The sequence below is a fragment of the Zingiber officinale genome, chromosome 5A, assembly GCF_018446385.1.
Source record: "Zingiber officinale cultivar Zhangliang chromosome 5A, Zo_v1.1, whole genome shotgun sequence".
Taxonomy (NCBI): domain Eukaryota; kingdom Viridiplantae; phylum Streptophyta; class Magnoliopsida; order Zingiberales; family Zingiberaceae; genus Zingiber; species Zingiber officinale.
Window position 1 is genome coordinate 10,585,056 of NC_055994.1, and position 71,310 is coordinate 10,656,365.

Here is a 71,310-nt window from a genome sequence, read left to right on the forward strand (position 1 = left end):
ATTTAGCTAAATAATATATATATATATATACTTTAATGCAGGACTCTGATTCAACCCGACCGTCTTGATGTAGGATTTCTGGATACGATCTTCTTTTTGAGACAGGTATCTCTTGTCTTATCTTTTATGATATTGTCACTTTGATATGCATAGTAATTTATAGCTAGTAGCAATGATCATGTTTAGATTTGCCCTTGGTATGTCACTATTTGATACCTATAGTATGTTCTGTTTGTTGCCTGTTATGTATCCATGTTTATATCTCTTGATTATTGCCATGTGTACCTTAGTTCCTAGAGGAAGTAACATACTAGGCTTCACTGAGTATAGGACTAATTTTCTGGATTTTATTATCTGACATGTGTACTTAGATCTGTAATACCTAGGTCATGATATGATTTATTTTCCTGTTTGGTACATATTATGTGGAGGTGATTATGGTTAAGATTTACATGCTTAGTGTCATGCACCATCTTGCATGATTACATGCTGTGCGATTGTCGACTTTAATATTGTTGAGCACATCGCCAGTTACATGATCTGCACACAGAACCACTCATGGGTTAGTGGTATATCAGGCAGGGTGTGTGACAGTTTGCTCTGTCAGTGCTCCGCTGGTCCACTCATGGGTAGGGTGACGTAACGTGGTAGCACGACAGAGATCCCTCCTATGGATTGTCTCAGGGAGATGAGAGCATTGAGCTCCCTCACTTATGATTTGGGGTAGGAGGATAGATGTACTCCGACAACATCCTGTCCACTCGGTCACTCATGAGCAGTGATGGCAGAATGCATAGTTATCATAGTCTACCCATTTGGTCTCACCATCACGTGTGAGATGGCTGACTGGCGTCAGGGGTGACACATGTCATTTTGCATCATTTTACATGATTACATTTATTGCTTGTGATTACTGCATATTGGTTGCTGCATTTTGGTGGTTGCATATGATTGATATGCATACAGGAGACATGAGGTATTTGGTCTGACGATCGTATGTTTCGGATAGGAGGTCCTGGTGAGTACGGTTCTTCTTCTGTTGTCTTTCAGTTTGCATTTCCTATCATTGATCAAAAGACTGTATTCCATGATTATTACTGTTAGTTATATTCTTATTATGCATGTTCTTTGATATTCGTTGAGTTGTTGAACTCACACCATTGATATATTTTTATTTCAGATATCAAGTAGAGATATGTGGAGTCGCTTGGAGTATTTTGTCTGTCGGTTCCCACGTCACATTAGAAGACTATTATCGTTTTCATTTGTATTTTATTAAGTGTACTTAGCATTGTATATTCCGGTTTTGTTTCTAGAGTGATGTTATGTGGTATTTTGTATTGTTTGTTGTGTTGTGTAAGCCTAGCCAGCTAGCAGTCTTGTTTTTGGTTTGTAATGATTTTCTATCATTTTTTGCTGTGTGTTTGATTTTAATATAGCCAAGAGGGCTATTATATATATATATATATATATATATATATATATATATATAACTACGTGGTTGTGATATTTTGATCCAGCCGAGTGGGATGAGTATATAACTACATGGTTGTCTATATTTTCCAGTCGTGTGTGACTGATGTATACTTGTGGTTGGACGTGACATAAGGTATTTCTATACCTATATCACTAGCTCTTCTTGATTCATTTGATTGAATCTTCGGTGATTGAAGTGGATTAATTTCATGAGATGGGGCTTGCATGAAATATTGACTACTCTCCTAATATTCTGGAAGATATAAATAAAACTGAGTTGGAGGGTCCCCACTCAAAAAATTTGGATAACTTTAGAAATTATGGTAATATGGTGGTGGGTATGGAAAAGGTTGGAAATTTGATAGGTGTTGAGTTGGAAATGGAAATTGAGGATTGAGGAAATTATGACGAACTCGAGAACTTTTTTCACTAGAATATTCGTCGATATTTGGAGAGTTGAATAAATTTCTAAAATAATGATCGAAATTTTTATCCATTTCTCTCTAAATTTTTGATATGCAATGAGTATTGAATTGATGAAAATAAATGAAAGGAACTACGGATATAAACGAGCCGAACTAAGTCGAACAGTATTAAGCTTGAGCTCTAATCGAACTTTTATGACAAGGCTCGAGCTCGGCTTATTTTGGAATTACTAAGCTTGCGAACAGTTCGAGCTCGGCTCGTTATTAGACATGTTAATAGTTTTTTTACTTGTTTATTTTTATTTCTACACGTTCCTTTCTTGCAATTTAAATTTTATATTTAGTTTTTGTTATTAGTTTAAAGTTAATTTTTTTTCCTTTTCTTAATTTTTGTATTTTCTTTCTTGCTCTTAATTTTGTATTTTTTATTTTTCTCATATTTTTTTTAGATATGCATGAGTACTAACATGTCAAGCAGATCTTTGAGAGAATTTTCTATACCAATTTTTGTAAGATTTATGCCTCCTATTATCCAAGCATTTAAAAAATCATTGATAAATAACATACAAACAATGGTTGTCAAGCATTCAAAAAACCCATAGATGACAATTCTTAATTCAAGGCAAGCAATAACATACAAGATTTAAATAATAACACACAATTGAATTTTATTAAGTATCAACCGACGACTGAAAATTAAGAATATACAAGCAATGATTATCATTTATCAAACATACAAATTTTAATTTTGCTAACTTGGTAGAAAAAAACATTGTCTACGGCTGGAAATGAAGGAACAAAAGCTGCTTTCCTTTCGTTATTGGCACTTGTCAACCTCGGCGACAACAAGCTCCTTGATGAAGACTAAAGGAGGAAGAAGCTAGGGCAGCAAGATCCTTGCTGTTCGTTGATTTTTCAGAAGAAGGGAGGGAGAAGAGGCAACAACTAGAGTAGGTTGGAGAAGCAAATGGGATGAAGAAGAAGGGGAGGGAGAAGACGATGAGGTTTAGAGTTTAGGGCGGCTGAAAATCCCAATTAAAAATTTAAAACATAACCCTATAATTTATAAATCCACGTTTTCTGCTTTTTTTTAATTTTGTCTTCCCTTTGAATCAATCAAATGATTGATTGGTAGTATTGAATTGATTAGTTGATTGATTCAAGGGGAAGAAGTTTGTTGCGAAAAATTGGCCGAATCGGTCCGATAGGATTTTTACGACAAACATAATCGTGTTGAATCAATTTGTTGATCGATTCAATATCTTAAATCAATCAGCTGATCAATCCGGCAAGGTTTTCGTGACAAAAGAAATCGGGCGTCGCCGAGGAGGCAACCGCCTACCATCACCGCCTTGACAATAGGTGGGCGGTGGGCTACCGTCGACCACCCAGACAACCTTAAGCGGGGATTTTTTGAACACTGTTGTATAAATATATGAATCCTTTTGGTCCTAATATGTACAAATTTGTCTTGGTTTCTTTTTTATGAGTTTGAATTTAGTTCGAGCTTGGTTTAAACTTGACTTGAGTTTAGTTCATTTAGATGCTATCAAGTTCTCAAAGCTTTCCTTGAAAAGATGTATCAGTAAAGTGCCCCTGACACAATATCTTAATGAGCCGAGCATATCTCTGAAGTGAGAGTGGAAGCTTCTGCCATACGATCTTCTGTTTGACCCTGCCGCCTGTCAGTGGCGCATGCTCCCAAAAAGATAATGCCCAGCTAGTGGTGTCTTTTACTGGGCCGAGCGGGATAGCTGCTTGAACGATAAACGCTCGGCACGAGTTCTTATTTTCTGCTCAGATGAGTGTATTATCTGGCCGAGCGGGAAAGCCGCTCGACCACCCTTCTGTTTTGTGTGACTTGGTCGTAAATCCGCTCTGTTCTTATAGCTTTATATAAGGTCGAGTGGGGAGGCCGCTCAGCGTGCCCTTGCAGATACCTAACAGTCTTTCTGAGCGTCGAAAGCTCGGAACCCCGCCGAGCTGTTATGATGTCGGATCGGGTATTCATTATCCCAATCGGGCGAGCGTGTTACCCGATCGATTAGTGGTATAGGGGCGTTTGACTACCTTAACTCTGACGATATCTTTAAACTCACCATGACAGGATGGACCCATTCTTATCACCGCATCATATATATATATATATATATATATATATATATATATATATATATATATATATATATATATATATATATATATATATATATATATATATATATATATATATATATAATAATAATAATAATAATAATAATAATAATAATAATAATAATAATAATAATAATAATAAATAGATAATTAATCAAAAAATATATAATATATTGATATGAATTTATAGAATCTTCTATTTTTTTTAGATTTTAAATGAGTTATTTTAAATTTTTTAAAATAAATTAGATACAAGAAAAGATGGTTTAAATTTAACTGTGTAAACGTGCACATGTTTAATTTTCTAAAATCATTTAATTATTATAAAAGCCTAAGTTTCGTTTGATCAAACACAAAATTTTAATATGCCCCAACTGTTGTATAAATATATGAATTTTTGGTCCTAATATGTATAAATTTGTGTTGGTTTCGTTTTTATGAGTTTGAATTTAGTTCGAGTTTGGTTTAAGCTTAACTTGAGTTTAGTTTATTTAGACATCCAACAACATCTTAGGTGACGCCTAACCACATAAGTGGCCGATTAATGCCTCACCGCCTATCGTCACCACCTTGGCAATAGGTGGGCGGTGGACTACCATCGACCACCCAGGCATCCATAAGTGGGGATTTTTTGAATACTGCTATGGAGATATATAAATTCTTTTGGTCTTAAAATGTACAAATTTATCTTGATTTCTTTTTTATGAGCTTGAGTTTGATTCGAATTTGGTTTAAGTTTGACTTGAGTTTAGTTCATTTAAATGCTATCGAGTTCTCAATTTAAACTTGTTTGATTATGTGAAATTTTTACATTTAAAATTTGTTTGATTTTAAAATTTTCTATATTTATTTAACATGTTAATAAAAATTTTATTATGAAATATGATTCATTTTACGAATGTTATATATTTACGTTATCCCCTTCGGATGAACAGAATGGGTACCTACGTGGTGAGTTGGTCGATAGGTGGGAGTCGAATCCTAGTGGATTCAAAAATGCCCCACTAACATATTTGTACCCTTGCATAAATGAGCCACTCTGTTAGACTAAAATAACCCTCTTGATTTACCGCTCTTTTGACATGCATGGGATCGTGTTGGAAGAGCCCCGTGTTGGAGTTGCAACCTTTGCCGCTAACGAATATTATTTATAAATTCTATTTATAAATATTATTCATAAATGTTATTTCCTAATATTCCGTGACGGCATGTCTAACTCTGGATTGCAGCCATTGTTTGCTTTCACAAACAGAAGCTCTACAGATTCCACGTGGCCATAATGACGCCATAAACAAGTCTCTCCACGTCATCTCAGCCATCACCAGACCAGTTGCCTAAGAAATGGAGGAATACAGGGAGCCGGATCCAAGTCCGTCCCTACGTGCCAGAACGAAACGTACATCCTGATTACCTGACAGGTGATTGGATTAATGTCACGGGCTCCGCATGGGTCCCACAATCTTCGTCAATTCAAGTACTGCACGAGACGCGTAGTCTTTTGATTGGCCGGAATGCTTCGAACCGACCTAAGCACCTCATCCTCGTCCCCTTCGACCATGTTATTACTACCGCGAGCGAGGGAGCGGGCGCGTGAGATCGCGATTCTAGGGTTAGGGTTTTCTCCACCTCCGTTGTTCCTCGCTCACTCCTTTCGATCGGGGTTTTCCCTCCCGAACGTCTGCAAGGCTCGATCGGGCCTCCGGCATCCCTTCCTTCTCCATTTGATGCATGGATTCCGGCCCCCTTGCTGCCGCTGCTCCGGACGATGGAGTCGGCGAGAGTCGCCGGTGGGCGGATTGCAAGGTCTATACCCGCAGGAACCGTGCCAAGAAGAACCCTCCGACCGAGGCCGAGGACCCGCAGCCGTCGTCCCGTGAAACCCTAGCAGAGAACCCTCAGTCCTCATTAGTTAAAACCTTGGATGAAAACCCTCAGCCGTCATCCCGTGAAACCTTAGCGACGACGAAGACGACAAAGACCAAGGACGACCTTCAATCCTCGCTCCAGCAGCCTCCGGCGGAGCCTCCATCTGTACATCAGCTTCAGGTCAGTCTCCGCTCCTCGTCGGATAACGAGCCTTGCAGTCTTATCCTTCCATGCCCGGAGGGAAAGGCCGTACTTGACTGCAAGGCCAATGCCTTACACGAAAATGGCTCTTTGGAGAACCGGAAAGACGAGCCGTCACAGCAGGAGGTACGGAAGATCCGGAAGAAGCTCCTTGCTGATCTGGGTCAGGTGAGGGATCTTTTCAGGAGGCTCGAGGCCCGTCACTCTGAGCTCTTCGCTGAGCGCGTGGATGGTGATGGTGGAGTTCCTTCTCAATTCTCAGCTAACCATGGAAACATTACTATGTCAAGGAAGAGACCGCCAACCCTTGTTGAGGCTGTTCTGGTGGAACCTCCTCCATCGCACTCCCAGTTCAACATCCCTGTGCTTCCTAGTGTCAGTGCCAGGAACAGCATAGCTGACTCAATGCTGGTGGATGAGATATTTTCTACCCCTGTTGCAGCTGGTGGCGGTGCTCGTTCCCAACTCTCAGTGAACCATGCAACGACACCTGTGACGATGAAGAGAGCACCTGCAATCTTTGATGCTGTTCCAACCAGCCCTGTTCTTCTCCCTTTTCGTCCTCGGCTTAGCATTGTTGTGCCACGTGGTGCTGGTTCAAGGAACAATGTCAGTGAATTGTCCTTTCAGAAGGAGAAGAGGACACCTAAGGCCAACCAATACTTTCATAGTTCAGATTTCATCTTGGGTAAGGATAAGATTCCTCCACCAACATCTCTGAAGAAGTCCAAGGCCAGCAAAAGTAAGAAGAATTTGGCAGAATCAGATTACAAGGCATCACCCGAGAAGAAAATATATTCTAGTGCCTTCAAGAGTTGTCGGGCATTGTTGGAGAAGCTCATGAAGCACAGGTTTGGATGGGTATTCAACAAACCAGTAGATGTTGAAGCCCTTGGTCTCTATGATTATTTCTCAATCATTAAACACCCAATGGACTTTGGCACTGTAAAATCTCGCCTTGCTGATAACTTCTATGAAACTCCTGAGGAATTTGCAGCAGATGTTAGACTTACTCTCCGGAATGCAATGACATATAATTCCGTGGGGCAGGATGTTCATGTCATGGCACAGCAACTGTCCAACATCTTTGAGGAAAGGTGGTTTGTGATTGAGACTGAGTTTACAGATCAATTGCATCAGTTATATTCAGTCAATAGAAAAAGGGCTTCTCTTGTTAGGGGAACTCTTGAAAGGTCAGACTCCACAGTTCATCCAGTTGTTGTTGATCTGAGAAAAGAAGATAATCAGTATCACAATTTTGGCCGGCCTGTGCCTCTGAAGAAGCCAAAGGCTAAAGACTTGTACAAGAGGGAGATGACATTGAAGGAGAAGCAAACTTTAAGTCGTCACTTGGAGAGCCTGCCGGCAGAGAAGTTGGATTTGGTTGTGGAAATTATTAAGAAGAGGAACTTTGCTTTGAGTCAACATGACGATGAGATTGAAGTGGATATTGATAGTGTGGACACAGATACACTCTGGGAACTTGATAGATTTGTTTCAAATTATAAGAAGACATTAAGTAAGCACAAAAGGAAGGCAGAGCTGGCAATGCTAGCTAGGGCTGAGGCAAAGCACCTTAACCAAGAAATGTTAAGTGGAGGGGTAAGACTTCACAGTTGAATTGGAGATATATAATCTTCAGTAATCCTAGTTATATGTTCCTCTATTCATTCGTGACAGGGTCCAGATCCAGTTGTTACTTCTTCAGTACAGCAAACTGAAAAAGGTATGAAACTAATTTAGGGATTTTTCTGATTGTCATCAGTTGTTTTCTCATATTGTGTTGACTAACTTGCTCATCTATTTGGCAAGAGTAGACCAGAAGAATGCTCCTGCTCACCTAGCTATTGCAGGAGTGAACAATGGTGATGATGCAAATGGATCAAGTAGTTCCAGTGAATCTAGTAGTGATTCAGGCTCCTCTGACAGCGGTAACATTTTGACGCAATTCTGTTAAATTGCTAAATTAAGTATATTTTTTGTTTTCCAATTGAAAATGCATGATATGTGTAACTATTATATATTTTATCATTCTGTGAGTCTATGAAGACAGAAAATTGAATTAGGCTTTATTTTTGATTATATGAACAAACTTATACTTTTTATTGCAGAGCCTCTACTGTCAGATTGCTATTTTAGTGATTTTTTTTTCACTATTGAGAATACTTCATATATGTAGCTATTGTATAATGTTGGTTTTAATTGTGTACAGTTTTGAACTTATACTCTCTATTTTCAGACTCTGACAGTGAAAGCTCTTCGTCATATGAATCAGATGTGCCACATTGATCTTGAACATGAAATAAAATAGCTTCTAGGGAAGGTACGAAGTGTTACTACAATCACAATATCATAATTTTGCTGGGGCTACAAATCACAGTCATATTTACTTTCGGATTTATTATCTGCTTTTGTTCATAACCATTAGACTAATTTTTGTTGGGGTTAAATTCCCTTTTTTTTACATTTTATCTCTGCTCTAATTTTCTGAGTTTTCTTGCACATTTTTTAATTAGAGCATTCACATTAGTTTCCCTAAACATAAAATTTACCTTAAATTTTACATAAAAAATTTTTTTGCGTCAGCTACCCTATCCATTTCCTAAATTTAGATTTCATAAATAGTACTTCTCTAAATTTAGTGAAGAATTCATTCCCTAAACATTAAAATATCATTTAATTTGGGAGAGAGAAAAAATGAAGGGAATGAATTGGGTAATGAAAAGTAGATATTACATAAGAAGAGAGAAAAAATAATAAAAAAATGGAAGAGAGAAGAAAACAATAAAAAATAAAGATCATGGAAATTTTAAAGTAGTTGATGTGGTGTGTAGTAAAAAATAATTGTCTAAATTTAATAGTAGATGATTTATCCTAAATTTTAGATATATTATAGAGAAACTGACGTAAATGATCTTAGAGTATAATAACTCTTATGGATATATTTCCCTATTTTCTGTTACATCTTTGGCAGGCTCATAACTATGCACTTTGCAAACCCACGTGCAGTTATGGAAATTATTACTTTGTACCATCTTTCCTTTACTTATGCCAAGGCATATATCAAATAATATTTGTTGAAAATCCTCATTTACCAGGGGCAACTATAATCTATATCCACTCACATAGAACGTGATTGTTTCATGTGTTTGTTTTTCATGCATAGTTGTAAGATTGCCAATCCATATGTGGATCCAATTTAGTTGTGCGAGGGGATTGGTTGTTGGGCGGGATCTGACTTTTCTGGAAATCTCAGTAAATGAGCCCAATCCTAATGTTACCAGAAAGGCCGAAAATCATCAAATTGGTGGAAATATTGAAGGTGATAAGAAGAAAATAAGCAACATAAACTTGTACATTCTAAAGGCAAGACAGGAGGAGCAACGGTAGAGTAGTGGAGGGTGTTCCAATGTCAGGAAGGAGCCGGTAGGAGTGAGTGACGTTGTGTAAGGGAGACAAAAGGAAGTGTTTGTGTGAATTGTGAGAACATAAACGTGGGGAGCGGAGAGATTGTAGTGTGGACAAGCAAACTTTCATAAAGTTAGGTTTTATAATAATAATTTGGTATTTTAGTATAATTAAATTATTAAAGGAAATTTAATATTATGTATTAGCAATTGTAAAATGTTAGATATATTGATAATGAGAATATAATAAATGATAAAAATTTAATATTTGAATTAATAAATTGTTTATCAATTTGATGCATTAGTAATGGTAATTTAATAAAATATGTTAGCAATTGAATATTCATGTGTTTGATACACCATTATATTAATTAGTTGGTGTAATATATAATTGAGATTTTTTATTATATAGGAAACATATATTAGAAAATAGCAATCTGATAGTGTATATCAAGGTTTGAAGTGCCGAGCCGTGCCGCCCGAAACAGTCGAAATTTACCGTTATGGTGACGAACCGAAACCGGCACATGAGGAGAACAAATTTCGCTGCCACCGGAAGCGTCGCAGGACTCTTTCGGTGGCGGTGGAGGCGTCGCGCTCCGCAGCGCGCGATCGCGATCGCGGGATCGGGCGCTCGGGCGGACTGTTACAAAAGAAATTTTTTTAATTAATTAAACAATTCCTAAGTGGGATATTTTGAATAGGTTTTTATAAACCCTAATTAAATTATCCCTATAAAATATATTTAAAATTTAAAAAAACTTAATTGATATTAAATTTTTTTTTTACTGTTTTAAATTTATTTAATTTTTTTTAAAAAAATAAAAAAATCTAATAAATCATATTTATATTCTAATAATTTATTATTATTATTTTTTTTCTGTTTAATTTATATTTTAATTTTTTTTACCATTTTAAATATATAAGATTTAAATTAATAATTAATTAAATGAATAAACAATTAATCTATATAATTATGATGTATCAATTTTAATTCGAGTAATTAATACATCTTTAAAGAAAATTATATTTAATTATTTTTTTTAACCATATTAAGTTGTTCAAGCAACTTATATAAAATCAATATACAATTTATTTTAAAATTATATACAATAAATATATCTATCTAATAATTACTATATATTAATAAAAAAATATCGAAATTGTATCGGCACGGCACGATACGATACCGAAACTGTATCGTTCCGGTTTGAGACCGAAACCTCGGCACGGGTCGAAATTTTAAACCTTGGTGTATATTACTATTGATATGTTAATCAATGAATTGATGAAATTCTTTCAGCATTGGTTCTTAAGATTTTTAAAATTTTTCTTCCGCAAACAGAAAACAAAATTTCCTTGTTTCTAAATATTTCTAGTTCCAATTCCATCATTCCAGTGTGCCAATAACATGCTGATAGCTGGATTAGTGAGTAGGAAACCACAATAAAATGTGGTAATTTAATGTGAGGGGTAAAAGTCTTGATGGTTTTTCAGGTGCCCAAAATTTATGTAACTGTTTTAGAAAGTGTGTTTGAATTTAAAAGGTCAATCTTATAATTTAGTTTAGCAGGTTTCTGAATATTGTTTAACTCACACAGGAATGCTAGGTCATTCAATAACTTTGTATTGTATGCAGTGCTTCAATTCTGATTTTACACTTCCAACTGGATTGTTACATCGCCATAGGCAACTCCTCTTCAAAATAAACGAGGTTTTAGAGAAAAATTAAAAAATAGTTAAAACTATAATAAGGCCAGTTAGCAGTCTTCAGTTTATGGCCATGCTCCCATCATCCTTTCCCAGTAAGTTGCAATGTGGATCCCCTTTCCACCTTTTCCTCTTTGATTTCATCTTTTCACTCCAGTAAATATGTTCCTAAAGTCCTTATAAATTTCCATCAATATAATAATCATAAGCTACTTATAAAAAGGATTAAGCATGCCTTGAACGAAAAAGATTTTCCATGACCATTTGTCTAAATGTCTGCATACCAGCTGTTCGCTCTTAACAAATATTTGAATATATTGCTTCTTGTTTTGATTTAGTCATTCAAATTGCATCATTATAATACCATTCTCCTTGTAGGTTGCAGATATCAAGGCTTTGTGATTGTGTGGATGAATTGCTTCCCAAGTTTTTCATATGGATTTGCCTAAAAAAAGGTGATCTCTCTCTGTAAGTTGTATGTTTGTACCCTTGTGAAACTGGTCTTATATCTGTCTCTTGTAGTTGGACAGGGATGCTAACCTACACAGATTGGCTTTTTTTTGAGATGGGACATTTTAAAGCAGTTTCATCTGCATATATTTGTACAGAAAGACTTGTGATTTGTAGTTTTAGAATGACAGGTTCATTTATCTTCTTCATTGCACAGTTTGTGTACCCGAGCAGTTTCTTCTGCATATATTTGTGCAGCGATTTGTAGTTTTATTGACAGGTTCATTTATCTTCATTCTTTTCCAGTTTATGTAAGAGTTTTCTAACTTAACCATGTGTAGGCTTCCTGACCCACTTGCATGTCGTCCAGAGAATCCTCGAACGGTTGGAGGTATTGTTTGCATGTTTTTCTGAGCTTGAGAGGTGAAATGTTGGGCTTCTGGTGTCAGCCCTCTGCATGTTTGAGGTTCTATTTAAATGATGGGAAGTTGCATGTCAAACAAACTGCCAAGGAATAACTTTAGTTCATTACCCTGGCAAGTAGGCGCCATCTTGTCTTGATGTAGGCACCTTGAGTTTGTATGTACACTTGTTTCAAGACTTGTCTCCTCAATGAAATGGGCATGCTCGTGAGCTGATCACTGTCGGAAGATGCATATATCATGGCGTAATAATTTCCTGATGTTAAACTAGCTCTGGCTATGTGGTCAGTTGTTTATTTATTTTTTTACAATCATGTTGTTTTTCTTTGGCCAATTTACTTGTGCCAGCCGTAGATTTTTATTTCAACCGTGCACGGAGCCAGTGTATTGACTCCCTGTATGGCACTTGAAACCTCATATAAATCACTGATTTAGATTGGGTTTGCACAATTGTGTATGATATTTTTTTATCCTACAGCATTCTATTAGAGTCTTTTGACTTACTTTTCAAAATTGAAGCCTTGGGGATCATCAAGTTGCAAGTTTGCTATTTGGTTTCAGTTTGTATGATTCCGTGTTAAATTTTGGAAGTTTCTAGTATTCATGATTCAGCTTTGGAAGCACTGGTTCAATTCTTACTACATATTCTTTGCAGAGGCTTGCGCCAGCTGTTTTGTTTCAGTTGGGTTGATATATATATGTTTATTCGACGGAATCAAATAGTTCGAGTTTTTTGGTCTTTGGATTGGATGGCGATTTTGGTGCTCATTAAACTTTGTAAACTCGAACTCCCCTGATGCTGCTCTTCCCCCCCTTGTTTCTTAGAGCTGTTTATATAAAACAGCAATTAAAACTGGGATTGCCACTCGTATAAAGGTAGTTCAAAATCTGGCATTTTTTGGATGTTTGAACTGCAACTTATACAATTTTTAGCATCACTGTCCGTTATGAGAAGCATGTATCTTTTGCTTAAAGAGCCATGATCGAAGCCGTTGCAAATTTGAACAATGGTGCGGCGTTGAACGATAATTGTGCTTGTAGCAAGTGATGAAGGCGTTCAGAGGTGATTGCTCTAGCGGGCTTTAGTTTAAACCGTTGCAGTTCTCCAACTTGAAGAAGGGTTTTTGCGCCTAAGGTGACTTGAGGTTTGGCCTGTGGTCGGCCTAAGTTCGATATTCGATCAGAAGAACCTTGAGGTTCTTGGCACTTCCAAGGGTATTCTTTGCCCTGGTTGTTCTGGAAGGTAAGTAACTGTCCTTAGGCTCTTCCCTTTTAAAGCTGAACTCGACGAATATTTTTTTGTTAATGAACAGCCCTCGATGGGTATGGCTGCAGAGTCACTTGAAAACATAGTCATTGACTTAACAGAACTGATGCTAAGAAGTGACTAGGTTTTAAGAAAAGCCATCACATGATAAATCATATCAAAATCCTACGTAGAATGCGAGGGGCTTGCATGGCATTTTCTTATGTCGAGCCGTCAGGATTCAATCCCAAATACATATTTTCTTAAATATAAATCCCCAATACATTATTATACCTTTTATCTTTATTTTTTTTAAACTTAAAACACTGTAACCCAATTAAAAGGTATAAATCTTGGAGGTAAAATTTTAAATTTTTTTAATTTAACCACGATAACTTAATTAAAAAATCACATTATTATATCCAATAAACCCTTTAACTTAAACATTATAATCCATTTAGAAATGCTAAACCTTAGAGATAAATCTTAAAATTTTTTAATTTAAACACTGCAATTTAATTGAGAAACCTAAATCCTAAGAATAAAGCGTTGAAAAAAAAGTGATATTTTTTTTATTATGTCAAAAATCTTAATGCTAAAGTGATTTTGCTATACTTTAGAAAACTTGGGTCGTGCATTTCTATCGACATAAACTCAATGCTACAATCATTGTCTCATCGCATGCTGATCTTGTATATTATTATTTAACATTAGTATTATTTTATATCAGGAAATAGATTCTGTTTTCAAAATGTTATTGACAACCTTATGATGCCATTATATTATAAAAATTATTTTTCAACACAATTGTTGTGTCGATGAAATTAATAACTTGAAGAATATGCGAAACACAACTTGTTACCCTTAGGAAGCAGCTGCTTGTGGCTTGACTGTGTGATAAGCTATTTTTCTTGCAGCCTGATCACCAGCAAGAATGCCTTCACCTTTGCTCAGCAATTGTTCACATTCCAACAAACACTCACAATCTATATTATCGAATCAAATTTCACACTTGTTTTCAAAACAGAAAACAGAAAATCTTAATAGAAAATGAAGGAACGCATCGCAAGTGTTACCTAAACAAATACAAGCATGCACACACATCTCGCATTCGATTGACCTCAGCAATGCTGCCTTCACAGTAGAGGCAACAGTCCTTGCAGTTTTGAAAAAAAATAAGGTTAGAAACTGCCACAACAATTATAGTACAAGAAACATACGAGCAGAACACGCAGGCATTGAAAACATGCTTTACTTGGAAGGAAAATCACAATAAAAGATGAAAAGTTGGGAGAAGCATTTAGTGAGACCGGGTTTTGCTTGTTCGGGTCTTGTTCAAATGGCCATAAATATTGCCTTATCATATAAAATGGTGTGCCACAAAGAAAGTAATTTGGTTTTCTTAAACCAAGTTTGATTTTAAATTCCAGAGGTTACATGTCAGTCAAATATGATGCTGCGTATCTAAGATGAGAAATATAAGAGACAACAAAAATTGTTCTGATTCAAAATTCAAGTGTTTTATTTTGTATCAATTAGCAACGTGTAGGCTTGCAATGAGAAGTCGAGGTACCTGTGTTCCAAAAACTGTTTGAACCCTGCCTCATTCTACATAGTACTTAGAACTGCAAGGTGGAACTTGATTTCCAGATGCCAGCTTCAATTCATATGTTAGATCTACATTCATAAGCCGATGATTTTCCTTCGAGCGATGCATGGAAAAGGAAGTTTCGAATACATCTCCCTCATTGACTCTGAGAGCGGGTTGCAAAAGGAATACCTGGCCAAATATTTACAATAAAAAAGAATGATGGTAAAATGCACCTAAATTCAAAAAAAAAAAAAGAAGACTAGTTAAGCCCATTGATTGCATTTTCTGCTACTGAAGGCACTTAAGTTCAGGTATTTGAACGGACAAATGGTATTCTGATCAAATTTAAGTTTACTTTATTCATGGAGACTCACATATTACACACATTTAAATCAGATCTCTGCATATTCAGATAGGATCAGATAGAACAATAGCAACATGAGATGAGTCTTTACCAGGTAGGTTCGAGTAAAATGGGTACTTAATCTGGCTCAGATAGTATAATGGGGTCAGATAGTACCAAACTAGAGTGGCAGATCTACTGCAATCCCTAGAATAATAGATCTAATTTGATTTTATTTTTATTTAAAAAGAAGAAGAATAGGGCAAAAATCTTCCCTTCTATTTCATCAAGAATTCCTATAAATATCATGTCATTAAATTTGTCACTTCATCTCAATCAATCAATCCTGTGGACACTATGAACACTTAAGTTATCAGTCTTCCCATCTGGCTGAGTATATTTCATTGACACTGACCGAATGGAATATTTAGTCTAATCAAAAGAATGAACAAGGATGACCAGTGTCATTTTAGCCTAATAGGAAATCATTTGAAAGCCAATTAGATTGTATATAACCTATAGGTCATTGTGCTTAAATTCACAAGAGCTTTTTACAGAACAAGCTGCACTAGTCAAAACCCACCCAGTTTTATATGCACTGGAAATCACTTGAAGAAGAATTGGTATCACCGGGACTTGTAACATGTATATTATTTGCACAGGACAAAATAACCAACTCATGTGAAAGAAAATTTTAAAATGTCTTAAGATAAAATGACAACTCAACCAAGAAAAAAAGGTGAATTTGAACACAAACAAACCTGTTGACCCCAATGTGTGGAGTTCTCAACACTGGGAGCTGTGGTCAACTCAATTTCATTCAATGCTGGATTTTGTGGGTTACCCTGGAGTAATTTAAATAGCATAGACATTAGAATATCCCTCGCATCTAAAAGGAATCTACTAAAACATAGTTAATGGTTCATACTCGGAAGTGAACATCAAACCACCCAGCTAAGGCAGACAACCTTGTCCTGTCTACATAAATAGATGACGAGAACTTTGAGGAAACTGTGCGAATTTCATCTACAGTAGCAGTCAAACAATCAATTTGCTTGATAACCACTGGAGCACCCACAATTTGTTCAGGATGAAGATTACACCACAATGATGTCTGTAAGATTATTAAGAGAATATTAAAACTACAATAGGACTTAAATTAAACAGTTGTTTTCAGCATTTGCAGCAGTTCTAAGCAAGGCCAAAGATCTTACGTTGATTCAAAGAGTTAGAAAAACATATTTCAGAGTATATCAATATGAAATTCACATAACAACGTTTCTTGTGTCAAAAAAATTGACAACAAGGAACCACCCTGATCAAACAGTTAGGAGATTACCCAAACCAAGCACAAGAAAGATATATAATGTCAGATGCATTGGAATTGGGACTTAAAAATCAAAAGGAACCTAAAATTCCTATGCGTTTTTAAGTGAAAACCCTCTAGATAAAAAAGACAATGGGTATCTACTTTAGGTAAATATTGCACATTTTTGTATTGGATGAGACTCAACGAAGATGTATTTATGTCAAGCAAAGTTTAGGCTGCTTCAATTTGTTTTTGTCCAACCGAATCAAATTACATAATACAGTGCTATCAAATTGCATGTCATTTTTTGCTAATACAAAATCATTGGGACTTAAAAATCAAAAGGAACCTAAAATTCCCATGCGTTTTTAAGTGAAAACCCTCTAGATAAAAAAGACAATGGGTATCTACTTTAGGTAAATATTGCACATTTTTGTATTGGATGAGACTCAACGAAGATGTATTTATGTCAAGCAAAGTTTAGGCTGCTTCAATTTGTTTTTGTCCAACCGAATCAAATTACATAATACAGTGCTATCAAATTGCATGTCATTTTTTGCTAATACAAAATCATGTAAAAGAATACAATTTAAATTTTTTGAAAAGAATTTTATATAATTTAGTTAAAAGTTATACAACGACCAACTATGATGTAAGATTTATTAAAAAATTAATCTATTTGACAAATAAATCAATGATTTTATCACCAAAAAGTTGTTTATAATGTGAATCAGATTAAGCCTGCACATGTCTGAACTTTTGACAGGATTACCATTATCATTATTGTTTCTATAATTACAATTGTATTCCACTCGAATATCCAAGCCATTGATATTTTGACTAGTTCATATGCTAGTGCGATCACTATACTTGCTACTTCTATTTTCAGCACAAATGAAATTGCAAAGTGTAAATTTCCATATAATAATTGTTACTCCTGGAAATAGAGCTACTTTAATATTGCCTTCACAATGAAGATAACTAACAACCTACTATAGGGGTTTTTTAAACTGAATTCAGTATCATTAGATGTGTGATTCATTTTTTTAGACCCCCATTAAATAACTAAAAACACTAATTTCTAGTTCACTAAAACAAAAAAATCATTAAACTCAAAAATATAAATTTACAATTTCAAAGGATAAAAAAGTAACAATCACCCTTGACCTAACAAAAAAAGACATAATCCCAGCTGTGTTGGATTGTTCTCATGTGATGGATAAGAATGCCAGCTTACAATTTCAAGTGCTCATAGCAAAGTTAGTATGGAGATTTTTATCTTGGTAAATGGTACCTTCAAATAGTATTTCTCATGCTCTTCCCGGAATTGTTTTGTCAGCACATTCATATTAACCCCATAATAGCTTTCAGTATCTTCAACAAAGTTATTCCAATCACTCATTGCGGATTCAAGATCATTTTCCTTTTTTTCTCCTATACCAGATCTGATTGGTGCCATCCACATTTGAGCATGGCTAGGATACCTACACAAGAAAGTGATCAAGATTCAAGCGAAGCTTACACTTGAGAAGTTTAACTGTAAAATATTAGTTCAGATAAGGAAAAAGCGAAAGCTATAAACTCCAACTTCAAATTCAGAAACGGAGCAAAACAAAGGAAATAATAGAATCCATACACCTACACCAACGATACATACGTAAAAGAAGATCTAATTTGATCAAAACTGGCTGTTACTTTTTGACTAACTAGGCAAATAAGAATAACTATGTTTGTAATCTGATCTTGGTATTACTTATTAATCTCAATTCTTTTAATATCAATCTGATCTTGATACAACTTATCAATCTGGATACTTTAAATAACATAGTGCAACAGATGGGGAAAAATGATATTAGATAATCCATTTGCATGGCAAATATGATTACAACTATTTGTAAAACTAGATATTTCTTCCTCACTATCTCAAACTATCATCATCTTTTTGCCACATTACCGCCTGGTCTTAAATGTAAGAAATTGGGGATTACCTTAGACAAAACAGGGTGAATATCCATTCAATAATTGTCTAATGTTAATCCTAGCAAGATATCTAACCGCAATTAACCACTAGTTAGATGAATTTAATGAGAAAATTGGTAAACAAAACTGGACACAAAGAGCTTCTCATTAAACACAAATGTAGACCATCCTAGTGAAAGCTTATGGTAATTGATTGTATTTGAGTCATAGTAATCTTTACAAAAGTTTACAGACTTTCTCAATGAGGATGTCACAGCAACTACTTTTGGCAAGATTCAATACTTTCATAGATAAGAGAACATATTTTAGAAAAGAATACCCATGTTAATACCTAACATAAAAACTATTGCAAAGAATCATTGAAACAACAATAGCCAACGATGTATTCTCTCCCTTATCTTTTCCAAATTATAAAAGTAAGATAAATTTAAGTTGGAGAAAAACAAATAGAACAGATGTTCATTTTAACTAGAAACCTCCAACTCCTTTTTTTACTGTATTCCATGCATACCGACAAGGCAGGACATGGACTATCTAGAATTTAATAGTTAGTGTCAAATAACTTTAACACAAGAATATTCCTTTCTCTACTTTTGTACATGCACATGTCATTGGCATTGCAGCTCTTGTTCCCATTCCCATTCCACTGCATCATATGCCAAAACCATAAATTATCTTGTGAGATTATCACTTTAAATGCAGTCACTGAATTTAGTAATGGAAACTTTAGAAAAAACTACAAAGTATTCAGGAAATTAGATTACTGTATCCGGCAGAATGAGCTAAATTTGCAAGAAACCATTGATTTTCTATCCACAAAACAATCAAATAATTGCACTTTCAGGGCCCATATTTTAGTGAAATCAATTTTTGCTAAATTGTTTGTGCTGGCCTTAAGCTGATAACCAATACTTATTAGTGAGCATTAACTTCTAATCCACAAGTTAAGCATTTATTTCCTTTTGATCTGAATGAATGAAATATGATGAAGAGATCAGGCATCTCAACAAAATCTTCAAGAAAAATAAGATGATAAATGAAATAATAATCTCTAGTGGAAACATGAGAATGAATATATGCCATTTCTAGGTTGAAAAGTTATGTGATTATATCTATCTTGGGAATTAGGCTGGAGATCAAAAGGTTGTACTAGTAGTCTAGTAGATTCACACAACCAATATTCACACAATATTAAGATGTGAAAATAGTTCATTACTTATAAGAGTTACGGGAGCTCTTCATCTGCATTCAGGTTAAACAATGTTTGAAAGTTCTTAAGATATGTACTCTAAACCAGGTTTTATTTAATTCTAAAGGAGAAAGCCAATAATCCAAGCGGGGAAACGTGTGGTTCTTTTAGTCTTCCTTTTTAACATTATGCATGAGACCTGATTCTAATCAGTCCTTCTGAAAACAAGTACAATTAGAAATATAAGAGAATGGGTATTATGCTTAGTTTTCTATTAGAAACGTAGAAGTATCCTAAAGATAGTGAAAGTTAAAAGATTTTAGGCTTACATTACTCCATCAGGTTTCAGCCATCGGTCACGTGCACATATTACAGAGTCAAACATTGACTCCCTGAGAAGAAAATATCCCATCCACTCAGAGATGATAACATCCACTGTTGACATAACAAAGGATCACAATCAAAAGACAAATCCACCAGAAAGCACTGAATCAGACCACTCAGAGAAACTGATCGTGTATCACAAATTTTAGACATGAGGCCAACCTTTCTCCGGAAGCACAACCTCCTCCATCGACCCTTGAATAACTTCAACAATATCACCAACGTCATTTCCTTTGGCAAGCTCACGAGCATGTACCGCCATATTTGTAGCTTCGACTGCATAAACCCTCCTCGCACCGGCTTGCGCGCACCAGATAGCAAGGATGCCGCTTCCTGTGCCGACATCCAACACAACCTTTTCCCCACCGCCAAATCATAAAATTAGCTAAACTACCCATTTCACACACCCAAACACGGGCTAATTAAGCAATAGCAGGACAAAAACACGAGAAAAAGTGGGAAAGGAACGAACTTTTCCCTTGAAGTGGTGCTTGTTCTGGAAGACGGCGTTAAAGTACGCGTCCATACGCACGCGGTCGGCAAGCATCTCCTTCTGATGGTAGAGGAACGCGTAGGTGCAGAAGTAGTTAGCGAAGTCAACCTCCTTGTCCACGGTGGCGCCGGCGGCAGCCACTCCCTCCGTCGGAGCGCACGATCCGTTCGCAGTGCTTCCCATCGGAGTGATGCTGAGTTGGAGGAGGAGGAGGAGGGGGGAGGGTTTTTCGAAGGGAGAGCACGGCAGCTAGACGATCACAGCGAGCGACTCCGTTTTAAGGTTTACGCTAGGGCTTAGTTTCCGGTTAGCGGGACAGAAACGAGAAGCAAAGGCCACCGCTCGATATCAATCCAACGGTTGTTGCAATAACTCACAGGAACAAGAATTAAAAGTCTCATTTTTTACATTATTTATTTTTCAATTGATGCCTATTTTTTTTTTGCTAATTTTATTATAATATTTTTAACATAAAATTTGGCTTTTTCTGTTTTAATTTATGAATAGAATGTTTCCTGATTATAAATATTATTAATTAATATAATATGAATTTGAATTTCGACTCATTCACATAGAATATTAATACGTGCGAAAAAATAATTTAGATAAAAAAAATTGATGAATTTTTAAAACCAATTAAAAGGCCTTTTCTCATCTTTTCGAGATAATAAAATATAAGAATAGGATTTTCTTTTAATATTATTTACAAATGAAATAATTTTTTATAATAATAATAATAATAATTAGTAAAATCTTTTTTTTAAAAAAATTATAAATTTTAGTTTAAAAATTAATTAATTTATATGCCGCGTGATGCGGGCGACGAAGTCTCCTTGCATGGAGCAGGGGATTGAAGTGGCCGCTTCGACCATCTCCATTAACGCAAACCTCGGAGTTCCACTATTTATTCTCCATCCCTATGCAGCTTTGGATCGACCTGCCTTCCCTTCTCCTCCTCTACCACATTCCCTTCCTACTCGTTGCTCTTCGGCGAGGCTCCAATGGCAGCTAGCGTTAACTGCAGCGGAATGGCTCTTTCGACAACGACCCCTCGCCTACCGTGCCGTCGACGGTGGCGGCCGATTGATTGGAATATTGCAGAAGGGCAAGGCAAGGGGAGCGGGTTGGGTTGGCGGCATTGGAGATCTCTTTCCATTACCACCAAGAAACGTCCCCTCGCCCACATGCCCGTCAAGGCGAGCCACCTGAAAATGGATGCCAAGGTATCAAATTAAGAAAAGTGGTTCCTTTAGGTTAAATCGCAGTTTACCTAGGTCTTAGTTTATCAATGACGAAACCCGAATGTTTGTCTTTTTTTTGAAGGTTGAAGATTTGGATTTAGGGCGGACTGATCCTGGGTCCGTCGTTGCGGTTATTCTTGGTGGGGGAGCTGGAACCCGTCTCTTCCCTCTAACCAAGCAGAGGGCCAAACCAGCTGTGAGGATGATTCTCTTCGATTATTCTCGTTTTTTTAGCTCTTCCAAACGTGGCAAATCATAGTGTTTTTTTTTTTAAGCTTACGTAAATGTTGTATCTGTAGGTGCCAATTGGAGGTGCTTACCGGTTGATCGATGTGCCAATGAGCAATTGCATCAACAGCGGAATCAATAAAGTGTACATTCTAACTCAGTTCAATTCTGCATCGTTGAATAGACATATTGCACGGGCGTACAACTTAGGCAATGGTGTAAGCTTTGGAGATGGCTATGTTGAGGTACATTACCATGTTTATTCTGAGTTTTCTCATTGGTAATCCATACTAGTGATTGCAGGAACTGATTCGATATTAGTTTACAGCAGTATTCAATTGAGAACTTTTCTTTTCTTTTTTTCATGCTTACTATTAGTTTAGTTCTATATAGGAACTCCATTATTATTTTCTCAAATGAGAAAGCATACTGGAGACTTTGAGAAATTGATCATCTTCTTTTAGAGATTTATATTAGTATTGTGATATTGTCTCAATAATAGGAGAATTTTAACATTGCTATATCTGGTTTGATTATTACTATATGAACCTTAAGTAATTTCAATTTTGGAGTATGGTAACCTGGGAGGTTGCCGTTACACCAGATGCTAACTTTTCTATTTGATATTATTCTTCAGGTGCTAGCAGCCACTCAAACTCCTGGTGAGCATGGAAAGAGATGGTTTCAAGGCACCGCTGATGCTGTTCGACAATTTCATTGGCTTTTTGACGTATGACAATTCCATATGGTCTAGTTAATTTTTTTCTTCCATTATTCATGTTAAATGAAACCGAAATTTTGACTATTACTTATATTTATCTCTTTAGAATACCAATGCACATTGTTTAGTTGGAAATAGTATTTCACCCTCTTACAGCATTGAAGCAATTTCATTTTATTAGGAAAATATTATGAAATCAACAAAGATGCAAGCCTAGAATAGATGGTCATATCAAATGATTTTATGATGACATTAATCTCCATGGTATATGCAAATGCTGGTAATAGGGACAACAACAAAAAAATTTGAAATAATACAAAGTCCTGATATTGTGCAAATTGTTTGAGATTGATACTTTCATTAGTATTAATCATCGTAAGAATTCAAGGAGTCCAATCAATCCCAACATACCAAGGCACTTTACAGAACTTTTATATATATATATATAAGCATGCTTAAGAAGCCTCAATTAGTACTGTGGAATTAATAAAGTGACAGTTCCTTCTCATTCCTTCCTGTTGACGTCTTTTGATTCTATTCTACTACATAATCTTCAATTCTTGCTGTGTTATACTTTAAAGGATGCCAAAGCCAAGTATATCAACGATGTTCTTATTCTATCTGGAGATCATTTATACCGCATGGATTATATGGACTTAATTCAGGTAAAGATTGAAGTAATTGCCATTAACTCTTATAATTGTTGAAAATTTTCATAATGTAGTTATTTCCATTTTCAGAGTCATCGACAAAGTGGTGCTGATATTACTGTCTCTTCTATGCCAATGGATGGCAGGTATTTGAAAGAACTTTTCTAAGAATATATCAACTTTGTGGAAATTTTATTCTCTCGATAATACTGTATAGGGGTGTTGCTAAGAGAATTAGCTTGATATGTGTCAATGTTTTTCTAGTTTGTTAAACTTATAAGTTTTTCGTGTAGGAAAGTCTTTTTTATTGTTTGAGGACCTTGTTAGATTGAATGAGAATTTTTTTTATTAGATGATAATTAAGTTCAGAAGATTACACACATCTATAGTTACTTGTCTTGCTATGAGATTAAGTTAGCTAGTGTCAAGCCATGGGAAATTAGGTGCACCACCAATATATTATAGTATGAGAGCAAATAGCTTAAGACACTAAAGGCATGTTCAATGAATATCAATAGATTTATAATTAGACAGCAAATCTATATGCAATCTTATTATTTGTGGTAATTGAAACCCTGGCCCTTTTTTGTTTGTTCGTATAACATAAATATTTCATCATGAAATAATACTTTGTAGTTCAACATTAGGAGCCACTATATCTTAACCTCTTGAGCGGACTTTAAGAGGTGAAGTGCAAAGCAAACAATTTTGAAATCAATGTATAGGCTTTAGTTATTGTTAGAAATAGAGGTTAAATGTATTCTTGAGTTGATTGCAAAATAATTTGTGTTTGAACATCTGCTACATTTTATCGGGTAAACATCTAGTTTAATGCATGTATTCTTTCCTAATTCCCAAATTTGGCCTTTTCTATTTTGTGTCAATATCAGTCGTGCTTCAGATTTTGGTTTGATGAAGATCGACAGTATCGGAAAAATTACTTCATTCAGTGAAAAACCAAAAGGAGAAGATTTACAGGCAATGGTAAATTCCATTGACATTCCCCTTTACTTTATTCATTAGTATTGAATATAACACTAAAGTGAGCATGACTTTCCTAGTGGTCTATTATCAGGACACATTTTTGTGTTTTTCTTTCATTCATACTCTGAAGCTGGCCACAAGAGTCATGGTTGCCCAAATACATTTATACCATCAAGTGATATTTACATCTACAGTTTACAACACTTATGCTCAATTTTTTTTTTAAATATATAGTGGAAACCCGACTATTTAATTCTAGAACCACTTAAAGATTTTGTTTGTAATCTACTAATTGATTATTGAAATTGACAAATTTACCCACAATTTCATAACTTACTAGATACCACAGTTCTTTTATTAACTATTTTTTTTTTAAAAAAAAAGAAAGAACATAAAATGGAATCATGTTCTTTTGCTATATGTTCTTTTGAAACATGTTCTTTTTCTTTATGTTCTTTTACTTTCATCTTTTTCCTGTTTTATTTATGATTGTTTTCCTGGTAAAAATGTTTGCAAAAGATATTATTATAATCACAAACTAATTCTCATTTCAGTCTCAATTTGATTTTATGAATTCTTTTATGATGAATATCTATTAATGTATTGTTTTATACTTATAAATAGGAAGTTGACACCACGATTTTGGGGTTGTCAAAAGAAGAGGCTGCACAAAAACCATATATAGCATCAATGGGCGTATATGTATTCAAGAAGGATTTGCTCTTAGATCTTCTCAGGTATCACTTTGCTCTTAAAATTTCATGAGTGTTTGTATCTTAATATTTTGATCACTACTTTCTAAACCTGATTATTTAGAGGGGTCTGTAATGTGTCATCTATACAATATAGCCTACTGAAAGTCTATTACTCATTTGATGTTAAATTGCCCTTTTAAGAATCTTCATCATGCAACAGCAACACTAAGTCAAATAGAAGAATCGATCCTCATCTTTCAGTTAGTGTTTACTGTCTTTTAATTTGGCCTCTTGTTTGTTAATGCAGACTATCATTATCATGACCTAGAGCATTTTTTTCAGTTTAACCCGTGTTCTATGTTGTTAATGTTCCACTTGTTAAGGAAAAAAAAGTGCCGATAAATGCACATGTGATCTAGTTCCATTAGTATTTTTAAAGAGCCTTAAATTCTGCATCTATTCTTGTTCAGATCGCAGTTTGCTACCTCAAATGACTTTGGATCTGAGATAATTCCTGCCTGTGCTAATGAGTACTTCGTTAAGGTTAGTTGGCTTTTTATTTTGTTGTTATGTTAGTCATTTCCATCTTTTCTAAAAATTCAATTGATGGTGCAATTCAATATCAGTTTCACCTATTTTCCCCTTCCTCCTATCTTATATAAGCCATACATATTTACACAGGCATATCTCTTTAATGATTACTGGGAAGACATTGGGACAATTAAATCCTTCTTTGAAGCAAATCTTGCTCTTGCTGCACATGTAAGTGTATTTTTCACACTAAAATAGAAGTTTCTCATATGTGCTTGGATAATTTATTTATATGCCCTTTTCTTGCATTTGATATTTATACTTGCTGGCTCTTATTCAAGGAGTACAAAAAATAGACTAGATTTAGGTAGAAGTATCCAATGCAAACAGAGAAGCATTGTGATGGTTCCAATTATTTGGTAATTTATTTCACACATTAATATATACTTCTGCCACTCCCTTAGGCAGCTTCAATGTGAATGTGGTATTTGAAAATTATATATAACTCATTCCATGAACTTTGTGGTTACTAGAACTCGAACCTTGTCAATTATTTCTTGTACTTAACCACATGCTTGATTTCTAATAATTTGATGCACACCATACAGCCACCTCGCTTCAGCTTTTATGATGCAGCAAAGCCAATGTATACATCACGAAGAAACTTGCCTCCATCAATAGTCGACAACAGCAAGGTCAGTTAATTGCCCCAATTAAATCTATGTAAAGGTTGCATCCTTTTGGTGCGGTTCTAGTTTTGCGTTGTGGTTATCATGAGTGATCAATCATATTTCTTCATTTCAACTATTAGCTTTGTTGAAGATTGATTTGTGATAAAATGCTTCTTGAAGATTGAGATGTAATTCTCAATGGATTTAATGTATCTGTAAATTTTGCATGCGTAGAATTACTATTGATCAACCACAAAAAGTTAATTGTATCTGTAAATGTTATAGACTTTTGTTAAACAATATAATTTATTCATAACTTCAGTGTTGACATGCCATTGTTTTTATGGTTAAGGTAGTTCTATGATTTTAGTAATTACCTGATTCCTCACAATCCATAGGTACAATAGTGCATGTAACATTTCTACACCAAATACTTGTTTGCTTTGTAATGTGTAATCATGTGCAAGATTGTTACTTTTCCAGGTTGCTGATTCAATTGTTTCACATGGAACTTTCTTGGACAACTGTTTGATAGAGCACTGTGTGGTTGGTGTTAGATCTCGCATAAACCCTAATGCGCACTTGAAGGTATTTTATTATCCTTAAAAAGCAAGCCTCCTTTATGCTAGTAGACATTAACTTCTCAAGTTTATGAATGCAGGATACAGTTATGCTAGGTGCTGATTATTACGAGACTGAAACTGAAATAGAATCATTACTAGATCGACGGAGAGTCCCTATGGGCATTGGAGAGAACACAACAATAAGGTGCTATTTGTTGTATGATTTGACAATCTTACTAAATCCACACATTTTCATTTTTATTACTGATATCTAAGATCCTTTTATCTACTTTACAGGAATTGTATAATTGACAAGAATGCAAGGATTGGGAAAAATGTGATAATTGCAAACTCAGATGTATGCTTTCCTTGTCTTTGTATTATACAACATTTTCAAAAAAAAAAAATCTTCTTTATCTCAAAAGGCTCCAAAATACTTTGTAATGTTTTTTCTATTGGTATAGGTAGCTTCATTTGGAATTTGTAGTCCTTTTGCATTTCATTTCTTCAAAAATAGTATTTTTTTTTCATTTGGATTTTCTCATAGAATCAACTATTAAAAAGATTTTTTTCAATTCTATTCATAAAGAACATAAATATTCATAAAGAACATAAATATTCATAAAGAATCTTTTGTGTGTGTATACAAACTTCACTGTTTTCAATTGGATCATCTATCATGGTTTCTAAAATATCCTTCACTGCTTTTTGGGGTTTGTACTAACTAAAGGTTGCTGTAAATTGGTGCATGGTTGCAGGGTGTACAAGAAGCCAATAGATCTTCAGAAGGCTTCTATATAAGATCCGGCATCACTGTCATTTTGAAGAACTCAACAATTGCTGATGGATTGGTCATATGAGCATTTCAAGGAATAATGTGGCATGGACTAACAAATATGCTTGAAGATAATGGAGAACAAATAAAGGGGTAAAGCAGGGCCTTTAGAGATTAGATGTGGTCTGATATTTATTTATTTATTTTCCTTTTCACCAGAACCATATGTGTATGGTGCTACAAGCATATTGTTTTAGATCTGTAGACAATTTTGCACATTTATTAAATTTATACAATTTTTTTTGTTAAATGAGGTTTAGTCTCAGTAGTGATGCTAAATTAGCATGCTTGTTTACAGTCGAACAAGCATTTTTTGATGGTTTAAATATATTTCCAATGATGATAGAACTATAGGTCCCTTGAGGCCAGCTAAAGGGGGTGTTAATAGTTCTGCAAGTAAATTAGAATTTTCTCTTGCTTTTTGAACTTAGCAAGGATAAACAATTAATTAAAGCAAATAATTAACGTAAAAGAAACAATTTAAGAATAAGTAAGAAGGTCAAAGTTTACTTGGTTACAACCTAATTGGTTGTTAATCCAAGGCAATAAAAGCACTAAAAGAATCTCCTTCGTTGTAGGCGGAGAAATCTCTTACACTCTTTGAAAGCTCAGAAAATAATTGAGAATTGATTACACAAGTTGTTGTTTAATTCCTAGCCCTAGGGGGCTTATTATAACCTCCGAGGAAAAGTTACCGTTACTTGGAAGTGCCTCCAAGAAGATAAACTTTTATCCTCTTCTCAACGGTAGCCTAACGACTATTGAATGGTCGAAGGCGCCTTCAATGTGAAGGCACCTTCGCACCTCTTAGGGTGCCTTCGCGCCCTTTCATCCGAGGCGCCTCTTATTCTTTTGAGGCACCTTCGCGCCTTTGCTGGACAGCTCCAGTCCTGGCACCCAAGGTGCCCGCAAACATAGAAGAGGCGCCTCGGGTCTTCAAGATCAACCTCCAAGTTGATCTTCTTCGATCCCGCTCGCTTGGATGATGCTCTGATCGTCGCTCACCCGAACCCAACTCCGACCTTCTCCTCGAGCAGACTTCATCCCCGGCTTTTTGTCCCTTGAATGTCGCACACATCCTTTTCGTCCACCAATGTCTTCTTCCGCAGCACCTCGTCTCTCGGATCACCGAGTTCGTTGACTCTCTTCCAGTGTCACCCTTCTCGCTTACTGCATTTTCCGCTCGGCTTCTTATGTTCCTAAGCTCCTGCATACTCCGACACAAGGCATCAAACACAACATGACCTAACTTGACTTGCTTGACCATATCAAAACCAACCCATGGTACTTACAAGAACAAAAAGTTCTTTTCTATTCTTCTTTTTTTCTGCAGTTCAGACTTTTTGTTATTGTCTCAGACAATTTGTTAGGATTTGGTACATTCCTGGTACATGTCACAAACCTAACCTTGTTTTAGTTGTAAATCTGCATACATATTTGTTGCAAGGACAAGAATTAGAGAGGCAAAACTATATAGCACATCAAATTCCAAACTGGCTAATTCTATTGTGTTGCTTAAAATAAAAGAGTTGCAAATATTCGCTGCCTTTCTTTCTTTTTTAACAAACTCCAACATTTCAGAATTCTCCATTACAGCAGACATTGTATCACAATGACTTCAGTTGAACAGAGAATTTTTCACCCAAAACACTCAACTAAGATTTGTGTTATTTGACTAGCGCAAACCTTTCAAAACACTCATTTTTGTATCAACATGTAATTTTTTGATACTGCAAGACAAACAAACTGTGGTTATTGACTATGTAGTAGTGAATTGCTCTTGTAAGTTGTAACATGGCTCTTGCTACCTTGTGATCAACTTTCTAGGGAAAACCAATTCTCGATTATAACAGTGTTCAAGTCTCATACTAATTCTGGATCTGAGGAATGACCTGATTGTCCCCTCCGCCTTCCTCTTGTTGCTACTTGTTGGTGTTGTCTTTCAGAGTCCCTCCTCACACTTTGACCAGATGATACTTGTGGCAATAGAACTCCTGTCTTTTGGCTCTGTCCTGAGGAAATGAATAACAGTCCTTAATATATCATCATGGTTAAAATTCTGTTTTGCTTGTAGTATGTGATCTAAATAAGATCTCTAAGAACTCAAATTCTTTTATCAATTTTAACTATGCATTCCTTTTGACCTTGGAAATGATTCAACACATATTTTCTCATAGCACATAGGAGAAAATAGAGTGCAAAAGAGAGTATATGTTACCTAATGTTTGCTTATTCACCTTTCCATTGAGTCGTCTCGGCGATGCTTTCTTTTTCGTATCCGGGGAACTCTGCAGGGACAATTTAACTGAATCACTAGAGTGTGAGAGTGCATCATCTAGAATTCCATTGAATGCATTCTCATCTCCACAAATGGATGCCCCTTCACTTCCAGATTCAGATGTCCTATCCTTCATATTTGCACCAGTCTTCTCCCTTTCCAGGACTCTATAAGCATACATTTGAAATGGAACATCCCAGACTCTGGGATCATCTCTCCTTGCCCAGCTTGAGACAATCTTGGAAAGGCTACTCTCGAGGTCGAAATAATCAACAGGCGGTGTGGGCGGCTCTGGCTGGCTTTGATCTGGATTCAAAACTAAGAACCGTTTGATGTATCGGAGCACTCTACAAATCGAAGTGAAGTTCGGTCGTTGCACTGGATCAGAGTGCCAACATCTTCTTGTCAAGTTTGCGAGGTACTTGGGGCATTGTGATGGAAAGAGTGGCCTCTCACCAGCCCTGATGTTCTTGCTCATCTTATCACCTTGAAGGTGGTTGTCCTCAAAGGGAACCTTCCCTGTCAAAAGCTCAAAGCATATCATCCCAAAGCTATAGACATCAGCCTTATCTGTCAAACTCAAACAATTGCCGGACTGCTGCTCCGCCAGGACCTCCGGCGAATGCCAGATGCATGGATTTGTGATAGCCTTGGAGTTCTTCGTCGGCGAGAGCCCGAAACCGGTGATCTTCGCATGCAAAAATCCATCAGGGGAAGAATTCCTGGCCTTCACCAAGACGTTGAAAGGATTCAAGTCACCGTGATAAATCTTTTTGGAGTGGAGGTACTCCATTCCTCTTGCAATCTGAAGCATGGTATCCACCGCCACCAGCTGAGGGAACGGCACCTTTCTCCTCGAGGAAGATGTCTCTCTTATGTGACTGGAGAGATCCTTGTTCATGAGCTCCATCACCATGAAGCACTCTCTCTTCTCTTCGTCGGCGAAGGAGTACAAATACTGCATCACATTCGGGTGGGCAACCGATGACAGGACCGAGATACAGTTCATCAGTGCATCAACATCACCGATGACATGCTTCACCGCGTAACTGTTGCCCATCCACTGCACCTCCTTGTAGTTACTCCCGGCTCCAAATCTTCGCCGGACTTGGTAATCCGGCGAACTAAGCAGGACCGAGCTGGGGAAAAGCTGGCTTCTGGGGCCAATGAGGAGCTCAGCGAACTTGTTCTCCTGTTTCGAGAGAGGGCTCGCGGCGGAAATTCTCCTCTCGGCTATGGTTTCTGAGAGGATCCATGAGTCCTCTTTCGAAGCAGAGTCGAGTCTGTTGCAGAAATCTTGCGAGGTCAAGTATGACTTCCCCAGTTTCTGCTGGAACAGCTTGGGATCCATCCATTCCCTCTCGTACTTCTTGGAGAAGATGAGCCGCTTCTTGTGGAGCTCGTCGTGGTCGGCGCTCTCCGTGGCGTTCTCGATGGCCTCGAGGACGACGGGCACGCACCAGAGCAAGTTGTGGAGGTGGAGCTCGACGCAGTCGGCGTTGCGGTGGTGCGAGATGGCCTTGCTCCACCAGTCGCCGGGCTCCAAGCAATGCCGGACGTACTGCTCGCCCTCGCAGAACACGCGGTGGAGCTCCTTCAGCGGGTGCTCTAGAGCGCGCCACTTGGTCGCCGTCTTCTCCGCGAAGCAGAAGTGGGTCCGGAGCTCTTCCGCGACGCTGTCGAAGGCGAGGCCGAAGGCGTCGACAAGCAAGCAGCACTGCCGGCGGTTGACCTGTATCTCGTCCTGAAACACCATAAGAGCCTTGAGACTGCCGATCACCTCCCCGACCTTCCGGAACTGCTCCATCTCCGCCCTCCTCTTTCCCTCCTGCTCGACTGCCGACCACAAAAAAATCGAACTCGATGATTCCACGACGAACGAAAAGAGAAAAGAAAATCCCCGTCTTTAGCTTTTCCTTTATCAAAAATCGATCTTTATTAGAAAAATCAAATTCAAACTAGCGGAATAGAATCTCGCCGGCGATGCTTTAGACTTTTTGGCCATCAATATCGAGGAATGATTTCCATTTTGGGAACAATTTAAGAAGCAACACCAAATCACACCAATCAGATTGAAAGCCGCTAATCTGATCCTCGATCGAATAGAGCAACAATGAATACCTGATCGGAGCAAGAGGGGCTCGGAGACTCTTCGTGCCGCCCTTGAAGAAGAGGATTCGAGCAAGATGCGTACACTCGAAGACGAAGAAGCAGAGCTGTTGTTCGTTGATTCTCTTAACGTTTTCTCTACGCTCTGCTTATTTTACGTTCATATCCCTTTCTTAAAATGTCCAACTCTGAATGATTTATTAATTATTTATTACTCCAGATATTGCAGTTTATTTTACGTTAAAATTTGAAGATGAAAATAGAAAAACTTCGAAGGATCAAAAGATAAAAAGAACAATCCAAAAGCTGATCCTCTCGTCTGTAATTCTTAGCCCTTAATTTATAGGTCGGATCGTGATCATAATTTGATCCAAATTAGCTGTCATCTCTTTGGATTTCATCTTTCCACTCAAGTCACCCATCGCTAGTGGCATCCGGTCTTCTATTTTGAGCTAAATTATAATCTGGATGGAAAGATGAACTTAGAAATAATTGTCAATTTTGATATGATTTTGACTATGATCTGATGTGTAAATTACGTAAGGACCAAGAGGAGACTAGAGATTACGGATTAAAGGATCTGTCCTTCAGCCAATCAAATGTCCTCATGGTAAAGAAAGAGAGAATCTTATAATACACTTTTTATGAATCAGGAGATGATCCATAATATAATTACGGCTGGATTACAGTCGTGACTCATCTTTTCATCCAGATTATAATTTAGGTCAGGTAGACAGTCGGAGGTCGTTGAAGGTGTCGACGGTAGGTGGATGATTGAATTGTTGGACGATGAGGAAGGAACGACTCCTGATCCAAATTATAATATAAAGGGAAGATGAACTCTTATATGGATGACAATTCATGAGAGGGATGACAATTAGGTTGTCATTCGATTGTAATTTTATTATGGATTAAAAAAATAAATAAATAAAACAGTAGTTTTAGACGATCTGGAATGGTAAAGAAAAGAAGGGAATATTTTGCATTTAGAGTTGTCAACAAAGATCTTCCCATATTATTTCCGATTTAGATTTATTTATATTCTATTATTCATATTAAAAATTGTATAAGAAAAATCTCACCCTGCCACGTGGAACTCGCATGTACAATTGGGTCGGGTTTGGCAACTGGCGGTCCACCCACTCCTTCTATACGGCCACCTTTAGATAAAGTTTGTTGCACGCCTAATCATTTAATTTCTTCCCCTTTATTGATAAATATATATATTTTGTTTTGTTTAAAAATAATAATAATAATAATTATTGTTATTGGTGTTAAAATGATGAGAGGGCCCCTCGCTTCCGCGTTAAGAAAACTCTAACAGAGAGCATAATAACATATTGCATTAATTGTGATTTATGTGAATGGATGTATGGTTTTGTGACTATGTCCTTATCTTCCCTAATTAGGTTCAATTGACTGATTTGTGGGGTGCAATTATGGTAAGGTAGGTGTGTTTTGTGGGGTGCCATTAGAGTTAAGAAGGTAAGTTTGATGGACATGATCTATTTCACATAATTTAAAGACGAACTATAAAAGATGTCTAATATAAATATAATTATTTTTTACTATAATTTTAACCTATAACAACATACCTATTTGATGTGAAAATTATGATTAGTTGATCTTCTTCATCTCTTTTCAAATTTCTCTGCCATAGTCAAATCCTTAGTTCCTTGTTCTAGGTGCCAAGATCCTCTCTTGCTTCACCTCCTTCAATCCCGTTCAGGTCCAACATTAGTGAATTTAAGAAGTCAATAAAGTTCAGCAACTAGATATTTTGACAAAGTCAACCGTGCATGCCTTTAATTTGATGAAATACACGATGTCATGCTTCTTGGAATTCTTAAAGTAATCAAAACAGAGTCGGATGCCTTGCTCAAAGGGTTGCCAAAACGTGAAGACTAGTTCAGCTCTATCAGTCAGTGATGAATATAATTTACTCTCAAATTACTCTTCAGCCGCCCAAATGGCACAAACTGAGTCTTCTGACTTATGTTTCAAATTATTAAACTAGCGTATAAATCGATAAAATAATGACTTAAATATTAGTAATGCAGACAGATATAGATAGTGTACAGCAGTACAGTCAATTGGATTTAGTCATCCTATTGAATCAATAATATACTATCCTACATTTGTCCCAGGATATAATCATCGAATTTGTTATAGAATTAAATAAGAATCGAATCATGGTAAAGATTAAAGAATTATTTTTTCATATGATGATTAGTTTTGATTTCTTAATTTACTCCCTTTTCATAAGATGGGGGCAGTCGTGAGAGGTCATTAGGATGTCAAATTTCATCGTTGATAGAATGTACAACTGTATATTTGACTTACCAATATTAGTTAAGATTGAAGGATATCAAATTAGTATTTTGCACTTGGGGCTCTTGTAACAATTAGGTTATCAAATGATTGAATCCCAATTGTAAGGCACATATATCATAAAGATTTTCTTTGAGTGAGACTTTAAATTTATGAATTTAGATGAGCCTATATGAATATTTTCTAATTTAACTTGATAGTCGGTGGAAAATTTTATGATAAATGTGAATGAAAGAAAATGACGTGTCTTTGCTATATATATTATTGGGTTTCCAATTGAAGTTGCATGAACATGAACAAAGTTGACTCCACGAGCATAACTAAGTTGGTAAGTAGATGAAAGTTTATCATTTGAGATCGAGGGGTCGAACCTTAGGGCCGACGGAACGTAAATCCCTACATCCCGTTTAACTCACCCCCATCTACTTCTCTCCTTAGTTATTGTAATTTATCTTCTCTATATTGGTCCTGAGACGGACTGACAACGTGTTGGGGCAAGTGCTTTACCTTTTTTTTTTCTTTTGCCAAGTGAACATGAACGAAATTATTTTACTGTGAAGCCTATGAGTATTTGGAGTGAATGATATTATTTGTTTTGCTCTAATGAACATGAATATGTTGAGAATACAACTAAAGTTCTATATCGAAAAGATATGGAAAAAATCATGATTTAAAATGATATAAGATATGTTGGAGTAGCGGGGCCGACCGGCAAGAGAGGGTGAATTGTCTGTCAAATAAAAATACTTTTTATCGATTTTTGTTATGAACCACAAGTGCACGGTTACGTCATCAGTAATATAAAAGAGATCGAACCCATAGGGACTATTGATTAATCACTAATTAACTTCGCACAGTGAGTTATCTAGACAATCAAATATTGGTTGTAAAAGATAGAGAGTAAGAGAAAGATTGAGGAGAAGGAGAGAGAAGGAGTAAGAGATGATCTTGGAATGGGATGGATGATAAATGCTAGGATTTCGGTTTCGTTATGATACTAGGTAATGTCCCTATGCATTGGTCATCTATCTAATTCCATACTTATACTCGTATAGGGCTTCTAACTAAAGTCCGGTACAACCTCGTAAAATTCGCACTAGAGAGTCTACCCAGGTTCTAATGCCATTAAATAAAGAAACAACTCCAAAAAGTCTAGTTAAAGGGTTACCCTCTGTCACAGGGTCCCTCAGTCATACAATCGCTAGAATTATCTAATGTACTTCCTAACAGTAGAACTGAAGTATCTACTCCAATTAGAATACCTTAACAATGATTAGTCCTTAAGTTAAGATATTTTGACTCTAGAAAGTGGGTAAGTATCAATGTTCTCTGTCACTAAGGGCATAATATGTCTGGTTGAATGAGTATCCTCTGTCACTAAAAATCCCCCGGTTATCCAATCTAGTAACAACTATAATATAGAGATAAATCCATCACATCTATATGAATTGGCCTCACACATATTTCGTCAAACACATACAAGGCACACACACATAGAACATGATATAAACACATCATTGCATAGAAAAATATCCAAATACATAGTTCATACATCACAACACATCACCCCTCGGATGGGTCTAGTGGCAATCGCATAAGGTGCTGCCACCATGAGGTCTGGGGTTCGAATCTCGGCAAAGCTGAGGTAAATGTCTCCCTTATGTGCTAGTCACTATTCCAAAGGCTAGTAGCCGTCCGTGATTTACCTTCTCCATATTGACCCTGAGATAGGTTGGCGGGGCGCTGGGGGCGAGCGTATTCGCCTTTTTTTTTGCCACCATACATCACAACACATCATAACTACTTCCTACATCCTAAATTTAGAGATCTACTCTATCACAAGATAATACAACCAAAAGATAATGAAAATAGCAAACTACAACTCAATACATAGAAATAGAGAGAGGAGAGTACTTATCTTTGAAGTTCGACGTCTTTGGAGATGTTTTCTTGCTCTTTGTTAGAGTGTATACTAAAAGCCTAGCTTTTGGTATAAACATTTATCTAGAAATAAGAATCACATTGGTCAGATGTCTACATTTATGATAAATGTAGTTGTTCAGTTAATTTATATTGTAGATAACATGGTGTATGGTGTCACACACAGAGGATCATGTTATCAGTACCTTATAAATTATAAACAGTAGCTCACGACCATGATGGAAAGGAACAAACCATTGGAAGGTCGTAGTGTAATTAGGTATTAGTTTATCTTAACTATATAATTACACTAGTACACTTAGAGTGTATTGAGTAGGACCATTAGAGGTCGTTTCTTTTATACTGACTTTATAAAGGAACAAAGACCTCAGTTATTATGGAAGTGTGTGCTCTTAATCCTAATATAATAACAAGCACATATATTTGATATTTATTTCTTTAATTTATCAATGAGTGAGATTTAGTTCGATGAATCAATAAGCCCGATAGGTTGGGAAATGATATCACTTGTAGTGTGTGTTGTTGATTATAGAAGGAAATTGTGCCCTAGTAATCTAGGTTGAGAATGTCCCCAAGAGGAGCTCATAAGGATTATCATGTTAAACCCTGCAGGTGGACTTAGTCCGACATGACAATAAGGTTGAGTGGTACTACTCTTGGAGCTAGATATTAATTAAGTGAGTTGTCAGTAACTTACTTAATTAGTGGACATTTGTTATCTTAAACACAGGGAGACTGACACACTTATAATAAGAAGGAGCCCAAAATGTAATTTGGGATTGGTGCGGTAGTTCAATAATAGTTCTCTAGTGGAATGAATTATTATTGATAAAATTAAGTTGTGTGTTCGGGACGAACACGGGATGCTTAATTTTATCGGGAGAACAAAACCAATTCCTCCTCTCGGTCCCTATCGTAGCCTCTTAATTATAGAGTACTATATCCACCTTCTTACCCATCCCATAAGGGGTCGGCCAAGCTAGCTTGGAGACCAAGCTAGGGCCGGCCAAAGTTTGGTTCATGGGTGCTTCAAGGTGGCCGACCCTAGCTTGGGTTCAAGCTTGGTGTGGCCGGCCCAAATTAAAATAAAAAGGATTTTTATTTTTTAAAATTTTTCTTATGTGGATAACATGTTTTAAAAGAGAGTTTAAAAATTTAAATCTTTCCTTTTATAAGATTCTACAAAAGATTAAGAGAAGAGCTAAATCTCTTTCCTTATTTGTAGATTAAAAGGTTGATTTTAATTTTGGTAAAAACTTTCCTTTTTAACCATGTTCATGATTTAAAAGAAAGTTTAAAAAATTAATAATTCTCTTTTATTAGTTTCTACAAAAGATTAAGAAAAGATTTGATATCTTTCCTTATTTGTAGATTAAAAGAGATTTTAATTTTTAGAGATAATTTTCTTCTTATCCACATGTTTAAAAGAAAGATTTTAATTTATTAAATTTCCTTTTTATAAACCAATCATGAAGGGATTAAATTATTGGAGAAATTTTTATAAATTTCCGGAAACAAATTAGGAAGTTTTAATTCTTGTTTTAATTAAAACTTTCCTTGATTTGGGGCTTGAGGTGGCCGGCCATTGTATTTGAAAAAGAAAATTATTGTTAATTAAATAATTTTTCTTTTCAATGGAAAAAGAATGAAGGAATTATTTTATTAAATTTTCCTTATTTGCCAAGACCAAGGATTATAAAAGAGGGGGTAGAGGAGGCTTCAAGGTGAACGACTCTATTCTATTTTTCTTCCTCTTTTCCTTGGTGGTGTGGCCGACCCTTCCTTCTTCTCTTCTTCTTCTCTTTGTGGCCGAACCTCTTCATGCTTATGGAGTTTTAATTGGTGGCCGGATCTAGCTTGAGGAAGAAGGAGAGAAAGCCTACATCCCTTGGAGCTTGGTTGGTGGAAAAGATCTTCATCTTTTGGAAGCTTTGTGCTTGGCCAAAATTTGAAGAAAGGAGAAGGTGCTTTGGTGGTTTCTCATCTCGGAAGATCGTTGCCCACACAACGTCCGAGGTTAGAAGAGGAATACGGTAGAAGATCAAGAGGTTTTTCTAAAAGGTATAACTAGTATTTTTTCTTTCCGCATCATACTAGTTATATTTGGAAATAATACTAAATACAAGAGGCATACGATTCTAGAGTTTCGAATTTGTTTTCGATATAGTGTTCTTTTATTTTTTCTTTTCCTTGTGATTTGATTGTTCTTTTCGGTTAACCTAAAGTTATTTTAGGAAATTAAATATTAGCTTTCCATAAAAGGTTTTGTCTAGTCGGTGGTGGTTGCTCCCATATCCAAGAAGGCCATGTGCCTCGCCACGTCAGTACTGGGAACCAATTATGAAAATTAATATTTAATGGAATTAATAACTTAAGGTGACTTGGGTCGAACGTGTTAAGTTCCGCAGGAGATCCAAGTCAAAACCTAAAAGAACAAATAGATTAAGTTTTGGATCAAACGTGTTAAGTTCCGCAGGCGATCCAAAATTTAATTTAAAAGAACACATGGTAGCTAGGAAAAGGTTCAGACCTTTGTACAAAATTTTTGTACAGTGGAACCTCTAGGTTTTCCGAGTAGCAACCAACAATTGGTATCAGAGCTGGGGTTTTGCCTCTGTGTATTTGGTATTAGTTTAATTATGCACATGTCATACATAATTTAGGCAGGTTAATAGTAGGATGTGCTAACTTTGTGGATGCAGGATCCAACTATTATGACTTATTGTTATTATGTGTGTGATTGGACCCTTGGACATGTCAAGGGCATTTTATTGTGTGTGCATGATTGTATTATTAAATACAACAGGAGCTGTATTTAGTTTTATTAGGATTTTATTTTTTGATCTAGTTACATGTACATTCCTTTTATGGAATATAGGATCGATGGATGTAAATTTTATTTTATGTTCGATCTAGTTTACATGTACATTCCTTCGAGGAATATAGGATCAAAATGTAAAATTCTATTTATGTCGCGGATCGAATCTTGCAAAGCGTGGAACCTTCTAAGGACCAGAGGCGCAGCGGAACTAGGAGCAAGATGGATGCGACAGCTAGATCCGATGGCAGTGGCCAAATATGGCAGCAGCTTGGGATGACAACACACGGAGGACAACTAGAGATAAAAGCCATAATAGTTGAAAATTAGATTTTCTATTTATTGCTTTTATATTGTGCTGTGTGTGCATGTTAGTTTACATATTTAGTAGGCTAGCATAGTTAAAATTACTCATTTATAAATAACTAAGTGGAAGAGGGATTTTTAAGTAAATCCCATGGTCTCTATTACTGGTTTGTAAGTGATGCAAACAAGCTTGCGCGTTGGCTCTGAGTGCCTTCCTCCATAACGGATGAGCTTGTTTGTGGATCACTAGAACAGACTTCCATTTTTGGATGACTATAGGAAGTTAATTAAGAGTGTGTGATCTTCCCCAACGGAAGGGGCATAATCTTATTAATGGACTTAGTGTCAAGTAATGGTATACACTTAGACACATCTAATAGTATCCTCCCCATCGGAGTCACTGCTATTATTTGTGTGACCAAATGATACCAACTATTAATTTTATTTGTCAAAAAGTTAGGTTGACAAGATAATAAAATTAATGGGTTTAAACCCTCCTTTTACGAATGTTGAATTTGTATACGTCCACACTAACGTGGCATGCAAAATTCACGGTGTTTGAGGTGTTGGAGAATTTAAATAATATTGTTTGAGGAATCAATATTTTTTTATTCAAAAGTTTTTGACCAAATATTTGATCAAAGACAGATCAACTATTAATTTTATTTCGTCATAAAGTAAAGTTGATGAGATAATAAAATTAATGAATAAAATCTCCTCTTCGATTTTGTATACGTCCACACTATCGTGGCATACAAAATTCATGGGGATTTTTAAGGAGTTGATCTTGACCAAATATTTTTGTGATTCTTAGGATTTAAAATGTTTGTCAATTCCCTAGTAGTCATAATATAGAAAAGACTTAGTAATCCTAATTGTAATGATTGGAAATAGGACTTGGACATTAAGGTAGACTGTCTTCTTAGAACTAAGAACAATATAGGTGTATTTAATTTATTAGTTGAAACATGTTTAGTGGTGTTATTTACCAGAACGTGGAGTGTAGATACAGATGCCATTAATCATGTCCGCAATTCATTGCAGGGTTCCAGGAAACCCGGCAACTAAATGAAAATTAAAATACCGTCTACATGGACACTACTATAAAAATGGTAGCTGTGGCAGTGGGAGATGTTTATCTTTTGATAAGAATAAAATTAAACATGAATTTTTGAGTAATTGTGTTTACGCACCAAGTTTAGAAAGAACTAGTTTTCAGTTTCTAAACTATTCAAAGAACTTGATATTCTGCCTCTTTTAATAACAAAGTTGTTATTAAGGAAAAGAGGAAAGTTATCTGTTCTGGTACGTTGGTTGGCAATTTATAAATCCAATAACTCTCACGATCCAACAAATGGAAATTAGTAACACATCTTCTAACTTTAAGAGAAAGTAACCTTCGAAAATGAACCAATTATATCTTTGGCATCTAAGGCTAGGTTATATTAACTTGAGTAGGATTCATTGGTAGCTGATGAACTTTTGGGTTCATTAGTAGTGGAAATCTTTCCAACCTACGAGTCTTACTTGGAAGGAAAAATAACCAAGAAGCTTTTAAGTCTAAGGGGTATGGAGTCAAAGATATATTGGAATTGGTTCATTCTGATTTGTGTGATCCTATGAGCATCCAGGCAAGAGGTTGTTTCAAATATTTCATCTATTTTATAGACAACTATTTGAGATACGGATATATTTACTTGATGTGCCACAAGTCTAAGTGCTTTGATTAGTTCAAAGAGTACGAGGCTGATGTGGAGAAACGACAAAGTAAAAGTATCATGACATTACGGTAAGATAGTAGTGGCAAGTACCTCTTGGGAGAATTTAGGAGTCATTTAACAGAAGTAGGGATTCAATCCCAACTAACTGCACCTAGTACACCCCAACAGAATGGTGTAGGAAAAGGAAGGTATAGGACTCTTATGGAAATAAGTAGATTGATAAGTTATTAAGAATATTATCAAAATCATTTTAAGGATATACTCTAGAAACGAGAGTGAATATAGTACCTTCTAAAGTCAGAACTCTCTACTCATATAGAAATGCTGAATAGGCGTAAGCCTATTTCGAAGTATATTCGGATTCAGGTAGTCTAGCACATATGCAGAAGAGAGACAATGATAAGTTGGACAGGAATTCACTTGTTTGTGGGTTATCCTAGTGAAATGAAAGTAGGTTTATAGTCTTAAAAATCAGAAGGTCATTGTTAGCATCAATAATCAATTTTTAGAAAAGGACTATGTAATAAACCATGTGCCCATAAGAAAATTTGTTTTTAAGGAAATAATAAAAGGCATGTCTAATCTAGTACCAACTGTACAAGATGAGATACCACAAGGAAACTGCAACACGTATCACAAATGATACACAATTGCAGAAAGTGCCTTGTTGTAGTGGGAGGGTTGTTAGGCAACCTAAAAAGATTCATGTTTTGGGAGAGTTTTTGGACTCGATCCCTGGAGGACATGAACCTGATCTCCGGACATATGACGAAACACTCCAAGATAAAGATGCAACATCTTGGCAAAGAGTAATGAATAATAGAATTAGAATATATGTATTCTAATAAAATCTGAAAGTTTGTAGAACCACCAAATGGTGTAAAAGCCTTTGGGTGTTAAAAGGTCTATAATAGGAAAAGAGGGATAGAAAGGAAGGTAGTAACTTTCAAAGCAAGGCTTGATGAAAAAGGAAACTTTTTCACTGGTAGCCATGCTTAAGTCTATCCGGATTCTTTTATCTATTTGGCAAGTGGATGTCAAGACAGCATTCCTTAATGGAAGTCTTGATGAAAGCATACATATAAAGCAACCAGAAGGGTTCATTGCAAAAGGCTAAGAGCATCTTGTGTGCAAGCTCAGTCAGTCTATGGACTGAGGCAAAACTTCAAGGTCTTGGAATATCCGGTTTATCAAAGTAATCCAGATCTATGGATTTATTGAGTAAACGGATAAGTCTTGTGTATACAAAAGGTGTGATGGAAACGTGGTGGTATTTCTTGTACTATACGTAGATAGCATTTTTGGTAGTTGGAAATAATATCAAAATGTTGTCAGAAGTAGGGGTATGGTTGTAACGACCCACCTTCTGGGTACTAGGCTGTAAGGCCGATCGCTACAGTTATGCTATGCTATACTGTGCGGAAAGCTGGGCTAATTAAAATTTTACTCTACTAATGACGGATACAACTGATATGAAAGGTCTACAGACCTTCTTTGCTGGTATACATATGCTAAGGAGGGGAAACTAAACATCCCAACTGAGCTAGGGACTAGAAACTGAACTTCCCAACTACCTACTGACCTGCCGATCGATCCACAAATCGATCGGAGCTGCAGTCGTTCTGTTCCCAACTGGATCGGTCGGCAGACCTATCCAGGTGTGGCTGGATCGGTCGGCAGACCGATCCAGGTATGTCTGGATCGGTCGGCTGACCGATCCAGGCACCTGAAACTCTCCTGGAACGCTACTGTATCGTGCTGGATCGGTCGGCTGACCGATCCAGGAGGATACAGTAGCATACTGTATCTGTCTGGATCGGTCGGCTGACCGATCCAGTGGCACTGCCCAGGCCCTGATCGGTCTGGAGACCGATCAGAGTTCTGATTTCGCCCGGGAACTCTGATTTCAGCACTTTGGCGTGCCAAAACCTCACACAACAATTCTAACAAGGCTAGGAAACACTCTAACAATGGCAACTAACATTCTCACATCATAAGAGAAGGGTTCTAAGCATAATAGAGTGCATAGCTAACTAATTCATAGTGATTAACAACTAGAGTGCAAATAACAAAATACTGTAAAGTTCTGATGCTTAAGTAAAACTTGCTAAAATCCCTTAGAATCTTTTATTCCAGTTCCTGCCACACACATCTTGATCTGCATTGACCTCCAGCCTCCGCTACTGGTCCACTTTTCCTTTACCTTTATCTGCAGTATAAGAAAAGTAGTATCTATAAGCTAAAAAGCTTAGTAAGAAACCATCTACCTCACAAAAACATGCAACGATGCAAATATGATTTTAAATCATGCTGTTTAAAACATATGCTGGATATACTGAATAAACTAAGCATGACATGACATATAAGCATACAATCATGGCATATCTAAAGCTAAACATAAAGCCATCATGCATATTCACAAGGAAAAAGTAAGCTGATACTAAGAACTGAGCTTCGTTAATACTGATCTACTGCTAGAACTGTACTGAATTCACGAACTAATTTCTGAAAGGTTGAAAACCATATACATATAGTAAGTGAAAATACTAATCATGCTGCTGAGGGGCCCGACAACTATACGTGCTATGCGCGCATCTCTAACTAGACCCGGGGTTGCAAGTCCCGAATTTAGTAGAGCTACTAGGTTATCTAAACCTAGGGACCGATTATGGGAGCCCAGCCCAATGGATATCTAATCCAGTACTGTGCCAACTGAAAAGTAAAATACTGAGTATAGCTAAACTGTTCTAAATTGCTGTTTCTAGGTTATCTGAACCTAGAGCTAGGTTGTCTGAACCTAGAGGCGACTGTGGGAGCCTACCCATTGGACCGTAGTCCCATATAAGCTAGAATAAAACTAATTTGCTGTTTTAAATGCTTCTAGTGCATTTAATGAATTAATTAAGCTGTCTAGTACTGAGTTAGACCTTTAATCGAGCACCTAGGATGCCCTAACTCTTCTCCCTATTAGGGAGACCACCTCTAGGCACCCGACAACGTCTAACCTCCTATCTGAAGAGGGAAAACGTGTCCAACCCATCTAGAGGTGCTCAACTAAACCCCTAATCTGCGAAGAGAGTTAAATACACCCTAGATATCGATAAAAATCTGCATACACCCTAACTAAAACATAAAAACTCAAACGGAAGCTATTATACTGCAGGTGAGGGGTTTCTTACCTCCTGTTCGTAATTTCTTACGATTCTAATCGCTAGAATTTCGGTGGAGATGACCTTCTCGACGATCCGCTCACGTCTTCGCGTTCCTCTCGCGGAAAAGAACCTTTTTCGTGTTGGAGTCGTCGCCGGAAGATGTTCCCTTGACCCTTGGCTTGGTGCGCCGAGAGGAGGAGGAGGAAGAGGTGTGGGCGGCGGTGAGGTTTTGGAAGAGGATAGGTCACGGTGGAAAAGGATGCTGCCGAACCAAGTTCTCAAAATAAACCAACCCCAACTTAACCTTCCTATTTATACTAAGTAATTAATTCGGCCAAACCAATTATAAATATAATTGATTCCCTTTCCTTTCAGCATGACCCTGCTGGGTTCAACCGGTTACTAACATTATCCCTAAACCATAGGTCTCGGGTTCGATTCCCGCCTAAGCTATTTTGCGGTTCTATTTATTTTTGCTGCTTCCGCTACTCGAAAAATTCCCGGAAAAATATCTAAAAATTTCAGAAAAATCGTAGAATATTTATAATGCAGTTTCGAGAATTTTCCTTATAAAAAGTTCATCCTCAAACTTAGAACAACTCTGGGTACTTCTGTCTCATGCTGGCCTCTGTCTCCCAAGTTGCCTCCTCTGTTGTGTGACTGTGCCAAATAACTTTGACTAATGGTACTTCCTTGTTCCACAATTTCTTAACTGCTCGGTCTATTATCTGAATAGGCCGACTATCATAGCTGAGGTCTTCGCGGATCTGTACCGACTGGGGCTCAATCACCTGGGTGGCATCTGGGGTATGCTTCTTCAGCATAGAGACATGAAATACGTTGTGGACAGCTGACATTTCCTGGGGTAGCTCTAGCTCATATGCTACCTTGCCCACTCTTCTGCTGATAAGGTATGGTCCCACATATCTGGGACTTAGCTTGCCCTTCTTCCCAAAACGCATTACTCCCTTCATGGGAGCTACTCTGAGGAATACTGAATCCCCAACTGAAAACTCTAAGGGTCTGCGCCGTGTATCAGCATAGCTCTTCTGGCGGCTCTGAGCTGTCTCTATCCTCTGGCGGATCTGCTGTATAGCTGCTGTGGTATCTGCTACTAGATCTGTCTGAAGCTCTAGTTCTTTCTGTTCACCACTCTCATACCAGCAGATTGGAGATCTACACCTCCGCCCATAGAGAGCCTCGTAAGGTGCCATGCCGATAGTGGCCTGATAGCTGTTGTTGTATGCAAACTCTGCTAGACTCAGATATTTGCACCCACTTCCTTTGAAGTCTAGGGCACACGCTCGGAGCATATCTTCGAGTACTTGATTTACTCGCTCCGTCTGACCATCTGTCTGAGGATGGAAGGCTGTGCTGAACTTTAACTTCGTGCCCAATGCTGACTGTACACACTCCCAGAAGTGTGATGTGAATCTGCTGTCTTTGTCTGAAATAATGGTACGTGGGACTCCATGAAGTCTGACGATCTCCTGGAGATACAACTGAGCTAGCTTCTCCATGGAGTAGGATATCTTGATAGCTAAAAAGTGGGCTGATTTAGTCAACCTGTCGACTATTACCCAGATGGCGTCAAAACCATTCGTGGTTCTGGGTAGTCCCACTATGAAGTCCATAGAGATATCCTCCCACTTCCATTCTGGAATCTGTATAGGCTGCAGAACTCCTCCTGGTCGCTGATGTTCTGCCTTGACCCTCTGACAGGTGAGGCAGATGCTAACATATCTGGCGATGTCTCGCTTCATCCCGGGCCACCAAAAATGGTTCTTCAGGTCTTGGTACATTTTGGTGGAACCTGGATGCATCGCATAGGGAGTCCTGTGAGCCTCATCTAAAATCTGTCTCCGTAGCTCCTCCTGATCTGGAACACAGAGTTTGTCACCAAAATACAACACCCCGCTGTCGGACACTCTGAATTCTCCACTTTCTGATTCTGCTAGCCCTTGCTTGGTTTTCTGAATTTCAGGGTCCTGCTCCTGAGCTGACTGAATATCAACAAGCAAGGTAGACTCTAAGGTCATAGTAGAGAGCTGTCCAACGATGAGTTCGAGACCGAAATCTACGATCTCCTTCTGTAGGGGCGGTGACATGGCTGTAAGAGATAATAAGGTAGCACTGGACTTTCTGCTGAGTGCGTCTGCTACCTTATTGGCTTTTCCGGGATGGTAGAGGATATCAATATCATAGTCTTTGACCAGTTCTAGCCATCTGCGCTGTCGTATATTCAGATCCTTCTGAGTGAAGAAGTACTTCAGACTCTGATGATCTGTATATACTCTACACTGGGCTCCATACAAGTAATGTCTCCAAATTTTGAGAGCGAACACTACTGCTGCGAGCTCAAGGTCATGAGTAGGATAATTCTTCTCATAATCCTTGAGTTGTCTGGAGGCATAGGCGATCACCTTGCCGTTTTGCATCAGCACTGCTCCTAATCCCAATTTAGAGGCATCACTGTAAATGTCGAAGCTATCTGTATTTCCTGGTAAGGCTAAGATAGGAGCACTGGTCAATCTCCTTTTGAGCTCGCTGAAGCTGTTCTCACAGTCCTCTGTCCACTGAAATTTTCTGTTCTTTCTGGTGAGAGCTGTCAGTGGGGAGGCTATCCTGGAGAAGTCCTCTACAAACTTTCTGTAATAACCTGCTAATCCCAGAAAGCTTCTAATTTCACTGGCATTCTTCGGTCTTTTCCAGTTACTTACTGCTTCTATTTTGCTGGGGTCTACCATGACACCATCCTTTGAGATGATGTGACCCAGGAAGGACACCTGATCAAGCCAGAATTCACATTTCGTGAACTTGGCATATAGCTGATTCTGCTGAAGTGTCTGTAGTACTGTCTTCAGGTGCTCTGCATGTTCTTCCTGAGTTCCTGAGTAGATAAGGATGTCATCGATGAACACGATAACAAACTTATCTAAGTACTCTCTGAATACTCTGTTCATGAGATCAATGAATGTAGCTGGAGCATTTGTCACGCCAAAAGGCATGACTACGAACTCGTAATGTCCGTATCTGGTCCTGAATGCTGTCTTCGGTATATCACCCTCCTTGACCTTCACCTGATGATAACCTGATCTGAGATCTATCTTAGAGAACACTGCTGCTCCCTTCAACTGGTCGAACAGGTCATCGATTCTGGGAAGACGATACCTGTTCTTGATCGTGACTTGATTTAGGGCTCTGTAGTCTATGCATAGCCGCATGCTTCCATCCTTCTTCTTCACGAACAATACAGGCGCTCCCCATGGTGAGTGACTAGGGCGTATGAAGCCCTTGTCAAGTAGCTCCTGTAGTTGCTCATGAAGTTCCTTCAGCTCGGCTGGAGCCATGCGGTAAGGCGCTTTGGAAATAGGATTGGTGCCGGGAAAGAGCTCTATCTCAAATTCAATCTCCCTGACTGGTGCTAGGCCTGGTAACTCTTCAGGGAAGACTGCTGGGTAGTCACATACAACTCGGACCTCTGCTAGCTGTTGGTCCCTGTCCTAGCTGGTATTGACTACATGTGCTAGGTACCCCGTACATCCTGAATCCATCAACTTCTGTGCCTTCATAGCTGAGAGAAATTTTCTGGCTTTTCTCTTTGGTTCTCCGATGTACTCGAACTGTGCTTCTGCTTCGGGTTGGAACATGACCTTCTGTTTACGGCACTCTATGGAAGCACCGTATCTGATCAGGAAATCCATTCCAAGGATGACGTTGTAGTCAGTCATTTCTAGCAGGATCAGATCACAAAAGAGTTCCCTGTCTGCTATAATGACTGGCACTGCCCTGAGCCAGTGCGTGGATGCCATAACTTCTCCCGAAGGTAGTGTCGTCAGAAACTGACCACTGAGTACCTCTGGAGCTATTTCTGACTTTGCGACGAACGCCCTAGCTATATAAGAATGGGTTGCCCCAGTATCAAATAGAACAGTTGCTACTTGCTGAAAAATGCTAAGCTGACCTGTAACAACTGTCGAGGCATTGGCTACGTCCTCTCTGGTGAGTGAGTAGATCCTCGCATTCGCTATAGCTGGAGGGGCTTCTAATCTGCCCTGGCTGATAAGTGGACCTTCTAGAGCGGCCTGCATATGATATAACTGAGTTGGCTGGCCTGCGTACTAAATCTGCTGTGGCTGAGGAAGACCGGTCTTGTTCGGGCACTGCTTGGCCATGTGCCCTTCTTGTCCACATTCAAAGCATCCTCGTGTGCTCCTGCGACAAACCCCTGGGTGGAATCTCCCACAAGTAGCACACTTTGGATAACTGGGTCTCTTGCTAGATGGTCCTCCTTTTGGGTCACTCCCTGACTTGCGCTTGCTGTTGGAGTTCCCTTTCCAGTTAGAGCTGTGGCCTTGCTGTCTTTGAGTGTGAGAGTTTCCTTGGCCCTTGGACTCTGAGGAAACTTGCTTCTGCTGCTTGATGCTGTTCTGATAATGCTCTGTGGTCAAGGCACTGCTCACTAACTCCTCTGTGGTTTGTGGCCTATGTATGACACCAGCCACGTTCACTGCTATCTCTGGCCTCAGCATCTTGAGCATCAATCGGATTCGTTCCTTCTCTGTGCTGACTAGCTCTGGGCATAGACGAGCCAACCTGTTGAATTTCTTCACGGCTTCCTCAACTGAAAGGTTGCCCTGACGAAACTCAGTGAACTCGTCGTAGTGGCGGTTTGTAACCCGTATGTGAAAGAACTCCTCGAAGAATTCTTTCTCGAAGTCAGCCCATGACATCTGGTTCACTAGGCGCTTCGTTCTGATTCTTTCCCACCACATGCGTGCATCTCCTGTCAGGCAGAAGGAGGCACACTTCACCTTCTCGTGTTCTGGCCAGTCCAGAAGCTCCATCGTGCTCTCCAGTGTTTTGAACCAGGCTTGTGCATCCCATGGTTCACTAGTGCCTGAGAAGTTCTCTGGCTTGACTCGCTGCCACTGGATCAGATAGGCTTCCTTTCTTGGCTTAGCTGCTGGGACTGCTGGTGCTGGTGCTGGTACTGTAGGCTGAGCTGGTGGAACCTCTAAGACTATCGGAGTTGTCAAATTCGGTTCCGGGGTGACTGTGGGGGTATTCTGCTGATTAGCCTTTAAGGTGGCTATTTCCTGTTGCTGTTCAGCTAGCTGCTGCTGTAACTGGGCCACTAATGCTGTAAGGTCTGGAGGAGGCACTGAACTGCCTGCCTCTTGCTGGGGCTCAGTAGCTAATGCCCTTCTAGCTGGGCGTCCTCGTGCCATTTCTAAAGGCATAGAGAACATAACATAACTAATGTAATCACAGTTATAACTACTGATATCATGTTTAAAACTATCACATACTAACAAACAATAGGCATATAAACATGAACTGTAATAACAAAACAAGGAGCATAAATAAAGTAGAGGTATTCTTACTTGGAAGCTGCAGGTTCAATGCTGATGTGTGTGTAGGAAGTATGGAACACTGCTCTGATACCACTCTGTAACGACCCACCTTCTGGGTACTAGGCTGTAAGGCCGATCGCTACAGTTATGCTATGCTATACTGTGCGGAAAGCTGGGCTAATTAAAATTTTACTCTACTAATGACGGATACAACTGATATGAAAGGTCTACAGACCTTCTTTGCTGGTATACATATGCTAAGGAGGGGAAACTAAACATCCCAACTGAGCTAGGGACTAGAAACTGAACTTCCCAACTACCTACTGACCTGCCGATCGATCCACAGATCGATCGGAGCTGCGGTCGTTCTGTTCCCAACTGGATCGGTCGGCAGACCGATCCAGGCACCTAAAACTCTCCTGGAACGCCACTGTATCGTGCTGGATCGGTCGGCTGACCGATCCAGGAGGATACAGTAGCATACTGTATCTGTCTGGATCGGTCGGCTGACCGATCCAGTGGCACTGCCCAGGCCCTGATCGGTCTGGAGACCGATCAGAGTTCTGATTTCGCCCGGGAACTCTGATTTCAGCACTTTGGCGTGCCAAAACCTCACAAAACAATTCTAACAAGGCTAGGAAACACTCTAACAATGGCAACTAACATTCTCACATCATAAGAGAAGGGTTCTAAGCATAATAGAGTGCATAGCTAACTAATTCATAGTGATTAACAACTAGAGTGCAAATAACAAAATACTGTAAAGTTCTGATGCTTAAATAAACTTGCTAAAATCCCTTAGAATCTTTTATTCCAGTTCCTGCCACACACATCTTGGTCTGCATTGCCCTCCAGCCTTCGCTACTGATCCACTTTTCCCTTACCTTTATCTGCAGTATAAGAAAAGTAGTATCTATAAGCTAAAAAGCTTAGTAAGAAACCATCTACCTCACAAAAACATGCAACGATGCAAATATGATTTTAAATCATGCTGTTTAAAACATATGCTGGATATACTGAATAAACTAAGCATGACATGACATATAAGCATACAATCATGGCATATCTAAAGCTAAACATAAAGCCATCATGCATATTCACAAGGAAAAAGTAAGCTGATACTAAGAACTGAGCTTCGTTAATACTAATCTACTGCTAGAACTGTACTGAATTCACGAACTAATTTCTGAAAGGTTGAAAACCATATACATATAGTAAGTGAAAATACTAATCATGCTGCTGAGGGGCCCGACAACTGTACGTGCTATGCGCGTATCTCTAACTAGACCCGGGGTTGCAAGTCCCGAATTTAGTAGAGCTACTAGGTTATCTAAACCTAGGGACCGACTATGGGAGCCCAGCCCAATGGATATCTAATCCAGTACAGTGCCAACTGAAAAGTAAAATACTGAGTATAGCTAAACTGTTCTAAATTGCTGTTTCTAGGTTATCTGAACCTAGAGCTAGGTTGTCTGAACCTAGAGGCGACTGTGGGAGCCTACCCATTGGACCGTAGTCCCATATAAGCTAGAATAAAACTAATTTGCTGTTTTAAATGCTTCTAGTGCATTTAATGAATTAATTAAGCTGTCTAGTACGGAGTTAGACCTTTAATCGAGCACCTAGGATGCCCTAACTCTTCTCCCTATTAGGGAGACCACCTCTAGGCACCCGACAACGTCTAACCTCCTATCTGAAGAGGGAAAACGTGTCCAACCCATCTAGAGGTGCTCAACTAAACCCCTAATCTGCGAAGAGAGTTAAATACACCCTAGATATCGATAAAAATCTGCATACACCCTAACTAAAACATAAAAACTCAAACGGAAGCTATTATACTGCAGGTGAGGGGTTTCTTACCTCCTGTTCGTAATTTCTTACGATTCTAATCGCTAGAATTCCGGTGGAGATGACCTTCTCGACGATCCGCTCACGTCTTCGCGTTCCTCTCGCGGAGAAGAACCTTTTTCGTGTTGGAGTCGTCGCCGGAAGATGTTCCCTTGACCCTTGGCTTGGTTCGCCGAGAGGAGGAGGAGGAAGAGGTGTGGGCGGCGGTGAGGTTTTGGAAGAGGATAGGTCACGGTGGAAAAGGATGCTGCCGAACCAAGTTCTCAAAATAAACCAACCCCAACTTAACCTTCCTCTTTATACTAAGTAATTAATTCGGCCAAACCAATTATAAATATAATTGATTCCCTTTCCTTTCAGCACGGCCCTGCTGGGTTCAACCGGTTACTAACATTATCCCTAAACCATAGGTCTCGGGTTCGATTCCCGTCTAAGCTATTTTGCGGTTCTATTTATTTTTGCTGCTTCCGCTACTCGGAAAATTCCGGAAAAATATCTAAAAATTTCAGAAAAATCGTAGAATATTTATAATGCAGTTTCGAGAATTTTCGGGCGTTACAATGGTTGTCCAAATAATTCGATATAAAGGACTTGGGAGAATGTATATATTCTTGAGATCAAAGTAATAAGGGATCGCAAGAAAAGAATATTTTACTTATCCCAAGCTTCATACATCGGAAAAATCCTTGCTCGTTTTAAGCATGCAAAACTCCAAGAAAGGTTTCTTACCTTTTCAGGATGGAGTAACTTTATCTAAAGATATGTCTCTGTAGACATCAAAGGAGATAAAGGAAATAAAGGCAGTTCTTTATGCTTCGGCTGTCGGAAGCCTAATGTATGCTATGCACGAGATCAGAAATCTGTTTTGCCAAGGGCATAGTTAGCAGATATCAAAGTAACCCTAGACAGTGGACTGCAGTAAAGCATATATTGAAGTACCTTAGAGGCACTAGAGATTATATGCTAGCTCACAAGGCAGTTAATTTGGTTCTTGTGGGTTGCATGGATTTTGATTTCAATCGGATAGGAACAATAATAAGTCAACCTCGGGGTTTTGTGTTTACTTTAGGAGGAAAAGTCATAACTATGGAAGAGTGATAAGCATAGGTGTTTTTCTGGACTCCACCATAGAAGCTGAGTATATGGCAAGCCTCTGAGGTAGCCATAAAATCTGAATGACTTAATAACCTCAAGATAGACTTAGATATGATTTCTAGTTTGTCCAAAGATTATTACAATTTATTGTAATAATAATGGTGCAGTAGCAAACTCGAAGAAACCATGAGTCTATAAGGCAAGTAAACACAATAGAGCGCAAGTACTACCCAATACTAGAATAACGAGGAGAAGTTGTTGCCGCCTAGATTGCATGAGATGATAACCTAAGGTCCTTAAGGCAAGAGTTTTTTTGAAAGGCATGGGAATCAGATGTATGGCAGCAGATATGGCAGCTTAGTCTTTTAGTATAAGTGGGAGATTGTTAGAGTGTATACTAAAAGCCTAGCTTTTGATATAAACATTTATCTAGAAATAAGAATCACATTGGTCAGATGTCTACATTTATGATAAATGTAATTGTTCAATTAATTTATATTGTAGATAACATGGTGTGTGGTGTCACACACAGAGGATCATGTTATCAGTACCTTATAAATTATAAACAGTAGCTCACGACCATGATGGAAAGGAACAAACCATTGGAAGGTCGTAGTGTAATTAGGTATTAGTTTATCTTAACTATATAATTACACTAGTACACTTAGAGTGTATTGAGTAGGACCATTAGAGGTCATTTCTTTTATACTGACTTTATAAAGGAACAAAGACCTCAGTTATTATGGAAGTATGTGCTCTTAATCATAATATAATAACAAGCACATATATTTGATATTTATTTCTTTAATTTATCAATGGGTGAGATTTAGTTCGATGAATCAATAAGCCCGATAGGTTGGGAAATGATATCACTTATAGTGTGTGTTGTTGATTATAGAAGGAAACTGTGTCCTAGTAATCTAGGTTGAGAATGTCCCCAAGAGGAGCTCATAAGGATTGTCATGTTAAACCCTGCAGGTGGACTTAGTCCGACATGACAATAAGGTTGTGTGGTACTACTCTTGGAGCTAGATATTAATTAAGTGAGTTGTCAGTAACTTACTTAATTAGTGGACATTTGTTATCTTAAACACAGGGAGACTGACACACTCATAATAAGAAGGAGCCCAAAATGTAATTTGGGATTGGTGCGGTAGTTCAATAATAGTTCTCTAGTGGAATGAATTATTATTGATAAAATTAAGTTGTGTGTTCGGGGCATGCTTAATTTTATCGGGAGACCAAAATCAATTCCTCCTCTCGGTCCCTATCGTAGCCTCTTAATTATAGAGTACTATATCCACCTATACCCACCTTCTTACCCATCCCATAAGGGGCCGACCAAGCTAACTTGGAGACCAAGCTAGGGCCGACCAAAGTTTGGTTCATGGGTGCTTCAAGGTGGCCGACCCTAGCTTGGGTTCAAGCTTGGTGTGGCCGGCCCAAATTAAAATAAAAAGGATTTTTATTTTTAAAAATTTTTCTTATGTGGATAACATGTTTTAAAAGAAAGTTTAAAAATTTAAATCTTTCCTTTTATAAGATTCTACAAAAGATTAAGAGAAGAGCTAAATCTCTTTCCTTATTTGTACATTTAAAGGTTGATTTTAATTTTGATAAAAACTTTCCTTTTTAACCATGTTCATGATTTAAAAGAAAGTTTAAAAAATTAATAATTCTCTTTTATTAGTTTCTACAAAAGATTAAGAAAAGATTTGATATCTTTCATTATTTGTAGATTAAAAGAGATTTTAATTTTTAGAAATAATTTTCTTCTTATCCACATGTTTAAAAGAAAGATTTTAATTTATTAAATTTTCTTTTTATAAACCAATCATGAAGGGATTAAATTATTGGAGAAATTTTTATAAATTTTCGGAAACAAATTAGGAAGTTTTAATTCTTGTTTTAATTAAAACTTTCCTTGATTTGGGGCTTGAGGTGGCCGGCCATTATATTTGAAAAAGAAAATTATTTTTAATTAAATAAATTTTCTTTTCAATGGAAAAAGAATTAAGGAAATTTTTATTAAATTTTCCTTATTTGCCAAGACCAAGGATTATAAAAGAGGGGATAGAGGAGGCTTCAAGGTGAACGACTCTATTCTATTTTTCTTCCTTTTTTCCTTGGTGGTGTGGCCGGCCCTTCCTTCTTCTCTTCTTCTTCTCTTTGTGGCCGAACCTCTTCATGCTTATGGAGTTTTAATTGATGGCCGGATCTAGCTTGAGGAAGAAGGAGAGAAAGCCTACATCCCTTGGAGCTTGGTTGGTGGAAAAGATCTTCATCTTTTGGAAGCTTTGTGCTTGGCCAAAATTTGAAGAAAGGAGAAGGTGCTTTGGTGGTTTCTCATCTCGGAAGATCGTTGCCCACACAACGTCCGAGGTTAGAAGAGTTATACGGTAGAAGATCAAGAGGTTTTTCTAAAAGGTATAACTAGTATTTTTTCTTTCCGCATCATACTAGTTATTTTTGGAAATAATACTAAATACAAGAGGCATACGATTCTAGAGTTTTGAATTTGTTTTCGATATAGTGTTCTTTTGTTTTTTCTTTTCCTTGTGATTTGATTGTTCTTTTCGGTTAACCTAAAGTTATTTTAGGAAATTAAATATTAGCTTTCCATAAAAGGTTTTGTCTAGTCGGTGGTGGTCGCTCCCATATCTAAGAAGGCCATGTGCCTCACCACGTCAGTACTGGGAACCAATTTTAGAAATTAATATTTAATGGAATTAATAACTTAAGGTGACTTGGGTCGAACGTGTTAAGTTCCGCAGGAGATCCAAGTCAAAACCTAAAAGAACGAATAGATTAAGTTTTGGATCAAACGTGTTAAGTTCCGTAGGCGATCCAAAATTTAATTTAAAAGAACACATGGTAGCTAGGAAAAGGTTCAGACCTTTGTACAAAATTTTTGTACAGTGGAAGCTCTAGGTTTTTCGAGTAGCAACAAACACTCTTGAGATGGACGGATCAGCGAAGATGGAAGATTTAGGGTTCCCCCAAAGGAGAGAACCCTTCTCCAAGGAATGGGTGCAAGCCCCAAGCCAAAGATTCCCACAAAGGGGAGACAAACCCCTTAAATAGGGGTAGACACGGGTCTGGCATGACCCATGCCACAGTTGTGTGGATCCACGCAGCCACAGTCTGGTCCAGTGGGATGATTGTGTGGATTCACACAACCATAGTCTTCTTGTCTACTTGAAATTTCGCATGGCCATGGCACGCTTCTGCTTTAGAGAGTCCACACGACCGTAGTCTTCTTCTCTTCTGGAGTGTGGCATGGTCGTGTGAGTTCACACGGCCAAAACTTCCTTTGCCATGGGCGAGAGCACACGACCGTGTGGTTTCACACGGCCTGAGCTTGATTTCTTCCGGGGTTGCTCTCGTGTGTATTTTGCTCTGTTTTCATTCTAAATAGCATCCTATCAATCAAAACAAGCAAAGAACATATCTACGAACAAAATATAATGGAAGTACGATATTATAATGAAATAGGGTGCAATAAATATAGATTATACTAATGAAATACAAGTAGATGTGTGTCAAAGTATGCATAAAAGTGTATATAATCTATGCACATCACACCTCCAGACTTAAACATTTGCTTGTCCTCAAGCAAAACCTGCAATCTAGATTTATGTGTGTAGATGACATGTAATAATCCTTAGTGAATCAATATAAATCTATCATATAGTTTCATTGATGAGCATGACACAAAAAATTATTTGAGTGTGGCCTAAGTAGAAGCTCTCCATGCTCAGTGTGATGAGTGACTTAACTTCCTCAAGTATCAATCTCTAAGTTTAGTCAATTTTTCATTTAACCATATTTCTCATACTTCCGGCGATAGATACTTCTGCCACACGCAAGGTTCGTCCCCCACAAAAAATGATATTCACCGTCTACACAAGGTCTCAAAGGAATACTCAATATCAAGAGAAACATAATATTCATTTCCCCAGTAACCAAACTCGGTCTCAAAGGGGTGAATTACTAGTTTCCACTCACAATAATTATTTTTTTTATCCTGTATTATATTTTTTTCTGAATGTTTGCAAACTATCAAACTTGAACAAACCTTCATATTTTTTTTAGAGATTACTTTTTCCAAATGAGCTTGCATGATCTGAATATATTCAGTAACCAAAATATAGTTGAGAGGTCACCATAGAAGCAAGAGTATTAGTCCGGTTCTATGAATTATGACTATTTTCAAAAATATTTACCATCAAAGTCAAGCATAATGTGCAGAGATACTAAAATTAGGCCAACATTCAAATTCTTCTAGTAATAACAATGCTCACTTCATGCTACTATGAATAGGAAAACATAGATCAATAGACATACTAGCATACCAAATCACATAACATAAATATCTAGATGAAACATGCAAGCATTTTACTATGAGGAACAAACAATAATGACATGATGAGTGATGCAACTAGAAAATAAATAAATATAACAACAACTAAACTAAACCCAATGCATTTAATGCATCACCTCATACTTAAACTTTTCATTGTCCCAATGAAAATTAGAAATGAAATATGGAGGAGATTTATGAAGTTAGAGAAGTTACCAAGTGATGAGCTCCAAATGGTTGACATGCATATGCTTAAAGATACTCCTCTATCTAATGCTCACATTCCTCCACAACTTTGAATTCTACAAAAGAAATAGATAAGAAAAATTAAGGAGAGGGACTATAGTTATTATGAACGAAGTAAAGAAACTAAAACTAAAATAAAAGCAAGATTGAACTTGAGTTGACTCCCAAGAAGCGCTTGTTTAAGGTCATTAGCTTAACCCCTTATTAGGCTTATTGAAATCGCGATCTTGTCGGAGTGAGAAATTTTCGGACTTTTCTTCCAATGGCCCATATTATTATGAAGAGAGCTATTATCATAAGAGCATTGTAGTGTATCACTGCTCTCTCCATCGTCGTCTCCTTAAGAGTATTTTCCGGCGGTTGGAGACTATTCAGTGTGAGCTTCTAATTTTTGGCCTATTGAAAACCTGCACACCCACAGAAAAAACATACCTCCTACATACATGTTAAATAAGTAAGAATTAAAACCATATCATGATGAGTTGAATAAGAAATAAAAATTAAATCACATTCAACAAAGTCAATGATGGGTACCTCTAAAAAGTTTTTCAAAAGATCGCAAGAAATACTAACCTTGCTTTGTTGAGAGATATTTGAAAGTTCTAAATATGTGGATGTGACTTCTTCATAATTAAATGCTAGTGGCTCTGGTTCAAGTGGAAGTACAACTAATGGTGGTGATTCTTGGGGCTCTGCTATATCTGCATAAGTTCTTACACATTGATCCACAACATGTTCAATTCTTACGACTCTCATAGTTTCTAAGAGTTGTGTGGACAAAGGAGGTAATTCTTGAGATGTTGCTTCCACAACACAACTCCCTACACTTCCTTCCATATCAATAACATCAACATATATTGTGAAGAACATTCCAACATCAAAATCTTCAGCAGGAGAATCAATTATAAGATGATCAATAACTTCACTTGCAATTTTAAGTGGATCTACCTCATCACATTCATCAACTAAAAATTCAATATCATTACAATGACCTGTAAAACCAGGAGGCGGATCTGAAAACATGCTAACCACTGCATTAACATTACACTCCTCATCTTTATACACATCAAGAAATCTGCACTCAACAGTATTGGAATCACAGAATTTGTCAAAATCTTTATCTTTGTTGGCCCCCACTAGCCTTTATGGAAAATGAACCCTTAGTGGAAGTTTTGGGGAGGATAGAGCTTGTGGTTGAGGTTCAACTTGCTTGTCTAGCGATGGTATGATCAATTGTTGAGGGAAAGGTACTTGTGGCCTTTGGACACTTTTTGAAATAATGGAACTGAGTTTTTATGGTTTTCTATTGTTCTTCTCCTCAATTCTATACAAGTCCTTCTCCAGAAGTTCTTCATGATTCATGTCACTTCTCAACTTAATATTATTACACTGTTCACTAGACTTTGTCTGTGTCGGAGGGAGGTCATGCTTGAACCATTTTGAAACTATATTATCAATCCTTGCCTCCAACTATTTGAACCCCTCATTTTGTGACTTGTGATTTTCTAAAATCTTGAAAGGTTGAATTGCACTTTGTTTGAAAGTCACTTTTACCTTTATGACTTGCATTTCTGAAGTTCTCAGAGGAAATTTTATCCAATTTCTATCTGACCATTCTTGGAAATTCAATGTCACTTGATCAATTAATATATATGTTCCGTCTATACTTTTGTTCATAAAAGAACCTCCAACTGATGAATCCAAAAAACACTTATCTGAGAAAGAAATTTCCTTATAGAATATGTGCAAAGTCAACCATTTTTCCAATCCATGATGAGGCACTGTCTTTCTAGACTCTTGAATGTATCTTATGCTTCAAATAATGATTCTCCGTCTACTTGAACAAAATTTGTGATGCAATTCCTCATGTAAACCGTTCAACTTGAAGGGAAAAGTGATTCAAAAATTATTGCTCTAATTCTTCCCAACTCGTAATGCTTTAAGGATGGAGGGAATATAACCAAGTCCTTGCTTTATCCTTGATACTGAAAGGAAATGTCATCAATCAAACTGCATCTGTTACCACTCCTTCACAATTCACTATATCTCAAAGCTCTAGAAAAATCTCAAGGTGCAGGTAAGGGCTTTCTGATACTTCTCCTTCAAATTTATGACATTTTATCATAGCAATTATCTATAGGTTAAGTTGGAAACTATTTGCTTCAATATGAGGCTGCACAATGGGAGACATAAATCTTGTAGAAATGGGTGCAAAAAATTCTCTTAAAAGACTGCTTGACATGTCAATGCTCATAGTATCTAAAAAAAATTATGAGGAAACATATAAATGAAGACAAGAAGTACAATTCTTAATAAGAAACAAGAAAGTAAATGCAGAAACGAAGGAAAAGAAAAATTGAACTATAAACTAATAACAAAAAAAGTAGATGTAGAAATAAAAGCAAATAAGGAAAAGAAAAATCTATTAACAAGTCTAGAATAACTCATATGCTAATCAACGAATGTTAATCGAAAATAGTCCCCAACAACGACGTCAAAAACTTGTTACGAACCACAAGTGTACGGTCACGTCGTTAGTAATACAAAAGATATCGAACCCACAGAGACTATTGATTAAACACTAATTAACTTCGCATGGTGAGTTATCTAGATAATCAAATGTTGGTTGCAAAAGAGAGGGAGTAAGTGAAAGATTAAGGAGAAGGAGAGAGGAGTAAGAGATGATCTTAGAATGGGATAAATGATAGATGTTAGGATTTTGATTTCGTTATGATGCTAGGTAATGTCCCTATGCATTGGTCATCTATCTAACTCCATGCTTATACTCGTGTAGGGCTTCTAACTAGAGTCCGGTACAACCCCGCGAAAGTCGCACCAGAGAGTCTACCCAGGTTCTAATACCATTAAGTAAAGAAGCAACTCTAAAAAGTCTGGTTAAAGGGTTACCCTCTGTCACAGGGCCCCCTGGTCATACAATCGCTAGAATTATCTAATGTACTTCCTAACAGTAGCACTGAAGTATCCACTCCAATTAGAATGCCTTAACAATGATTAGTCCATAAGTTAAGATATTTTGACTCTAGAAAGTGGGTAAGTATCGATACCCTCTGTCATTAAGGGCATAATATGTCCGGTTGAATGAATATCCTCTGTCACTAAGAATCCTCCGGTTATCTAGTCTAGTAGCAACCTTAACATAGAGACAAATCCATTACATCTATATAAATTGACCTCACACACATTTTGTTAAACACGTACAAGACACAACACACATAGAACATGATATAAACACATCATTGCATAGGAAAATATCCAAATACATATTTCATACATCACAACACATCATAATTGCTTCCTACATCCTAAATCTAGAGATTTGCTCCATCATAAGAGAATACCACTAAAAGACAATGAAAATAGCAAATTACAACTCAATACATAGAAATAGAGAGAGGAGAGTGCTTATCCTTGAAGCTCGACGTCTTTAGAGATGTTCCCTTACTCCGGAGATGGACGGATTGGCGAAGATGGAAGATCTAGGGTTCCCCTTAGGTGGAGAACCCTTCTCCAAGGAATGGGGGTGAGCTCCAAGCCAAAGATTCCCACTAGGGGAGAAAAACCCTTTAAATAAGGCTAGGCATGGCCCATGTCACGGTCGTGTGGATCCACATGGCCACAGTATGGTCTAGTGCCGGCTGTGTCGATTCACGCGTCATAGTCTTCTTGTCCACTAAAAATCTCACACGACCATAGTCTTCTTGTCCACTGGAAATCTCGTACGACCATGTGGAATCACATGACCGTGGCATGCTTCTGCTCTAGGGAGTTCACATGGCTATGTGGATTCACACGGTTGTGGTCTTCTTCTCTTCTGGAGTGTGGCATGACCGTGTGAGTTCACACGGCCGAAACTTTCTTTGCCACGGGCAAGACCACACGACCGTGTGGTTTCACATGACCTAAGCTTGATTTCTTCTGGGGTTGCTCTCGTGTGTATTTTTGCTTTGTTTTCGCTCTAAATAGCACCCTATCAATCAAAACAAGTAAAGAGCATATCTTTGAAAAGAATGTAATGGAAATACGATATTATAATGAAATAGAGTGTAATAAATATAGATTGTACTAATTAAATACATGTGCATCAAAATATGTATAAAAGTGTATATAATCTACACACATTAATCTTTCAACTCAGATTAGAAACATAATTAAATTAAAGCAGTTGAACAACTAATAAAATAAAAGAGGCAGAAAGTTACTTGGTTACAACTGTTAGAGTGTATACTAAAAGCCTAGCTTTTGGTATAAACATTTATCTAGAAATAAGAATCACATTGGTCAAATGTCTACATTTATGATAAATGTAGTTGCTCAATTAATTTATATTGTAGATAACATGGTGTGTGGTGTCACATACAGAAGATCATGTTATCGGTTTCTTATAAATTATAAACAGTAGCTCACGACTAAGATGGAAAGGAACAAATCATTGGAAGGTCGTAGTGTAATTAGGTATTAGTTTATCTTAACTATATAATTACACTAGTACACTTAGAGTGTATTGAGTAGAACCATTTGAGGTCGTTCCTTTTATACTGATTTTATAAAGGAACAAAGACCTCAGTTATTATGGAAGTGTGTGCTCTTAATCCTAATATAATAACAAGCACATATATTTGATATTTATTTCTTTAATTTATCAATGGGTGAGATTTAGTTCGATGAATCAATAAGCCCGATAAGTTGAGAAATGATATCACTTATAGTGTGTGTTGTTGATTATAAAAGGAAACTGTGTCCTAGTGATCTAGGTTGAGAATGTCCCCAAGAGGAGCTCATAAGGATTGTCATGTTAAACCCTGCAGGTGGACTTAGTCCGACATGACGATGAAGTTGAGTGGTACTACTCTTGGACTAAGATATTAATTAAATGAGTTGTCAGTAACTCACTTAATTAGTGGACATTTGTTATCTTAAACACAGGGAGACTAACACACTCATAATAAGAAGGAGCCCAAAATGTAATTTGGGATTGGTGCGGTAGTTCAATAATAGTTCTTTAGTGGAATGAATTATTATTGATGAAATTAAGTTGTGTGTTCGGGGCGAACACGGGATGCTTAATTTCATCGGGAGACCAAAACCAATTCCTCCTCTCGGCCCCTATCGTAGCCTCTAGTATATAGAGATTTATACCCACCGCATACCCACCTTCTTACCCATCCTATAGGGGCCGGCCAAGCTAGCTTGGAGACCAAGCTAGGGCCGGCCATGGGTATGTTCATGGGTGAATTCATGTGGCCGACCCTATTAAATAAAAAGGAATTTTAAAATTTAAAATTTTTCTTATGTGGATAATATAATTTAAAAGAGAGTTTAAAAATTTAAATCCTTCCTTTTATAAGATTCTACAAAAGATTAAGAGAAGAGTTAAAATCTCTTTCCTTATTTGTAGATTAAAAGGTTGATTTTAATTTTGGTAAAAACTTTCCTTTTAATTATATTCATGATTTAAAAGAAAGTTTAAAAATTAAAAATTCTCTTTTATTAGTTTCTACAAAAGATTAAGAAAAGATTTAATATCTTTCCTTATTTGTAGATTGAAAGGAGATTTTAATTTTTAGAGATAACTTTTCTTTTTGGAAATTATCCACATGTTTAAAAGAAAGATTTTAATTTATAAAATTTCTTTTTATTAACCAATCATGAAGGGATTAAAATTATTGGAGAAATTTTTATAAATTTCTAGAAACAAATTAGGAAGTTTTAATTTTTGTTTTAATTAAAACTCTCCTTGTTTTGGGGAGAAAAGTGGCCGGCCATTATAATTTGAAAAGAGAAAATTATTTTAATTACATAAATTTTCCTTTTCAATGGGAAAAGAATTAAGGAAGTTTTTATTAAATTTTTCTTATTTGCCAAGACCAAGGATTATAAAAGAGGGGGTAGAGGAGGCTTCAAGGCGAACGACTCTATTCTATTTTTCCTCTCTTTTCTCCTTGGGTGTGGCCGGCCCTTTCTTTCCTCTCCTCTCCTTTGTGTGGCCGAAACCTTCTCATGGTGGAGATAGCTTTGGTGGCCGGATCTAAGAAGGAGAAGAAGGAGAGAAAAGAAGCCTCTTTTCTAGCATCCCTTGGAGCATGGTGGTGGTGGCCGAACCTCTTCATCCTAGGAGAAGTTTTGATAGCCGAAACTTGTAAGGAAGAAGAAGGTGCTTGGTGGTTCTCATCTCGGAAGATCGTTGCCCACACAACGTCCAAGGTTAGAAGAGGAATACGGTAGAAGATCAAGAGGTCTTTCTAAAAGGTATAACTAGTAATTTTTCTTTCCGCATCATACTAGTTATTTTTGGAAATAATACTAAATACAAGAGGCATACGATTCTAGTGTTTCGAATTTGTTTTCGATATAGTGTTTCTTTGTTTTTTTTTCCTTGTGATTTGATTGTTCTTTTCGATTGACCTAAAGTTATTTTAGGAAATTAAATATTAGCTTTCTATAAAAGGTTTTGTCTAGTCGGTGGTGGTTGCTCCCATATCCAAGAAGGTCGTGTGCCTCGCCACGTCAGTACTTGGAATCAATTATGAAAATTAATATTTAATGGAATTAATAACTTAAGGTGATTTAGGTCGAACGTGTTAAGTTCCGCAGGAGACCCAAGTCAAAACCTAAAAGAACAAATAGATTAAGTTTTGGATCAAACGTGTTAAGTTCCGCAGGCGATCCAAAATTTAATTTAAAAGAACACATGGTAGCTAGGAAAATGTTCAGACCTTTGTACAAAATTTTTGTACAGTGGAACCTCTAGGTTTTCCGAGTAGCAACCAACAACAACCTAGATAAATGTTATTCCAAGGTAAATGAAAAACACTAGAAAATCTCCTTCTTTGAAGGCGGAGAAACCTCTTACACTCGTTGGACGCTCAGAAATAAACTAGGAAGTCAATACAAGAGTTATTAAATATTTCTTAGCTCCAGAGGTCTTTTTATAGCTCCTGGAAAATTCTATCTGAGGTTGGAAGGCGCGCCTCTAAGATGGTCCAAGGCGCCTTCAATTAGATAAGTTTTATACGTGCAAAGATAAAACTCTATCTTCACTAACAGTCACTAGAAGATGTCTTCCATGAATTGGAAGACACCTTCCATGGGCTGAAAGACACCTTCCATAAGGCAGATCATCTTCTTAGCTAATCTCTTCGCGTTGGTGATGCTCCGTCTAACCAGAGTTGAGCTCACCGAAACCCAATTTCTACCTTCTCCTCGAGTGGACTTCCTCCCCGGCTTCTCATCCCTCAAACACGGTGTACGTCTTTCTCTTCCACCGGTCTACTCTTTCGCAACATTTCATCCCTCGGATGCACCGAGTCTGTCGACTCTTTTTTCCGTGCCATCATTCTCGCTAACTATGTCTTCCTCTTGACTTATTGTATTCCTAAGTTCCTGTACACTTAAACACAAGGATCATATACACAAGACCTAACAGAATAATTTATATGAGTAGAAGAGTTTTCAAAGAAAAAAGAATTAGTTTAATGAATAAAATTGATTTATTTTATCAGAATAATCAAATTTTAGAAGATAAATCTTAAAAACATTTTTCAACTCTGAAAATTCTTATAAAATTTTCTAGATATGAAAAGTAGATTGTTGAATATTAAAAAAAAAATCAAAGTTCCTAAATTTCTATTTTTCTAAATTTTTTAATATTAAAAATTTATTTTTCAGAAAATAATTCATAATAATTCAGATATAATTAGTAAAATGTCAAAAAAATTTGTTCAGATATAAAACATTATGTTTCAGCACAAAAAATAAAAGTCTACAAAATATTTTTAATTTTTAAAATATTATTTTTGTTAAAAAATTTATAGAAAATAATTTAACAGTAAATATTTTTTAAAAAAATTTCTATTTGTAATTAAATCATCAAATATCATAGAAAAAATTTCCAACTCGAAATACAAATAGTAGTCATTTAAATAATTTATTTAAACAATATATAAGATAAACATGTTAAAATTTAAAGCATGCATACGATTAAGTTTAAGTTATATTAAGTGTGATTTTGAAATCCAATATAAATTATTTCCTACTGGATTAATTATGGATTTTAGTGGAACATAATTTTTAAAAAATTTTCTAACTTGACCCTTGTGGTTCTTAATATACCAATTGAGCGGTCTGTAATTTCTAAAATTTAAATTTGGTGAGTTAGTTGAACCTGCATAGTCATTTTTCAAAGATTATATTAGTTCCTTTAATTTATCATTTTCAAATTTGATTTTGTCAAACAATTCTAGTGGACATGCATTATCTAATTTTCTTTTCAAATTCACATTTTTGTTCTTTAAATTACTATTCTTAAATTTAGTTTACATAAAGATTTAGTCATTAATGTTATGATCAGGGGGCAGAAGACAAACCTCACTTAAGATCTTTTGCTGATTTGTAGGTTCTGATTCGACTGACATCCTGGGGTGGAAGTATACTCAGCAGGTGGAACTTAGCTCATTTGTTTGCTACGAAGTCAACTTGTTCTTTCTTGGGCCACTGATATTCCTCCTTTTTAGCTCCTTGTTGGTTTTTGGGGGTCACAAAATCATATTGATTATTAACAATAATTCAAAATCAGTTTTAAAGAATACCTCCATGCGTTTCTTCCATATCGCGAACTCCCTCTTAAACTTAGGCGGGTAGATGTTGGGTCCGACCATCATTTTATACTTCAATCGACGGTTAGTCCTTCTGAAGCAGTTGTACTCTGATACCACTTGTTAGAGCGGTGGGGTTAACTGGTAAGAGGGGGTGAATTACCTGTCAAATAAAAATACCCTTTCTTGTCTTTCTACTCATATTAGAAACATAATTAAATTAAAGTAGTTGAACAACTAATAAAATAAAAGAGGCAGAAAGTTACTTGGTTACAATCTAGATGATTGTTAATCCAAGGCAAATGAAAACACTAGAAAGTCTACTTATTTGAAGACGGAGAAACCTCTTACACTCGTTGGACGCTCAGAAATAAACTAGGAAATCAATACATGAGTTGTTGAATATTTCCTAACACCATGAGTCTTTTTATATCTCATAGAAAATTCTATCCGACGTTGGAAGGTGTCTCTAAGATGGTTTTAAGCGCCTTCCATGAGATAAGTTTTATTTGTGAGAAGATAAAACTCTTTCTTTGCTAATGATCACTGGAAGATGTCTTCCATGGACTGAAAAGCGCCTTCGCACTGTTCATCGAAGGAGCCTTCCATAAGACAGATCATTTCCTTAGCTGATCTCTTTACGTGGGTGATGCTTCGGCTAACCAGAGTTGAGCTCACTCAAATCCAATTCCAACCTTCTCCTCGAGCAGGTTTCCTTCTTGGTTTTTTGTCTCTCAAATGCCCCACACGTCCTTTTCGTCAACCAGTGTACTCTTCCGCAGCATCCCATCACTCGGATGCACCGAACCCGTCGACTCCTTTTTCTGTGTCATTTTTCTCGCTAGCTATGTCTTCCACTTGACTTCTTGTGTTTTTAAGCTTCCACACACTTAGAAATAAGGATCAAATACACAATACCTAACTTAACTTGGTTGACTATATCAAAACTACCACGTGATACTTACAAGATATCTTAATTGACATGAGATCTTTAAGTATAACCTAAAAATAAAATCATGATGACTTAAATTTAAAATGAACAATATCATATCATTATAGAAATATATATATTTTTTTTTATAAAATAAATAATATTCTAACTACGATCCCGAACTGATGTGGGATGACCTTGAACCCACATGACATATGCTAGGCCCAACAGAACCAACCCAGATTATAAAATCTATCTCACTTGAATTACATCCGCTAGGCGCTAGCTATGCCCTCGATAGATGAGTAATAATTTCAATAATGAATGCTATATTATAGTAAACGCATTTACTCAAACACACTTTTGTTATGTAAGATTTCTCCAAGACGCCCTTGTAGGATTTGCTCCAAACTGTCGTTTTAGTATTATAGCGACTGAAGTTCTACCTCCTTGACGTCATCATCCTTCTCGCCAGCCTGGCGCGGTTCCCGTGTTTCGCGAAACAAACATACATCCCGCTGGATAGAACCAAATGGCCGATGAGCCTTAGACCGTTCGAATCTGAACCACCGTCTCACCTCCGTCCACCGTTCGATCGTGATCCCCGAATCGAATAGGTTGATCCGTGCGTTTATATCGACGATGATGAACGGTCCAGATGTGAAAATAGATTTCCACTTACTATCCTACTTGGAGTGGATCCTCCAGTGAGACAAGGGGCCGCAGTGACCTCCGGTGACTAGGAGCGACTCGGAGATATTATAATAAGCAAGAAGCAACTCATGTACTGTCTTTCTTCGGGCCACTGATTGTTTGTCTTCTTGACTTCCCTGCTGCTGCCTGCCTGCCTGCCCTGTGTCAATCGGTTGTCCCGATCTCGCTCCCAGACGATCGGAAAGTAGCCGGAGAGGGAAGATGAACGACGCCGATGTCTCCAAGCAGATCCAGCAGATGGTGCGTTTCATCCGCCAGGAGGCGGAAGAGAAGGCCAACGAGATCTCCATCTCCGCCGAAGAGGTATGGATTTCCGGCTCTCTCCCTCTAGTTTTCCTTTCTCCTCTGTTCGATCCTGACACTTGCTGATCGTGGATCAGTGTCGGACAGAACAAATAAATCGGGGTTTGCTGATCTGTGATCCAACTGTATGATAAAAAACATCTTTCATTTTCGAATGATACACGTTCAATTATATTATTATTTGTACTCTGGATACTGTTAATTGGATTTTTCTATTTGTGAAAAAATAGATTCTGTATATAATATGCTCCAAATCAAAAGGGCCTATGTTGTATACCAGTGTTTATCACGATGGCAATAAATGATAGGAGAATGGAAACATGGGAGTGATTGATGTTAATGAACATAAACAAGTAATTAAACTTAATGTTTAGAGTAGTTGCGGGGGCATCACCGCTGAACTGACTCCGACCATCCTTGGTAATATTGTTGGAATACCTTCCTAACAAACTCATTGGAACTTGCTTAACTAGTATCAATTTCTGTCAGAATACCATTTTGTTCTCACTGGAGCTTTATCCGAGTAGCATTTAACTTCATCTAACATCAATGGAGATGAGAAGACGAATCTTTCTTGGAGGTTCAACAGGAATATAACAGAGCTCAGTTTTGAGAAGCTTTGCTAAATGTAAGAATACTTCAAACCAAATCCTAAATAATATGGGCTGATGAACGCATCACAAATTTGTTAACAGTCAAATATTTCTCAAAAAAGGGAAATTTTCACAGAATGTCCTTCCAATTTAAAAGAAAAAAATCATAAAGGGGAACTAAAAGGAGCATTAGCTCTTTATTTGATTTAAGTGCTGTTAATGAATTGAGCTATAGAAATTGTTTATTATTCAGGATCAACACACATCTGGAATTATGAGAATATTTTTCTTTACATGCTAATTTGTCTTTCTCCATACGGGACAGAATGCCCATAGTATCATTTCTTTTAAAAGTATATGTAAAATCTAGGAAGCATTTTATTGCATGATATGCTATTTATATGGTGCAATTCATGTCATTTTGATTCCTCACCCTACTCAAGCTTTTTCTTTCATCTATGTTTAACTGTGTGCTCTTCTGTTTGCCTTCTAGGAATTTAACATTGAGAAGTTACAACTTGTTGAAGCCGAAAAGAAGAAGATCAGACAAGAATATGAACGTAAAGAGAAGCAGGTCGAAATTCGTAAGAAAATGTAAAATACTTCTGCATTGATTTTCTACTGCTTTATTTTCTTGCTTTTGAAGCAAATGATTTTCTCTAGTTACTTACTATTTGTAATACATTGCACAAATTTGTTTCAGATGAACACTTCATTTTGTTAATTATTTCAAAGTTAAGGTTTGCATACAAGAGAACCAGTTTCATTATTCCTAGTCAAACCACATTTTGAAGAATAAGACAATGACCATTTCATTCTTGATGTTTTCCTCCTCAAACCATCATGTCACTATATTGGATCACTTGTACAATATCAGACTTCCTCCTCATAGGATGGGAAAAGATTAGTTCTGTAACTATTGGAGGTAAAATAAAATAGATTACCAATCATCTAAAAGTGGAGCCACTTACTAAAATCATATAGGTAAAATAATAAAAGCACAAGGAAATCTAGGCGAATTCCTTTTTTTTTTGTCTTATATGTCCATGTAACACTAATAAAATTTCTTTTTTTTTTTTAATGAAAAAAAATCAAAATGTGCTTTCATTGAGAGTCGAACTCAAGACCTCCCGCTTACTAAACGGGTGCTCTAACCAACTGAGCTATGAAAGCTTTTAAATAAAATCTCTTATTCATATATGATGTTGACCTATCTATAGAAATGATGTTTAGTCCAAAATCAAAAGGATAATTATTGAAAATCTAAACAATTCTTATGTGAATGATGTATTTGGATTAAGAGAACCAAGAAACTTGAAAATATGAAATGTCGATATATAAATTTCAAACTATTTTTGTAGAAAAGCTTTATATATGCATATATACTATTTAAATTTTCAAAATGGATTGGGATCAGGTATCCAATACTTTTCATCTCAGTTTGGTGTTCAATGTGGTAATAATTTCTAGAACAATTTATGTTGAAATATATTTCATGTTAAATGGATAAAGATCAAATTATTTAAAAATTGTATAATATTCAATAAATACTCAAAAACTTCACCAATCCTGAAGTTTGATTTGCCCGACAATAATGTTGCCTTTTGTATATTGTAGAAAGAAATTGACTTTCTTTAGATTAAGATAATTTGTAATCTATACGATGGATATTATAGTTTTTGGATGGTGATTACTGATAATTGAGTCACTTTTATTGCATCTGCAGTGAATACTCAATGCAGCTGAATGCATCCCGTATTAAAGTTCTTCAAGCTCAAGATGATTTAGTCATCTCCATGAAAGAGGCTGCTGCAAAGGAGCTCCTGACTGTCAGCCATCATCACATCTTCAATATTACCCATCATGATCATGTATACAAACACCTATTGAAGGATCTCATTGTTCAGGTTTGGCTCTTGTGCATCTTTTCTTGCATTTAGTATTTACTGATGGTAAACTTCTATGGTGCTATGGTGGATGCATTTAGGACTTAGGTATATATATAGATATATATATAATCTTAGAATTAGTGAAACTAGCATGCCCATTTAATCAAGATGTTGATGACGTGACACTAAAATCTTTCCTACTAATAGCTAACCATAGAAGTTATTTCACCATTTCTTTTCAACTTAATCAAACTAAGACTACTATTAGTTCCTGTTAATGGTCCAAGCCTTATGTTTTATTGTGTGTGTGCCAACTTTGAAGGGTTTGTTATTTGAATTCATTTATTTTACCATTCCAAAATTGATGGTGTTTAAATTGAAAATCTTTTGTCCTTGCAGAGCTTGCTCAGATTGAAAGAACCAGCTGTTTTGTTGCGTTGTCGGAAAGAAGATCATCATCTTGTGGAGTCAGTTTTGGAGTCAGCAAAAGAAAAATATGCAGCTAAAGAAGGTGTTCACCCACCAAATATTGTTGTAGACACTAATGTCTACCTACCGCCTCCTCCTAGTCACCATAATGTTCACGGCCTCCATTGGTAATGCACTTTTTAAACATAGTCATCCATTTTACATTTTTTTGAGGATTAGAAGCTGAATAAATTTATTCCATGTTATTCCTATATGTTTAGGAATAATTTTTTATATAGTATTTTTTAAATAGAATGAAAAGGCTATCATATCGTTTGTTGCAAAGAGGTTAATGTTGAACTCAACCACAAACCATAATCTAAAATATACAATTTGGAACTAAACCTATACACTTGACTAATGACTTCAACACTCCCCCTTATGCTGGAGCATAAATACTATGTACAACTTATTACATAAATCAGAAAAGGAGGGCTACTTTGTTGGACTCAACCTCTTCCCACAATGTA

At 37.0% G+C, this 71,310-nt stretch overlaps 5 protein-coding genes and 1 non-coding gene across 11 annotated transcripts in view; 3 read left to right on the top strand and 3 right to left on the bottom strand.

The window, feature by feature from the left end:
* Positions 1-5,588: 5,588 nt before the first annotated feature.
* On the top strand, positions 5,589-12,561 carry LOC121980199 (transcription factor GTE4-like). Of its 2 annotated transcripts, XR_006111452.1 has the most exons (6): positions 5,589-7,724; positions 7,803-7,848; positions 7,940-8,053; positions 8,362-8,445; positions 11,618-11,694; positions 12,031-12,561. XR_006111452.1 is itself a non-coding variant. In XM_042532155.1 (5 exons), the coding sequence occupies exons 1-4, from the start codon at positions 5,784-5,786 to the stop codon at positions 8,409-8,411; spliced, it is 2,151 nt and encodes a 716-aa protein (XP_042388089.1). In that variant the 5' UTR covers positions 5,589-5,783; the 3' UTR covers positions 8,412-8,445; positions 11,618-12,347. The 2 variants fall into 2 exon arrangements, 1 of the variants encoding a protein (XP_042388089.1); XM_042532155.1 differs by having other exon boundaries at positions 11,618-12,347.
* A 1,553-nt stretch (positions 12,562-14,114) lies between these two features.
* On the bottom strand, positions 14,115-20,914 carry LOC121980203 (protein arginine N-methyltransferase PRMT10-like). Of its 2 annotated transcripts, XR_006111454.1 has the most exons (9): positions 20,626-20,914; positions 20,316-20,508; positions 20,099-20,204; positions 17,895-18,084; positions 16,220-16,405; positions 16,053-16,136; positions 14,931-15,137; positions 14,434-14,513; positions 14,115-14,343 (listed from the first exon to the last, which is right to left on the bottom strand). XR_006111454.1 is itself a non-coding variant. In XM_042532159.1 (8 exons), the coding sequence occupies exons 1-7, from the start codon at positions 20,827-20,829 to the stop codon at positions 14,961-14,963; spliced, it is 1,140 nt and encodes a 379-aa protein (XP_042388093.1). In that variant the 5' UTR covers positions 20,830-20,914; the 3' UTR covers positions 14,324-14,513; positions 14,931-14,960. The 2 variants fall into 2 exon arrangements, 1 of the variants encoding a protein (XP_042388093.1); XM_042532159.1 differs by having other exon boundaries at positions 14,324-14,513.
* Positions 20,915-21,596: 682 nt separating this feature from the next.
* LOC121982620 (glucose-1-phosphate adenylyltransferase large subunit 3, chloroplastic/amyloplastic-like) lies at positions 21,597-27,863 on the top strand. Its single transcript, XM_042535758.1, has 15 exons — positions 21,597-21,869; positions 21,970-22,083; positions 22,187-22,360; positions 22,753-22,845; positions 23,418-23,501; positions 23,577-23,632; positions 24,377-24,470; positions 25,095-25,207; positions 25,636-25,708; positions 25,847-25,927; positions 26,305-26,391; positions 26,851-26,955; positions 27,029-27,135; positions 27,228-27,288; positions 27,689-27,863. The coding sequence occupies exons 1-15, from the start codon at positions 21,648-21,650 to the stop codon at positions 27,788-27,790; spliced, it is 1,566 nt and encodes a 521-aa protein (XP_042391692.1). The 5' UTR covers positions 21,597-21,647; the 3' UTR covers positions 27,791-27,863.
* A 531-nt stretch (positions 27,864-28,394) lies between these two features.
* On the bottom strand, positions 28,395-32,319 carry LOC121980208 (mitogen-activated protein kinase kinase kinase 7-like). 4 transcript variants are annotated; one of them, XM_042532168.1, is made up of 4 exons: positions 32,165-32,318; positions 30,003-31,879; positions 29,058-29,777; positions 28,395-28,972 (listed from the first exon to the last, which is right to left on the bottom strand). In XM_042532168.1, the coding sequence occupies exons 2-3, from the start codon at positions 31,848-31,850 to the stop codon at positions 29,721-29,723; spliced, it is 1,905 nt and encodes a 634-aa protein (XP_042388102.1). In that variant the 5' UTR covers positions 31,851-31,879; positions 32,165-32,318; the 3' UTR covers positions 28,395-28,972; positions 29,058-29,720. The 4 variants fall into 4 exon arrangements, with proteins under 4 accessions (XP_042388102.1, XP_042388101.1, XP_042388100.1 ...); XM_042532167.1 differs by having other exon boundaries at positions 29,058-29,772; positions 29,984-31,879; XM_042532166.1 differs by having other exon boundaries at positions 28,396-28,972; positions 29,058-29,772; positions 32,165-32,319.
* A 35,317-nt stretch (positions 32,320-67,636) lies between these two features.
* LOC121980214 (V-type proton ATPase subunit E-like) overlaps positions 67,637-71,310 on the top strand; it is a 6,442-nt gene continuing 2,768 nt past the window's right edge. Inside the window, exons 1-4 of the mRNA XM_042532172.1 lie at positions 67,637-67,890; positions 68,977-69,077; positions 70,210-70,390; positions 70,772-70,968. Coding sequence (XP_042388106.1) covers positions 67,789-67,890; positions 68,977-69,077; positions 70,210-70,390; positions 70,772-70,968 — 581 coding nt within the window. The 5' untranslated portion in view covers positions 67,637-67,788. The remainder of the gene's footprint in view (positions 67,891-68,976; positions 69,078-70,209; positions 70,391-70,771; positions 70,969-71,310) is intronic.
* On the bottom strand, positions 69,583-69,656 carry TRNAT-AGU. Its single transcript has one exon. It is a non-coding gene; the product is annotated as a tRNA-Thr (tRNA).

Excerpts from the sequence above, each read along its gene's own strand:
- LOC121980199 (XM_042532155.1), top strand. The coding sequence starts at position 5,784 with ATGGATTCCGGCCCCCTTGCTGCCGCTGCTCCGGACGATGGAGTCGGC. Across the intron at positions 7,725-7,802 it reads AAGAAATGTTAAGTGGAGGG|GGTCCAGATCCAGTTGTTAC; the intron begins GTAAGACTTCAC and ends CATTCGTGACAG. Across the intron at positions 7,849-7,939 it reads AGTACAGCAAACTGAAAAAG|ACCAGAAGAATGCTCCTGCT; the intron begins GTATGAAACTAA and ends TGGCAAGAGTAG.
- LOC121980203 (XM_042532159.1), bottom strand. The coding sequence starts at position 20,829 with ATGGGAAGCACTGCGAACGGATCGTGCGCTCCGACGGAGGGAGTGGCT. Across the intron at positions 20,205-20,315 it reads GGTTGTGCTTCCGGAGAAAG|TGGATGTTATCATCTCTGAG; the intron begins GTTGGCCTCATG and ends TTATGTCAACAG. Across the intron at positions 15,138-16,052 it reads CCACACATTGGGGTCAACAG|GTATTCCTTTTGCAACCCGC; the intron begins GTTTGTTTGTGT and ends ATATTTGGCCAG.
- LOC121982620 (XM_042535758.1), top strand. The coding sequence starts at position 21,648 with ATGGCAGCTAGCGTTAACTGCAGCGGAATGGCTCTTTCGACAACGACC. Across the intron at positions 23,502-23,576 it reads ATTATATGGACTTAATTCAG|AGTCATCGACAAAGTGGTGC; the intron begins GTAAAGATTGAA and ends TTCCATTTTCAG. Across the intron at positions 25,709-25,846 it reads CTAATGAGTACTTCGTTAAG|GCATATCTCTTTAATGATTA; the intron begins GTTAGTTGGCTT and ends ATATTTACACAG.
- LOC121980208 (XM_042532165.1), bottom strand. The coding sequence starts at position 31,850 with ATGGAGCAGTTCCGGAAGGTCGGGGAGGTGATCGGCAGTCTCAAGGCT. Across the intron at positions 29,778-29,983 it reads GGTGAATAAGCAAACATTAG|GACAGAGCCAAAAGACAGGA; the intron begins GTAACATATACT and ends TCATTTCCTCAG.